The sequence below is a fragment of the Plectropomus leopardus genome, chromosome 11, assembly GCF_026936395.1.
Source record: "Plectropomus leopardus strain MGB_pleo_1.0 chromosome 11, ASM2693639v1, whole genome shotgun sequence".
In the NCBI taxonomy this organism is placed as follows: domain Eukaryota; kingdom Metazoa; phylum Chordata; class Actinopteri; order Perciformes; family Serranidae; genus Plectropomus; species Plectropomus leopardus.
The window spans coordinates 10915778-10985406 of NC_142186.1; the positions used below are offsets into that span (position 1 = coordinate 10915778).

Genomic DNA, 69629 nt, shown 5'->3' on the forward strand with positions numbered 1-69629 from the left:
ATGATCATATTGTTTTTACATGACATAAGAAATATTTGACAAATAACTCATATACAATATTAACTCATAATTGAGCAGATTTCCCTGGCAATGAAAAACAAATATGCAGCATGCCCAGATATAAAACCAACAACAGTCTGAAATGGTAAAGGCCTATGAAAACAGAAGAAAAACAGTTAGAGTCCAAGGTGTAACTGTCTGCAGCTGTAAAATTCCTTGGCTGTTTCTGTCTTATTTTGAATACAATAAATGATTACAAGAAGCTTCATCCTGATAAATCAGAACCAGTCTTTTCGAATGCCATCATTTCTGTGTGAATGCATGTTTTTTGGCTGTAGCTTATGTGTTAGAGCATGCGATGTTGCTGTTGAGGGCAAAATGTAATAAAAAAGGAACATGAGAAACATATTTTTAAAAATTGTAGCTCTCAGCTGTGTCATCAGTGTGCCCTAATAAGGAGCGCAGGATCTAAGTAAAGCACAGACATTGCTGAGAAAGACAGAAGGATGTTTGCAAAGTAAACACCTGCCACCGAGCTGACTTCTGCTAAAATACTAAATAAATGGGAAGGAAACCAGCCCGCTGAGATGTCACGTATCATATATCTCTGTGAAGATGTTAGTTTAAGTGTGGAGGTACAGTCGTCCTTCCTAACGCAGGAAAACAGATGGACTATTATTTCAACAAAATTAACATTTACACCATTTACTGAGGAAGAAAAAGCACAGATTCTTTCATAAAAAAACCACCACCCTGTTTTTGAAAAACAGCCAAAAAAAAAACCTTTTTTACTCCAGCCTAAGACCAGGGACTTTTTATATCAGACTGCTTTACTCAGCTTATTCCACTGTTTTATTTAATTCTTACTTAATATTGATTTATTGACTGTCTATTGACATCACACATTTTCTGTGGTTTTTAGTCTTGTAATATTTTACACTTCCATCTTTTACCTTCCGATTGTTAAAATAACTATTTTATTGCTTTGTGGACCTCTTTATGCCTTAATATAGGCCTATTTCTTTTTTCTCTTCCTCCCCCGTGAAGCACTTTGAGCTGTAGATATGTATGAAAGGTGCTGTAAAAATCAAATTTATTATTATTATTATTATTATTACTTTTTATTTATTTATTTATGTATTTATTTATTATCATTTTAGGTGTTAAGTAAGGAAGAATGAAAGCAGCAAAGGGTTGTGCAATACATGATACAAGATGGAGGCAACGAAGTTTCAACCACAAGTTCCCCATTTAGAGATGACTATTCTTTATTTTTGTCCTACTTCTTTTTTTCCCCCCACACACTCACATCCCTGCATTAACAATTTTAGGTTGTGCCAAATATGCATTTTAAAAAAAATCATTACGTATTTTTTTATTTATTCAACATTCTTCATAAATATAACTTTCCAGTGAAATTTAAGATTCATCTCACACTCAGCTGTCCTTATACAGTTACGCAATCACATGATTTCGGGAACTTATTGACCCCTCCCTCTACAAAACTAAGACGATGCAGTGAAAGGGAATCACATCCATGTATGAGATCGAAGTTTGGATATACAAACCCTGTCTGACGGCAGTTTTTGAAGTAGTATTTGATTTATTGATTCGTGTATGTGGACCTGGATTTCCCCTTTTTTCTCGCTCTGTAACCAGTAACTTGCATGCACTAGCTGTTTTTTTTCCTGGCATCCAAGCACATCACTCCTACCATACTTGATTTCTCTTCCCAGAACTGTTGAGCTCCAGATTTTTTTGTTTCCCCTCATCCACCGCCTCCTGATCCATGCTGCCCGCTGCTACGTCTACTTTGGTGATTTCAAATCTAATCCCCAAATCTGATACCAGTAACGACTTTTTGTGTTTTACATTGACGAGAAGATGATCACAGTGCTGGCGCTTCTGATCCTGAAGGCAGGTAAGAAGAGATCTATTTTAATTTTCGTTTCAAGAAAAATTGCAATGCTATATTTCTTGCCCCTCCATAACAACGATACCATTCTACATTATTTGATTATTTTTATTTATCCTGCACTGTTAGGCTAAGTTCAAAGTGCACTGTTACGTTGTTGAATTGGATGTTGTTAGAGGTATACCATGCAGGATTGCCATTAGTGTTTGTTGACAGTGACTAGTTAACAACAAAACCAGCCACAGGTTTACCCTTAATTTACTCACCATTTAATGAAGCCTCACCTCAGTGCTGCACATGCCCAACACAGAAAATAAGAGGAAAATAAGAAAATCCAGGCAGAGGGCAAAGTTTATGCTTCTTCACTTCTAATGAATCATAAGTGATGATTGAGAGGGACTACTTGTTTATCTTTACATTGTTTTTGTGGAAAATCATGCAATATATCTTTTAAACCTACATGCAAAAGTTTGATATCCTCACTATCTCCACTGTTAAAAGACCATAATACAGAAACTCTTGAACTGAAAGAAAAAAAAAACCCAAAACAAAACAAAACAAAAAAACAAAACAAAAAAAAAAAACCAAAAATCAAAAAAACATTGCATACAATTTAAAGCTTTAGGAGCAGCAGAGACTCAGAGACTTAGGGCTTTACCCCTGAGATATGACTTCCAGCCTGCATACTGGCCACTACATGCTGTTGCATGGAACTTGCTGGGGCTATTTAAAAAGAAAAAGAGACAGAAATGTTTTGATCTGTGTTTAATGTTGTTTGCACAGCTTTTTTTCCACTTTCCACAAGGGCTAAAAAGTGTAGTCACTGCATTTATAACAACTGCTGTGCCCGGATCTCTAATTCTCATACATTTTTTTAGTTATTTTTACAGAATTTGAAGTTGCTTTTTATTTTTGAAGAACCCATAATTTCACTGTACCCTCTCCTCACCTGAAAGCAAATTTACAGTCTTCACCTTTCGGCTGAACTCACTTCCTTTAGTTCTTTTAATTATATGGTAGATATATGTATATTGTTGTAGAGCACTATGTTTACATTTGCTCTGATATTTCTTCTTTTAACTCTGCATATACAGTAAAACAATTAAACTAATTAAACCCATTCATTTGTATCTTTATCTCTCTGCAGGAACTGTGAGCGCTATGGGGACAGTGACCTTTGAAAACCCAGATATTTGTGCTTTAAAGGGAACATCGGTGGAGTTCAGGTGCTCGTACAGCTACCCAGATGATGAAACAGTTCAAAAGGCTGCATGGTTCAAAGGGCAATCCCAATATGGCATTTGGAAACGTGTCAAGCTCTCAGAACTTCCTTCATATGAAAATCGGACTGAATATGTTGGGGACAAACAGCACGACTGCAGCCTGGCAATTCATGATCTGCAGGATGGCGACACTGGACATTACTACTTCAGATTTGATACAGAGAATTTTGGATGGCGGAGTAAAACATCAGTACACCTGACTGTCACAGGTTAAATTATTCTACATTGAGTGTTTCTATTCAATTTTAATGTTTTGGGGTTTGCCTAATATCATGCACTGTGTCTCTTTATTGGTGTCCAGAGCCGAATGCCACAGTGTACGCAGACACAGTGAGGGCAAGAGACAAAGTGACTCTTGAATGTAGAACATCCTGCCAACTTTCCAACATAGTTTGGTTTAAAGATGGACGTCCAGTAGCCCAACCAGAGTTTGAGGCTAAAGCAGAGGATTCTGGGAAGTATGTGTGTGCTTTCGAAGGACATGAGTCTGCGCTATCTGACCCCGTGTTTCTGGATGTTCAGTGTAAGTATCTTTTTTATAACGCTGTTGAATGAGAAACTGGTATTTAACTTTGCGATACATGTACTTAAAGGAGTAGTTCAGTATTTTGGTAAAATATCTAATACAGCTCATCAGTGGTGGACTGTCTGAGTGGCAGGGCCAGAAAAATAACATATATAACATATAAGTGCACCATCATGCAGAAAGTTTTCTGGCATGTAGGGCACCCTCTTTATGTGTTAATACTGGAAGCAACGCAAAGTCAATGCAAAAACGTTGGATGCAACATCATGGACGATGGAAGCGCTGTGATAGAGTGAGAATTTCGTGTGAGGCTGTGTTGCGATAGAGATTCTCCTGTTGTTACTGAGATCCAGAAATGAAGGATAAACTATGTTGCTGTCTGTGGAAACACGGAGCTACACTCAGCATCTGCAGGCCACCATATAGAGAGAGCATAAATAAGGACTTGAAGGGCTTAGATCAGCGAGCAAGGCTATAAAGTACATGGTAAGCTTTGAAAATATACACCTTGTCTTGTGTAAGCTATTTTTGTTGAGTTGCTTCTCAGCAAAATGCTCTGAGTAATTTAAGTTGTTTTTTTTATTTTTGAAAGTACACAACGGAGGGTGTGTAATGTGCAAGATGCAAGAGTGTGCATTTTGGTTCAGTCCGCGTCAGCACTTCAATGCAAACCACATTAGGTGTTAGCTGCCTCTCCTTGCGAATTTTCACAAGTTGAAAAATGCTTCAAAAACACTCCAGTAACTGTATACGCGTGAGTAACGCAACACGAAAAGTTTTATCACCTTTGGTGTGAACATGGCATTATAGCACTGTAGTTTCTTTATTTTAAAGACTAACCAAAACTCCACATCTTGATATTTTTACTTATTGTGTCATAAAAATGCACATAGATACTACTTTGGTGACCAACCCTCTCCCCTCAGGCAGCACAAAGGAGTGACTTAGCCCTGCTCATTTTGATACCTGTTTTCAAGTTCTCCATTTGTAATAAGCTACAGAGACCAAAAACAGGCTGTAAACATGTTTATTTCTGCCATAAAGTTGATGATTTTAACAGTCACACATAAGGTCCGGCCCATTGTCATTACAAACTAATGAAATAACACAGCTTTGTCAGTGTGTTTGGCATGCAAAACAAGCAACAGACTGTCATGGGGGAGTCTGGTGCTCCCTATCCAAATATGATTTTTGTTTTCTACACCTTACCTTACACCTAGCCATGTGTGCCGTTTTTGCCTAGTCCTAACCATAGCTGCCAGTATGTGCGTTTGCTGACATTCCCGCGTTGGTTGCCATATTCCCCTGTTGTCTTAAAATCACCAAGTGTGGCGTCATCCCGCCATGTGCACTTGTTGACATCATGGTAAAGGCATCCCAGATCGTGGACAGCAGAACCAGAAAGATACCTAAAACATAATAAATGGATACGGAAGTTCACTTCCAAAGCAGCAAAATGTGACGAGTTGGGATGACAATGAGTTGGAATGACTGTGGGAAATGACTCTGTTTTGGAGCCGGCTTCAAGTTCTATGGACTGCAGTTTTTAGCACTTTTACAGTGGCTTGTATAGTCTGTATAGTCTCTAAAAGAATGTACACAACATCACAGTGGTTGTGTTTTTACTACAGATCCCCCAATGAATGTGTCTGTTGAGGTCACCTATCTTGACGAGCCAACAGTAGGCAGGAGTGTGATTATGACCTGCCAAAACACTGCTAACCCTGCAGCAGACAACTACACCTGGTACAGGGCTTCTGCTTCCAGTCTCAGCTCCATGTCTCAAGTGGACTCAGGACAGATGGTGTTAAATCGCTCTGTGAATGCCGCCGACACTGAACTCTACATCTGCCAGGCCAGGAACAAACTGGGGGAAAGCAACTCGACTGAGGTGCTTCTGATACCACTGTCAGAGGAGGGGACAGTGGACAATACAGACAGAGCGCAGGGAAGTAAGACAAGCAGACAGATCACTGATACACCTACAAACTCTTCAAGGATTGCATTAATATATGATCAATCCCTCATCCAACAAGGAATTATAGTTCTAATGTTGCATACCAGCCTGATACGAAAGATTTTAGGATTTTCTTTTAATTCTTCTTCTTCTTCACTCGAGTGGGATTTAAGCCCCTGAAACGTGAGCAGATTGGTTTGATTTCTTCTAAAAGCATGGGGAGAAGGCAATAAGCAACTTAAAAAGACAAAAAAATGAGTTATGAATTAGTATAAAGGTACATGAAAAATCACCCGAAAATAAGAAAAAAAACACAACAAGAAAATGACTGAAAAAAAGTGCTTACAATAGAAAAAAAGTGTCCCCCCAACACTATTCTATAATAATCCCCTCCTCTTTTCTCAAACTAATTTTCAGGTCATTTTCAGGTTGTTGCCTTTTCCCAGAGAAAAAATCAAACCAATTTGTGCAGCTTTCAAAGGGTTAAATAGCTTCTGAAAATCATCTGAACACTGCACAAAAAAATGATGTTGATAAAGTTTCATAGGGTTAAACAATCTATTTAGAATATATTTGCTGAATGTTTCTAAAAATCTTTGAAAATCTGAGATGCTGTGAGTTTAATTTCTCACATAACTTTTTCTGCCTTTATTAACAGATAAAATCTTCTTCATTGCCATTGGAGTCAAAGTCTTTCTTATTGTGTTTCTTCCAATAGTTGTGATTTTGATATGGTAAGTAAAGGGATACACAACACTCTTGGACTGTGACATTTCATACTGTGACTGAAATGCTGAAGAGTTACATTTCCACACTTTCTTTTTTCATTGTTAAAGGTGGAAGCGATGTAAACGTTCTGCGGATGAAAAGGTAAGTGGGACCAGGTTCTGTTTAATTAATAAATGGGTGACAGTTCAACACAAAATATCTAAATGTTACCCTGTTGTGTTTCAGGAGAACAGCCAAGATTATGAAAATATGAGGTTATGAAGAAGGAAATGTCTATTGATGGCCTCCGCCTGGGCCTGATGACATTATACTCGATACATGACTTGGCAGGTGGTTTTTATGGAGGAGCTGATTGCAGAGAATGAGACCAGCTGTGCCTCATTGCCCACTCAGCAGAGTGTGCCAGCCCACATCATGCCACACACACTGCAGGAAGCGAGACAGAACAGGGAGGGGGAGGGAAAGAGAAAGCAGAGCATTAAGTTTGTAAATGCAACAGTTTAACAGTTTCCAGTTTCTTCTGTCTGAAGGACAAGCAGGTGGACCTGCTGCCATCACAGCAGAAATGGCATCACTTTCCACCACCTACTTGCTTTTGTTCTTGTTTGAATGCTCTGTGCCAATTAAGATAATAATAAGTAATAGTGTGCTGTTTATTATTAGACACTGAGACAATGGATACTCACCTGAAAGAAAGAGTTACATTTTGGCTCTGCCCAAGACACCAAATCACATACCTTACATACATAACACATGATCACTCCGTACATACTGTAAACACTTTATTATTATTATTATTATTATTTTATTTTGTTCTATTCTATTCTATGTCAAGTGCCTTCAAATATATACATATACATACATACATATATATGTGTGTGTGTGTGTGTATATATATATATGTATATATTTGTATCATTTTGGCCTTTTTAATGAATATTTAATTTAGTTGCTGTTCTCTTATTGCTGCTGTAACAAAACTATTCTATTCTATTCTATTCTATTCTAAAATATACACTTTTGCATGCAGTATGCACACTGTAAGACATTAAACTTCTTCACTTTTGAGTTTGACCTACTAATGAAAGATTTGCAGAATTTATTATCTTATTGTTATTATTCATAGCAAAAATGTAGGAATAATTCATTGTCCATTTTTGCATATCTTTATATAATTTATGAGATCTCTCAGTGTCAAAGTAAGATATTGCGATTTGTCATCACAACAACTTTATCTATCCCAGCATACAAAACACATGATCATATTGTTTTTACATGACATAAGAAATATTTGACAAATAACTCATATACAATATTAACTCATAATTGAGCAGATTTCCCTGGCAATGAAAAACAAATATGCAGCATGCCCAGATATAAAACCAACAACAGTCTGAAATGGTAAAGGCCTATGAAAACAGAAGAAAAACAGTTAGAGTCCAAGGTGTAACTGTCTGCAGCTGTAAAATTCCTTGGCTGTTTCTGTCTTATTTTGAATACAATAAATGATTACAAGAAGCTTCATCCTGATAAATCAGAACCAGTCTTTTTGAATGCCATCATTTCTGTGTGAATGCATGTTTTTTGGCTGTAGCTTATGTGTTAGAGCATGCGATGTTGCTGTTGAGGGCAAAATGTAATAAAAAAGGAACATGAGAAACATATTTTTAAAAATTGTAGCTCTCAGCTGTGTCATCAGTGTGCCCTAATAAGGAGCGCAGGATCTAAGTAAAGCACAGACATTGCTGAGAAAGACAGAAGGATGTTTGCAAAGTAAACACCTGCCACCGAGCTGACTTCTGCTAAAATACTAAATAAATGGGAAGGAAACCAGCCCGCTGAGATGTCACGTATCATATATCTCTGTGAAGATGTTAGTTTAAGTGTGGAGGTACAGTCGTCCTTCCTAACGCAGGAAAACAGATGGACTATTATTTCAACAAAATTAACATTTACACCATTTACTGAGGAAGAAAAAGCACAGATTCTTTCATAAAAAAACCACCACCCTGTTTTTGAAAAACAGCCAAAAAAAAACAACAAAACCCTTTTTACTCCAGCCTTAGACCAGGGACTCCTCATATCAGACTGCTTTACTCAGCTTATTCCACTGTTTTATTTAATTCTTACTTAATATTGATTTATTGACTGTCTATTGACATCACACATTTTCTGTGGTTTTTAGTCTTGTAATATTTTACACTTCCATCTTTTACCTTCCGATTGTTAAAAGAACTATTTTATTGCTTTGTGGACCTCTTTACGCCTTAATATAGGCCTATTTCTTTTTTCTCTTCCTCCCCCGTGAAGCACTTCTACTAGATAGAGATCTACTAGATTCTACTAGATATGTATGAAAGGTGCTGTAAAAATCAAATTTATTATTATTATTATTATTATTATTATTATTATTATTATTATTATTATTATTATTATTTATTTATTTATTTATTTATTATTTTAGGTGTTAAGTAAGGAAGACTGAAAGCAACAAAGGGTTGCAATACATGAAAGGATACAAGATAGAGGCAACGAAGTTTCTTTTAATTCTTCTTCTTCTTCACTCGAGTGGGATTTTCACACCCCCACACACACACACACACACTCACATCCCTGCATAAAATATATGCATTTAAAAAAAAATCATTACGTATTTTTTTATTTATTCAATATTCTTCATAAATATAACTTTCCAGTGAAATTTGAGATTTATCTCACACTCAGCTGTCCTTATACAGTTACGCAATCACATGATTTCGGGAACTTATTGACAGCTCCCTCTACAAAACTAAGACGATGCAGTGAAAGGGAATCACATCCATGTATGAGATCGAAGTTTGGATTTACAAACCCTGTCTGACGGCAGTTTTCGAAGTAGTATTTGATTTATTGATTCGTGTATGTGGACCTGGATTTCCCCTTTTTTCTCGCTCTGTAACCAGTAACTTGCATGCTCTAGCTGTTTTTTTTCCTGGCATCCAAGCACATCACTCCTACCATACTTGATTTCTCTTCCCAGAACTGTTGAGCTCCAGATGTTTTTGTTTCCCCTCATCCTCCGCCTCCTGATCCATGCTGCCCGCTGCCACGTCTACTTTGGTGATTTCAAATCTAATCCCCAAATCTGATACCAGTAACGACTTTTTGTGTTTTACATTGACGAGAAGATGATCACAGTGCTGGCGCTTCTGATCCTGAAGGCAGGTAAGAAGAGATCTATTTTAATTTTCGTTTCAAGAAAAATTGCAATGCTATATTTCTTGCCCCTCCATAACAACGATACCATTCTGCATTATTTGATTATTTTTATTTATCCTGCACTGTTAGGCTAAGTTCAAAGTGCACTGTTACGTTGTTGAATTGGATGTTGTTAGAGGTATACCATGCAGGATTGCCATTAGTGTTTGTTGACAGTGACTAGTTAACAACAAAACCAGCCACAGGTTTACCCTTAATTTACTCACCATTTAATGAAGCCTCACCTCAGTGCTGCACATGCCCAACACAGAAAATAAGAGGAAAATAAGAAAATCCAGGCAGAGGGCAAAGTTTATGCTTCTTCACTTCTAATGAATCATAAGTGATGATTGAGAGGGACTACTTGTTTATCTTTACATTGTTTTTGTGGAAAATCATACAGTATATCTTTTAAACCTACAAACCTACATGGGATACTTCTAGCAAGAGCATAATGCTATTTTCACAGGGGAATGGAGCTGATACCTTCTGTATATCCCAACACTATTTATTTATTCAATTTATGTTATTTTTAGTTTTATTTTGCAAAAGTTTGATATCCTCACTATCTCCATTGTTAAAAGACCATAATACAGAAACTCTTGAACTGAAATAAAAAAAAACCCAAAAACAAAACAAAAAAACAAAACAAAACAAAACAAAAAAAAAAAACATTGCATACAATTTAAAGCTTTAGGAGCAGCAGAGACTCAGAGACTTAGGGCTTTACCCCTGAGATATGACTTCCAGCCTGCATACTGGCCACTACATGCTGTTGCATGGAACTTGCTGGGGCTATTTAAAAAGATAAAGAGACAGAAATGTTTTGATCTGTGTTTAATGTTGTTTGCACAGCTTTTTTTTCCACTTTCCACAAGGGCTAAAAAGTGTAGTCACTGCATTTATAACAACTGCTGTGCCCGGATCTCTAATTCTCATACATTTTAAAATTATTTTTACAGAATTTGAAGTTGCTTTTTATTTTTGAAGAACCCATAATTTCACTGTACCCTCTCCTCACCTGAAAGCAAATTTACAGTCTTCACCTTTCGGCTGAACTCACTTCCTTTAGTTCTTTTAATTATATGGTCGATATATGTATATTGTTGTAGAGCACTATGTTTACATTTGCTCTGATATTTCTTCTTTTAACTCTGCATATACAGTAAAACAATTAAACTAATTAAACCCATTCATTTGTATCTTTATCTCTCTGCAGGAACTGTGAGCGCTATGGGGACAGTGACCTTTGAAAACCCAAATATTTGTGCTTTAAAGGGAACATCGGTGGAGTTCAGGTGCTCGTACAGCTACCCAGATGATGAAACAGTTCAAAAGGCTGCATGGTTCAAAGCGCAATCCCAATATGGCATTTGGAAACGTGTCAAGCTCTCAGAACTTCCTTCATATGAAAATCGGACTGAATATGTTGGGGACAAACAGCACGACTGCAGCCTGGCAATTCATGATCTGCAGGATGGCGACACTGGACATTACTACTTCAGATTTGATACAGAGAATTTTGGATGGCGGAGTAAAACATCAGTACACCTGACTGTCACAGGTTAAATTATTCTACATTGAGTGTTTCTATTCAATTTTAATGTTTTGGGGTTTGCCTAATATCATGCACTGTGTCTCTTTATTGGTGTCCAGAGCTGAATGCCACAGTGTACGCAGACACAGTGAGGGCAAGAGACAAAGTGACTCTTGAATGTAGAACATCCTGCCAACTTTCCAACATAGTTTGGTTTAAAGATGGATGTCCAGTAGCCCAACCAGAGTTCGAGGCTAAAGCAGAGGATTCTGGGAAGTATGTGTGTGCTTTCGAAGGACATGAGTCTGTGCTATCTGAACCCGTGTTTCTGGATGTTCAGTGTAAGTATCTTTTTTATAACGCTGTTGAATGAGAAACTGGTATTTAACTTTGCGATACATGTACTTAAAGGAGTAGTTCAGTATTTTGGTAAAATATCTAATACAGCTCATCAGTGGTGGACTGTCTGAGTGGCAGGGCCAGAAAAATAACGTATATAACATATAAAGTGCACCATCATGCAGAAAGTTTCCTAGCATTTAGGGCACCCTCTTTATGTGTTAATAGTGGAAGCAACGCAAAGTCAATGCAAAAACGTTGGATGCAACATCATGGACGATGGAAGCGCTGTGATAGAGTGAGAATTTCGTGTGAGGCTGTGTTGCGATAGAGATTCTCCTGTTGTTACTGAGATCCAGAAATGAAGGATAAACTATGTTGCTGTCTGTGGAAACACGGAGCTACACTCAGCATCTGCAGGCCACCATATAGAGAGAGCATAAATAAGGATTTGAAGGGCTTAGATCAGCGAGCAAGGCTATAAAGTACATGGTAAGCTTTGAAAATATACACCTTTGTCTTGTGTAAGCTATTTTTGTTGAGTTGCTTCTCAGCAAAATGCTCTGAGTAATTTAAGTTGTTTTTTTATTTTGTAAAATAAACAACGGAGGGTGAGTAATGTGCAAGATGCAAGAGTGTGCATTTTGGTTCAGTCCGCGTCAGCACTTCACTGCAAACCACATTAGGTGTTAGCTGCCTCTCCTAGCGAATTTTCGCAAGTTGAAACATGCTTCAAAAACACTCCAGTAACTGCATACGCGTAAGTAACGCAACACGAAAAGTTTTATCACCTTTGGTGTGAACATGGCATTATAGCACTGTAGTTTCTTTATTTTAAAGACTAACCAAAACTCCAAACAACTGATGAATGTAGTTTGTAGTTTTTCTAAGTCAGGTCCACATCTTGATATTTTTACTTATTGTGTCATAAAAATGCACATAGAGACTACTCTCTACTGGTTGAAACCCGAGCACTAAAACTGAATTTTGCTGGCTGATTTGGTGGCTGGTGACATAGATTATGTGGTGGCAGCTTTGGTGACCAACCCTCTCCCCTCAGGCAGCACAAAGGAGTGACTTAGCCCTGCTCATTTTGATACCTGTTTTCAAGTTCTCCATTTGTAATAAGCTACAGAGACCAAAAACAGGCTGTAAACATGTTTATTTCTGCCATAAAGTTGATGATTTTAACAGTCACACATAAGGTCCGGCCCATTGTCATTACAAACTAATGAAATAACACAGCTTTGTCAGTGTGTTTGGCATAAATGCAAAACAAGCAACAGACTGTCATGGGGGAGTCTGGTGCTCCCTATCCAAATATGATTTTTGTTTTCTACACCTTACCTTACACCTAGCCATGCGTGCCGTTTTTGCCTAGTCCTAACCATAGCTGCCAGTATGTGCGTTTGCTGACATTCCCGCGTTGGTTGCCATATTCCCCTGTTGTCTTAAAATCACCAAGTGTGGCGTCATCCCGCCATGTGCACTTGTTGACATCATGGTAAAGGCATCCCAGATCGTGGACAGCAGGACCAGAAGGATACCTAAAACATAATAAATAGATACGGAAGTTCACTTCCAAAGCAGCAAAATGTGACGAGTTGGGATGACAATGAGTTGGAATGACTGTGGGAAATGACTCTGTTTTGGAGCCGGCTTCAAGTTCTATGGACTGCAGTTTTTAGCACTTTTACAGTGGCTTCATTTTTCAGCCTCAGAGGTTGCCGCTTGGTTGTACCACAATGATATGATGCAATATGACACTGTGATTTCTTTTTTTAACATCCTCTGGTAGTTACGTTGTATTTAATTAAACATGAGGGACGCAGGCCTGTCAGATTTACCAGATCGCTTTCACTAAGAAAGCTCAAAAGCATATTTCCCCAAATATCTTTGCATTTTTTAATGAAATGTGCTTTGATGATTTATTTGTTGGTTATAAATAGTCAGAATCTTACATGAATATTTTTGTAAAAAATGTATAGTCTCTAAAAGAATGTATACAACATCACAGTGGTTGTGTTTTTACTACAGATCCCCCAATGAATGTGTCTATTGAGGTCACCTATCTTGACGAGCCAACAGTAGGCAGGAGTGTGATTATGACCTGCCAAAACACTGCTAACCCTGCAGCAGACAACTACACCTGGTATAGGGCTTCTGCTTCCAGTCTCAGCTCCATGTCTCAAGTGGACTCAGGACAGATGGTGTTAAATCGCTCTGTGAATGCCGCCGACACTGAACTCTACATCTGCCAGGCCAGGAACAAACTGGGGGAAAGCAACTCGACTGAGGTGCTTCTGATACCACTGTCAGAGGAGGGGACAGTGGACAATACAGACAGAGCGCAGGGAAGTAAGACAAGCAGACAGATCACTGATACACCTACAAACTCTTCAAGGATTGCATTAATATATGATCAATCCCTCATCCAACAAGGAATTATAGTTCTAATGTTGCATACCAGCCTGATACGAAAGATTTTAGGATTTTCTTTTAATTCTTCATTCGAGTGGGATTTAAGCCCCTGAAACGTGAGCAGATTGGTTTGATTTCTTCTAAAAGCATGGGGAGAAGGCAATAAGCAACTTAAAAAGACAAAAAAAATGAGTTATGAATTAGTATAAAGGTACATGAAAAATCACCCGAAAATAAGAAAAAAAACACCAAGAAAATGACTGAAAAAAAAGTGCTTATAATAGAAAAAAAAGTGTCCCCCCAACACTATTCTATAATAATCCCCTCCTCTTTTCTCAAACTAATTTTCAGGTCATTGCCTTTTCCCAGAGAAAGCTTTCAGAGGGTTAAATAGCTTCTGAAAATCATCTGAACACTGCACAAAAAATGATGTTGATAAAGTTTCATAGGGTTAAACAATCTGTTTAGAATATATTTGCTGAACGTTTCTAAAAATCTTTGAAAATCTGAGATGCTGTGAGTTTAATTTCTCACATAATTTTTTCTGCCTTTATTAACAGATACAATCTTCTTCATTGCCATTGGAGTCAAAGTCTTATTGTGTTTCTTCCAATAGTTGTGATTTTGATATGGTAAGTAAAGAGATACACAACACTCTTGGACTGTGACATTTCATACTGTGACTGAAATGCTGAAGAGTTACATTTCCACACTTTCTTTTTTCATTGTTAAAGGTGGAAGCGATGTAAACTTTCTGCGGATGAAAAGGTAAGTGTTCTGTTTAATTAATAAATGGGTGACAGTTCAACACAAAATATCTAAATGTTACCCTGTTGTGTTTCAGGAGAACAGCCATGATTATGAAAATATTGTCCCTGCATAAATGGGTCAAAAATGAGGTTATGAAGAAGGAAATGTCTATTGATGGCCTCCGCCTGGGCCTGATGACATTGTACTCGATACATGACTTGGCAGGTGAATGTCTGTGGTTTGTATGCTGCCTGGAGCTCAACCAAAAAACAGTTGGGCAGCAAGTTTGTCGGCATGAAAAAAATGCTGCAACACCTCTCTTTCATTCACGATTCCTGTGTAAACGCTCAGTCCCTCTCATGAAACTGGGGACAGAAGATTTGTAACATTTTCAAGAAACATTACTGTACATGTTTATTTCATCTATGATATATCCGCAGCTTTTCAAATATTACTATATTAAGCCATTTTTCATAGAAGTTCTGTTGCTGAACAAATTTCAGTGGAGTTCACTTCTGGTATGACACACTGGATTCAAAATCATTGTTGTCAAACCAAGATTTGCTGCCACCCTGTGTTTAAAATACTCATGTGCATTATGTTCTGGTAAACTTGCAGATGTTTTTGAAAATGTTATTATTATAATAACATTGAGGTTAGGTTTCAGGTTTAATCTTAAGATTTTATTATATTGTTTTTTTTTTTCACAGAAATATGCAACAGCATAGCGTTTTTAGGGTCAATACATTTTGAGGCTTGTGTCACACTTGACCAACATGTAGGTAAGTAAAGCATTATTTATCCAGCACTTTTTAAAACATGCAGATACAAAGCACTTCACAAACACAAGGGGGTGATAAATGTAACTGGGGGTGAGGTCATGCAGTGCCTTGTATGTTATCAGTGGGATCTTGTAGTTTAGTCTTAATTTGTGCATCACACAGATGACAGCCTTTTGGTCAATGTGGTCGTAATCAGTCATAGCTTCAGCAATCATATTTTTTGCCTCTAGTGGTGAAAACTACTCACACCTGTCAACACATTTTACTATATTTACCTACATGCATAAGAAGCATTTTGAATTTTCTATTGTTATAACTGTATAGTTTATGTTTTTTTGTAAGGTACATTGTCATGCCCTGTTGACAACATCCTTAAATTGTTTTCATTCTGTCGTTTTTAAAGAATGTGTTATTAAAATGTTTTAGTATACAGTGAACTGTCTTGCTTTAAAGGGAGTTGTCTTTATGAGCAGTTAAGTATTGGAAAACGGAAAGTTTAAAAAAAAGCTTTTTATTAGTTCTAAGACAAAATCTTGGTATCAATCTTCAGTCTACTAAATACATTACATATGAAAAAAATCTCAGATGACATACATTATAGTTTAAAATTGCTTTTAAATTAAAAACTCAGAATATGTATTGGAATTTATGGCAGTACAATATGTGCACCACTGATTATCGATGTTTTTCATTAAAGCTGCAGTATGCAGTTTTCTGGAAATTTTTGCCCAATGATGTAAAACCCTGTGTAGCCCAGCTTTAAAACATCACATGAACGTTAAACATGTACAGTAAATGCAACTGAACAAAACATCTCTTAAACTGCTCTGCACATACGGTATCTGACACTGTCTCTTTAAACATTTTGGAAATGAAGTACCATACTTCCTTGTTTACTTAACCATTATTTAAAAAATCAAAGATGTGTGCACCACTTTACTCAGCTCAGGGTAATATAATAAATCAGACAAAAGCAAAGTTCTAAAAATAGACTAATGAGATAAAGAGTTTATATTCAAGAACATTTTGTAAATGGATGTCCGGGTGTCAGAGTCACTGTCCTCCTGGTTTTCATCCTCAGGCTCTGGTCAGTGTCTGTTTGAGCCTTATCACACTGAAGAGTTTACAAGACCACACAGATATGACCCGGTCCTAACTGCTAACAGCTTTTAATTGGATCATTATGAGTCTATTTTCCGTCATCCATCCATCTTCATGCTCATCATCATCATCACCAACAGGCTCTCGGTAACAGCTGTTTCTGGACATCGCTCATACAGCACTGGGTGCACTCGGTGGAGTTTTGTTAAAATCCAACGCCGGATGTGGTCTTTAAATGTGATGAACAGTGGAGGATGTGTTCAAATTCACATCATTCACTGCAGCGGTTCAACCGACAAGAGCACAAACTAGAGGGAGTTTGGTAGTGAGGCGACAGAGGATTTGCAGTCTGTTATCTTTGCTTTGTTAAATCCTGACAGCAGCATTTAGCTTCCTCCAAAGAAAAATGAAACTTGAACATATGGAAAAAATAATGAGATCACAAGCCAGCAGAATAAAGGCAGTGTTTGCTTCAGCTCTTTTGGTTTTGTAATTAAACTGATAATAATAAATAATTAATTTAGTCTCTTTAAGCCCAAGAAGACCAAGTTCATTCTTGTTACGCTGAGTGCATTGAAATCCAGGACTGAAAGGCTTTAGCATTGTGTCCAGCTTGCTTAAATTTACAGGAATGTCTATCATATCTTTCAGTTGTCACACACTGTGAGTTGGTGCCACTGTCAACAGCATTGTTTTGCTTCTGTGCACTTGATGTAAGTCATCAACTCAAGGCATTGGTTGGTTTGAGGGTATGTTGTAGAGGTCTACTTGGCAACATGAGGCGTGAAGGTTAACAAGTGTCCGATGGTAGTGTGAAAAAAAAATCTACCAATCTTGAGTTACTGAAAAAAAAAATTATATTTTTGTTTTTTTTAAAGTTAGTTCTGGTCCTGGTCTTGCTGAGACACTTAAGGTGACGTAGCAGTTGTCTGGGTGAGGACATATGACTGGTGTGTGGATGTTTTCCGTCTCCTGAAAGAACAGACAAATATTTCATCAAAAGTCACTAAAACTCTGTTTTATTAAGTTACTAAGTTAAAGGAGCAGTGTGTGAGAATCAGTGGCATCTAGTGGTGAGAATTATAAATTGCAACCAGCTAAAAAATAGAACTCCTGATTAGGATTGCAGTGTTTTCCTCACGCGCTCATCGCAGATGGGCTGCTAACTATGGTGACCATTGTTAAATCACAAATGGCCCTATCTAGAGCCAGAATTTGGTGTGTTTATTCTGGCCTACTGCAAAAAACAGCATGGCGTACTCCATTTTAATTCCTTTTTTTAAGGTGATTATACGGTAAAGAAAAAATACTTACTGTATTATATCACTGCCAATATATCCCCCTAATTACTACACACTTGACCGTCAATTCTCAGCTTTTTTCTTGAACTATAATAAACCATTATTTCATGTAACACTATGTGTAACCCATACACTTAAGATCTTTGTTTATTATTCAAATTACTATGGACATCACCTTGGCCTTTTATTACACATTAAAGTCACATCTAGATTGGATAATTTGAATATTTCAACCATGTCAATGCAGTGTTATAAATGATGTATCAAGTGGTTTCAAATGCAGTATCACTTCTTGTTAGGCACACTGGATCTTATTAAGCACACTTTCTATAAAGATGAGGTCTTTTTTTGTCCATGATGCTTATTAAGAGTTCTGAAGAAGTGATAACGTGAACTGAAGTAAACTTGATTTTCATCTGTTTTAAATTGTTATTTTACTTGCATCATCCACCAAATGGTACCACTTACAATTCCTGTTTCTGAAATGCTTATAAAAATATGACAGGAAAAAAAAATGTAATAATACTGACCAGCTGTAAGAAAAGCAACAAACTCACCTTGCCATAACAAAGGCCACTATGGCCATAATAGCCAGTAGAACACAAATGGTCACTCCCACAACCAGCAATCTGCTTCCCAAAGAGTCTGACAGGGACAGAAAAGGAATTAGAGCCAGGACAAACGGTCTCAGGCAGCACTCTTTCATACAATGTGTACGTGGATGGTTAGACCCTGAGTCAAGAATATCCAGGTGCTGAGTATATAAAATGTAAGAATAATTCTTAATGTTAAGCTTCATGGCAGTAGTTTTTCCCCCTATTTTTTTGTTCTTTTTTAAACAAATAAATTATATGCAAAATGGGCAAATTCTTATATTTTTTTGTTTCAACAACTTCCAACTTTGTTCCATCACAAAAAATGTCAAGTCAAGGCTAACCTAGTAAACAAGCTAATATGGGTGCTAAGAGCTAGTTTTGGTACTGGTTAATAGTGCTGTATACTATTAAAGTGCAATGTTAGCACTATTTTTACATGATCAAGTTTGGCTGAAATTGTTTTGATTAACTTAAATTAAAAATCCAGTGAGAAGGAAATACTGGCATCTGTTGGTAGAAATGGTATATAATATTCACAAGTGTTTGCATTAGTTTATAGTCGAAAACAAGAACATAAGAATTGTGCTTTTGTTAGTTTAGACTGGGCAGCTGATATCTACATATGGAGCGGGTCCTCTTTCACAGAGTCTGCCAAGTTTCAGTTCTTCAACCTCACAACTAGATGCCATTTATTTCCTTCACACTGGATCTTTAACAAATACATTTGAATTTAAAAAATAATTAATCTTTATTACTCTGACTGGCATTAGATTTGTCGAAAAGCACATTATGACTTGTTTAGGACTTGAAAAAACTTCAAAGTTTAGGACTTGGGATTTGTCAGTCTTGACTTAAGACGTAAGTGGAAAGACTTGAGACTTATTTGTGACTTGTAAAACAATGACTCTGTCCCACCTCTTGTTGCCAATGGAAACTGCAAAACTCAGACAGTGTGAATGATGGACTCTTCTTTCACTTACTGTTGGGACTTGTGAGCGTTACGATGTAAGTGTCTGATCCATGTCTGTTGCGTGCTACACAGCAGTGCTGTCCGTGTTCCTTAGTGGTGATGCTGGCACTGCTGAGTGTCAGGCCTCCTCCTGCAGGCTTAGCCATGGATTGTCTTGCTGGATGAAAGCTTTTGTCTGCTGTAGGGAGACATGCTTTACCCTGGTACCAGGTGTATGTGCGCACAGGTGGGTTAGCATCACTGCTGCAGGTCAGAGTCACAGGAACTCCGTCCTGTAGTTCCTTAGCAGGAGACACTGAGACAACTGTGTTTCGAGGAGAGTCTGGAGAGGAGGGAGATATAAAACCAAAATTTAACTGTAGTTTTTAAACTGTACGGGGAAGTTTCTTCATACAGCTGAGAAATTCTGAAGAAATTCTCTGTTGAAATACTAATTCTGGAGCACTTGCTTAACTTATGTTAAAATTAGGTGCAGCCATTGCCTGAATGATTTATAATAAATTAATAACGTTAATGTGAACTTGACTTACACTCTACATTAACTTTCAGCATTGATGAGTTTTCCACTTGATCTTCAGTCTGTAACTGACAGTAGTAGCTGCCAGAGTCTTCGGATGTAACCTCACTGATGTTCCACACCTGTCCAGTATGTCTCGGGGTGGTGCTTGTGCTTTTGTACCATCTGTAACTGACCTGTGGACTGTCCGCAAGGCTGCAGCAGGCCAGACGTAAGGCCGTGCCCTCGGTGGCGTCACTGGGGGGACTTGCTAACACTGCGACTGTGCTGGAGGACTCTGGAGAAAGCAAGTGTTGGGAAACAGGGAAAGTGCATATCTGGTTGGAGTATTTACTTTAGATATTTAAATAGACAAAAATATTATATTTGTGTGTGTGTATGTCAGTGGGACAAGATCGTATATCAATTGCATAGTAAAAAATCCTAACATTTAATGTTAAATGATGTTCTGTCTCTAAATTAGCTGTGTTTACTGATTTGTGACCAAAAACTGTATAACAATCTGCCTAGAGTCTTGGCCAGGATTTAAGAAACACTGAAGTCAAATGAAGTCAAAGATTATTTTGATTTTTAAAAATTGTCCCTGTTAATCAAACTGTTCTTATATATATTTCTCTACTGCATACGGCAGTCTAAACAATTTTTTCCCCCTAAATACCCAATTCTGGTGGGGAAAAATGTTAAACTGTTGCATTTACACACTTAATGCTGTGCTTTCTCTTTCCCTCCCCCTCCCTGTTCTGTGTCACTTCCTGCAGTGTGTGGCATGATGTGGGCTGGCACACTCTGCTGAGTTGGCAATGAGGCACAGCTGGTCTCATTCTCTGCAATCAGCTCCTCCATAAAAAACCTGTTCGTCACTCCACCACTAATAGATAATCCTGTCTTTTTCTATTTGGCTTTGCAGTGTTTCTTTTGTCTGCTTTTTTTCTTTTCCTTGTGCTAACCTTTAAGGGTTTCCTGTGTTTTTGCTCCTTATTTGAACTGTGTTCTTTTTAGATTTTGTTCCCACTGAACTTAGCAGTGTTTTCTAGCTTTTTTCACTGTGTGTCTCACTGCTTTGCTGGCTGTCGTGTGCCAAGTACTCATTTTTTATTAAAAGTCTTTAAATATTTTCTAAATGTGCTCCTTGTGCCTGTTTCAGCCCTTTTGGGTCCAGAACGCAAGAACCCACACATCACAATGATTGCACTGATGATGTGACCTCTGTGGACTATGTGACCATAAGATATTCAATTCTGGTCTCTGTGTTGATTTTCACAAGCCTCTGTTCATTTAACATTCACACTAAAAGTCGCTTTTGAGTCGCTTCAGAGTTTTCCAGTGATGGTCAATTTGATCATGTAACGCATTTGTGGGTTTAACTAACAACTCTCAAGGCCAAACCACAACCTGTTGGTATTTTTGTTCTTACTATTCCTGTGCAGCTGTCATAAACTAAACATTGTGACGAATTTCAGTTGAAATTCCTTTAGCTGAGTACAAATACTTAGCTTACCTCTGATATGTCATTTCTGTTTTTCTGTATTCTACCATTTCTGACTGTTTGGTTAATCCTACAGATTACTAGTACTTCATGGGGTTAAATCAAAGAGCATGACACAGTGGCAACAGAGAGAAAAACAAGAAAACAAGATTATGATTTCACCCAGATGTTTCTCAATCATTGCCTAAGGATAGCTTTGTGGTGAAACAATGCCACCACCCGCCCTCCACACACCACATGCTTTTTAACACAATCTAATACCTTAAATTGCTGTAAATCCCCATTCTTTACAGCTTGACCTTCATGTTTGCGTATGAGAGATTTTCATCATCAACGTAGGTCTTGGTTAGAAAAATTGTTGGTTGGCTTTATGAAACATTATGTAAAGCTGAGTTTATACATTATTTATATGCAGTGAGTGGTCAGTTTCACTTCAACTTCTCATAAATAGCACTTGCACACAGGAAGAGCACTCAGAGCAACAGTGCTTAAACATCAACACTTTTTATCTAAGTATTGAAGTATTATAGGTTAACAATGTGCAAAATATTCTTAGTTTTATGTTTGTTGCTTAAACAATTACAACGAAACAGTTGCCACTCAATACTATTGTTGTAGCTGGGCAGACAGGCATTGAGTAACAGACAGATAGGCAGCCAAAACATAGAGGAAGAACAAATAAAAAGACTTGGTGGTTTGTGTGCTGTCAGTGCAAGCTAATTTAAAACAACCATTATAAGGCTACAGCACTACTGACAGTCGTCCGTACAGTATGTGTGTCCATCTGTCCGTCTGTCCCAGTCTTGTGAACATGATTTCTCAAGAGCACCTTGAGGGAATTTCTTAAAATTTTTCACAAATGTTCATTTGGATTAAACAATGAATTCATTAAATTTTTGTTGTCAAAGGTCAAAGGTCAAGACCACCATGATCTTGTCTGCCTCAGTCAAGTAAATGCAATATCTCAGCACCTTGAGGTGATTTTTTAAAATTTGGCACAAACATCCATTTGGACTCAAAAGTGAACTGATTAGAATCCAGTGATCAAAAGTCAAAGATCATGGTGACCTCACAAAACAGTTTTTTGGCCATAACTCAATAACTCATAAGCAAATTATGACAGAATTTCACATAAATAGCAAAGTGATGATATTATATATCAAAAGGGTCAAAGGTCAGCTTTACTTTAATGTCATAGTATTATGTAATAACACTTTTCTGGACATTACATCATAACTCAGGAATAGATAGATAGATAAATACTTTTATTTATCCATGTGGGAATTGAGTTGGCAGGAACGATCACAACAGGGGAGACATTTGGTCAGACACTGAATTGGTGACACTAATATTAAGTTTTCACCCTGAAACTGTGCTGATTTGATAGATGTTCTGTGCTGCTGCGGGGAAGATGTGTGTGAAGCATCCATATTTTCACAGACATGTATAAAATTGTCTGGTGCACCATGAGGCTGTAACTCTAGTTTTTTTGTATGATTTTGAGATAAAAGGCACGAATGATCAACATGAACTTCCTAATTTGCATTTCAAACAATAAATTGGTGTAAACACCATTGTAGTATACAAGTATAAAGATTTAATGTGATGTGATGCATTGCTTTACATTTACATAATTGTTTTATAATTTTATATAACTGTGGTGGAGGATGATGATAATTATGATTATGACAGTGATGATCATGTTAATTATAATTACTTTTAAGTATCTATAATATGAAATATTCCCACCTGTCACCAGCAGCTGTACACCACTCTGCTCTGGCATCTTCTGTGTAGGATGGCTGGTGATGAGGTAAAACACGTATGCTCCGCTGTCCGATGGTCTCAGATCAGAAATCCTCAGGGAACAGTTTTTTGTTCCTGGTTGACCCAGGTACTCCACCCTGTTCTGGTAGGATGGATCGAGGGCGATACCATTACTGTGGAAGACATATCTGAGATGGACAGACAGAAAGACAAACTTAGATACTTATTTTGTTTTGTCTCAATTCTGTGCTGTGAGTTTCTTTGCGTCTTAAAGAATACCTTGGTGTGATGCAACGACTGTTTTCGAGACACCACATCTCAGACAAAACTTTGTACTGTTGTATCTCTCCCCCATCCTAATGGAGAAAAAAATAAACACAGTTGCTTAAAATGAGAAAAGAGCAGGCTTTTGAAGGCATTAAGTGCTCTGGCTCTATTATTTGTTCAAGTCACTCCCAAAACTTGAATAGTAAGCTCAAAAACAGTCTAATGCAGTTATCCTTAATCAACCCCCTGTAGCTGCACTTTTCTGTTCACTCTGATTACAACTTTGAGCCCTGGCAGAGGAAGTCTTCTGCTTAAAGACGCACTGCAGGACATATTGAAACTGCTAACAATGCTCTCTTTATTGAATCACCTGAGCAGGGAGCCGTCCCTCTTCCTTGGTTTCATTAGAACTTTGGGGGTAGTCATAGGAACAAGGGAGAACAACAGTAGAACCAATCACAGCACAGATAGGACCGGGGATATGAACGGACCAATCACCTGCAAGTATACCTAAAGAGGAAGATAATATGTGTGAAAATGTAGTAAGTTAAGGAATCATTAACAAGTCATATTACAATGGCACACTTCTCTTTTAAAGAATGCATTAAAATCTTAACTTACAGATTAAAGGTAAAAGAAATTCACAGTTTGCTCTGTGTGCTGTGAAAGTACATGTAAAACTTTAATGACATTAAAAAATAGAGTTACTACAGGGAGCGGTGCCAAAATATTGTTTTATCTTTTTTTTTCTTTCAAAAATGTGTCTGAAAATACACAGCAGCGATACTGCAACAAATTATTTGCAAAGTTATAAACCGGGCTATTCCGAAAAACAAACAAGCAAAATGAATTTACAGTACACAGCATTGATGGCAGGCTAGCTGTTATCCATGAGTCTTTGTTATATTATTCCATGATGTATTTATTTATTAATTTGTAAAAAAACGTTATTTTAATAAAGCTTGTTGTTGTTTATAATGTTGTCATCTCAGGCTACCTTACCGGTTACTGTAGACCTGCTGTAATATGCAACCCAATTTTATATATGTAGAAGGGGGTTCCTGCTGTATTTTTTTTTCATCTGAGGGGTCCTTAGCATGAAAAAATATTGAAGACGTCTGTTTTATACAGTTATAGTAAAGATTCACAGACTTTTTTTCAGTATTAAATAACATCATGAACTATCATTAACATAAATATATTCATTTAACTATTTCTCCAACTCTTGTCAATACATTTTTAATGATAGAAGTTGTAAACTATTCTATTTCTACTCAATGCCAATTACTAAAAATGACTGATATTTATGACATCACAATTCAAAGGTAATTTGGAAACTACAAAAAGGTTTTCAAAGGTAAAAAAGGTACATAAAAAAGAATATGCTTATTAAAATTCATGCAGAGCCCCCAAAGTCCTCTAACCCCAGAAACACCCCTGCTCAACACATTAAGTTGATTCTGTTCAATCAGTTTTGACACCATAGACAGATGTTGGGCCGGCTGATCTTCGTAATGCTTATTGTGGGTGCCACCATGAATGTTGCTGGTACTTTCATTCAAGGTCTTACCTTTCAGAGAGAGTGTGAGCAGCAGCCAGCAGCTCTTTGCCACTTGTCCACACATCTTCTCTTCCTGCTGAGGCTGGTTGATTGTTTTATTATCTCCTGACCCTTCTCCCTCAGTCACCTCTTCGCTCCTTCTCACCCTACTCTGTGTCGCTGTGATCTAGTCAATCCTCTCTTCTCTTTAAACTATGATGCCTATTTCTCTTCCTCAAAGACAAAGCCCTATAGGTCACATTGTCCAACTTCCCTTTAATTTCCTCTGCAAATGAGGAACTGGGGTGATGCAATGTCAGCAAAGGAGCCTACTGTAAATAAATGTGTATGTATGTGTTTGAGTGTGTGTCTGTTGGGAGATACTGTGCTGCTTCAGCTGCACTAATAGAAATATGAAGCTCCACACTTTCTGAAAGTAAATACCAGAACAATAAATCTCTTTCTAACCTCTTTAAGTTGTGTTTGATGATAGTTATGAACACTTTATATAGCAGTGTGTTCACCTGCAGCAGGTCTGCATGGTCAGACAGTGAGAGCCTCAGAAACGTAAGCTGACGTCACTCGTGCCCCTCTCGTCTGCGCAGCTGAGCGCTCACAGGACCACCACACAAAGCGACTAAAGACGGGATAAAACTTTCTCTAACTCTGTCTCAGTTAGTCTAGTCTTCCAAATGTTTATCTCTTTTCTATCAGAAGCGGGCGTCGGTGGTTTTGGTTGATAGAAACTGTCGCTGAAAAACTTTGCTCCTTTTTTTCTTCTTCTTCTTTCTTTGGGGTCAGTAACCTGTGAAGAGAGCGAAAAGGGATTTACTGCAAACTGGGATTTATCTAGTGGCGTTTAAACAGTGTTGTCGCCTGTTTTTGAGGCAGAAGTTTTATTTTTTGGCCTTTTCTGTTGTGTAAAGCGGACGAAAAAATATATTTGTCACCAACGGAGGCCAGTGCTCCACCTGCTGCAAGAAAAGACAGGTGAGTGAAATTTTGGAGTTAGTTTCAGTCCTGTAGTTTCGTGCTGCGTTAGCCAGCTAGTTACTACATTTTGGTATATTAAATGTTTACAGTTAACCTTGCTTAGACAATAAAAAGTAGTAGATACTTGACATTGTCATCAACATTACAGTTTATGGTACTAAATCTCTTAATGCTCTTTGGTCTGTTGAATCTGTTTAACCACCTCTGTCACAGGACTTTTGCAGTCTAACTTACATTACCAAGGTGATACAAATATCACCTAACCCTTACCCAGCAACACTTAACTTAATATGCGTTTTAAATATAACTGTCTGTAAATTGTATGGTGATACAATACCAGATAACTTTTCTAGAACTTTCTATAGATACACCTTAACTCCTTCTAATAATTAAAAATGCCTCCTTGATAATACACCTTTTTCACATGAGACATTTTGACATGGCAAAGTAGGAAAAGCACAGGTGTGTTCAGTCACATTAATGATAGCTGCATCTTGGTATTGTCTCACTAGAATACGTTTGTAGTTTACTGGGTTACTTCATTAATGTTATCAGTTTCACCTGTGCTTTTCCTGCTATCGCAAATAAAATGTCTGCTGTGAAAAAAAGGTCCGTTTGCTTCCAGTGGTCCATAGGATTTTTTTTGTTGTCCGTTTGGATAACAGTGAATACTGTAACTGTCAACCTTTGATAGTGGTTAATAATGACACCAGCCTTCTTTATGTTGTAGCATAAGAAGCTTATTTACATGGAATTAAGATGCAAATGTTAGGGAAAGTAGCTCCGTTCCTGTAAAAGTAACTTCTTATATGCACTTTACATGTGTAGTTTTTTTAGTTTTCATCTTAGAAATAATTAATTAAATCATGGTAGCTTGATAGTAGATGTGGCTATCTGGAGGTGTGTGTGTGTGTAAATTAACAAAACACAAAGTGAAAAAAACTGCTCCAAAACAAACCTGTGATGTAATGTGCTTGTACTTTAGAGCATATCGATCGAAATTTAAAGTAATAGTATTATTTAAAGTGTAGTGAGTATATGTAATATAAATTAGTATATAGTGTGTGGCAAAATTAGCTTCAGCTCTTCACTTTATATATGTTTTTCAAACCCAATCTCATATCTCAATCTCTGTCTGGATAGCTCTTTGATGAATGTTTATTGAAAACAAATGTACTGTTTACCTAGAGTACAGTGCTTGTTTTTCACGTGAGACCCTCAATATTATATTACCAGGCAAAAGTGACTGCCAAGGGCTCAGACCACCTGCCCTGAGGAGTCAAGGAAACAAGGAAGGAAGAAAGGAGATTGATCATTCTCTGTTGCTGCCCTCTGCTTCCCACTGTAGCAAGATGTATGCTGAGAAAGTTGTGACGGAGGGGAAGATGGGTGAGTGCACATTTCACATACACTGCTCTGCTTGCTCTCATTCTCCACCCCTTCTCTTCTCAAGTACACACACACACACACACACACTAACACACACACACACACACACGCACAGATTAAAATGCTGTGCTGGTCATGCTGTAGCGCATGCTGCCTGTTTTCTGTATTTGGGACCAGACATCAGTCCACTTGACAGTTAACCATTAACTGGTTTGTTGAAAGCTTACTGACTGTCTCTGCGATGTTCTCTGGGTTTATTTTTGAAGTTTGTCTTTTAGCTCAGAAAAGGTATACTCTGATTGATTATATTATTTTTTCATCAAATAACATTCCTAACTCAAATATACATGTGATAGAGTTGCTGATAGCCGGGGCTGTTCTTTAAACCAAATTACACTTACGATAATCGCAGCATATTGTATTTACAACATTTACAATGCTCTCTCCTTGCAGTCATAGGTGTACGATTAAAAACATGAAAGTAGCAAAGGACTTTATTTTTTAAAAAATTGAACACATTTACATCATAAATTGATGTGAAATAGCACAATTTGATGCATTATATTTGATAGTGATAGTGATAGTGAAGTGTTTGAAGCTCAAAATGTTCTGAGGGAGTACCCCCAAACCCCCTGTTTGATATGTGTGTCCCGAGTGTTGAAATGAAACCTATGCTCTTGCTCACAGTCATAAACAAACTCACTGTACCCACATCACTGTCACAATTAGGCTTTCCTACCTGATCCCAGATAACATCAGTGAAGCCCACATTTAAAAGAAAACCAGATAATCCACATCTGTTCTGTTGCGTGGCATCAGCTGTAATGCTACGTTGGAAGTGTTAGTCAGATATGCAGCCTTATGGCTCCTAATGAGTTTACTGCTAATTTTTTTACGATGCTGTTATTGAAGTAAAGATAAGATTACTTACTATATTTCACTGTTGCTAGAAAACATTCCTGTCAGTGTAAACTAAGCAACTAAAATGTTGGCCACTTTAAAGACACCATAAATCTTTACCACATAACAGGACAACGGCTCACTTACCTTACACTGCAGGGACAAGTTGAGTGCCAGCACAATGAAGCCAGTCGTCTCCCATCAAGTCTTTAGTTGAAAACAGATATCATCTCCATGTCCTCTTCTGTTGTCATCAGCAGGTCTTCTTGGTGTCCTTGTTGTTCTGTAACTGAAGTTCTGTGTCTGAACATGCAGCTTATCATTTGGTTTTGCAGGTTTTTCCTGGCTAAAGGGAGTTCAGGCAGATGCAATGAATCAGGCAGAGTCTTTGGTGTGTGTAATTTCAAGAGAAACACAGTCTCGCCAAGGAGGGGCACACATGGCGTGGCTTAATTTGTGTGCGTCTGTGCTTAGTTTATGTGAGACATCATCTATTTTCAGAAACAAGCTGTGTTTACCTTAAACGTGACACACGTGTGAACACGTACAGAAACACAAATATGCACGTTCACACACAAGTACTGCCATCACACAGGGTGTATTTCTAATCAGGCTAATATTTACAGCATGTTATGACTGTGTTTAGTTTAACTTTTCTGCCATGACAACCACTACAAAGTATGAGTCAGAGCCTCTGTTGTGTCTTCATCTGTGTGTGCATGAGGTTTTCCTTAGCCCCTGTACTGTTATCTTTGCTTTACACCACTCTTACCACACCTAGGCTCACTTCAGTCTACTCAGGATGGAGATATTCCTCAGTATTCATTTGAAAACCTTTTAACACCTTTTTGTATTTAGATTGGCATATTAATTCATGTTGAATTGAGCTCAGGATTGTTTTGATTGACCAGGTACATAAAACTGGTCTTCCTCATTTTATGCTAGTTTTTGATTCTGTTTCAAATGTCGATGCTTCCAAGTGGACAATAGACAATGCAGCAGATGCTGACTATGCTGTAAGGTTTGGAGTTGCTCAACAATCTGATAAACAAACCTGATATTTAAAAGAAAAGGTACATGGACATTGACTGCTGTATTCAAGGACAAGAATTAACTTTCACAACTTTTTAACACAAACAATAGATCATAAAAGCAATACCGATGAAATTATAACAGTTACTGACCTTGCATGCCAGATCAATCTCCATGGGAAAAATAATAAAATCACAGTGTCAGGCTAACAACAGCAATTACTTCTAGGTAGATAACTGACAATTGATTTGAACTGCAGAGATATGTGAAATCTGCAAACCGGTTTACTCCTTTTGTCATTTTCGTCCACAACTGTAAGATATATAGTTAAACATGGTGGTCCGACCAAGTGGCAGCCTCAGTGGCTGAAACATTAAGCCAGCAGGGAAGGTTATTGTAAACAAACATAGTGATTCGATCTCATAAACCTTGAGTGTAGTTTGATTTATCAGATAAACCTATATGGCTAACAATCTAAGAAAAATAGGAGTGCTGAAGGGTTCTCCACAGAGAATAAGACTTTGACCACAGACCTCTACTACTACTAGCCATGACTGCTGAAAAACAACTTCTGTTTATAATTTCTTCAAAGCAAAACAGTTACTGTATGTCAATAGTACTTTGAGATTATTTTGTTTAATACATTTTGCATCTTGAACTCCAGATGAACTGTAATTTTTTAGAGAACTTTTCTGATGTAGATGAGTAGGAAAGGATGGTTTTCTGTTGTTTCTCTCAATTTTGTTCAGGGGAGGGTGTACACAGCCACATATCTCATCTGGTACAGAGCAGCTTTTTTTCACTCAACAGTGTGGTATGTCAGTGGGAGGACATTATGCGTGCAAAGTTAAGGGTATCCCTCCACAACAACAACAACAACAACAACCAGTGAGTAAGAAATGACACAGTGAACCTTTTTCGTCCCGCTGCTTCTGACTGCTCATGTGAGTCATGGATGAGGATAGAAATAACCTAAAATAAAATGTGTATGTACATTTTTGTAGGGATGGGTCACAAACAGTGAGTGATGACTAATTCTTACCTCTCGTGCCAGCCTTATTTACCTCAGCTCCAACAAACCATGGCAACAGACTATGCAGTCATGCTGTGGAGTAGCTCTAATTGTTCACTGCAGATTGTGAAATATTCCTTATGTACAACAGTAGTAATGCACTGTTAAAAATGCATCTTTTTGCTTAGCTTGGAGAAAGGATGAAATATATCTAACAGTGTTATGACGCAGTGATGTTAAGTAACTTTTCTTATTCGTTATACATATACATATTGTCAATTGCAGTTTATTTTTTGAATGAAAAGGCTTTCAGTGAATAGGAATGGTTGTGTGACTTGTCAGAAAAACCTGTTGGAAATTGTACACAAGTGTTTTACATATTTACAGCCGTAATAAGCAGAATTGTAGATTAGGGCTGCAACTAATGATTATTTTCATTTTTGATTAATCTGTCCTTTATTTTCTTGATTAATCATTTAGTTGCACTATGTTTAAAATGACAGAAAATGCTTAAAATGGCACTTAGGGTTTCTTAGCTTTAATTTAAGGATTTAAGGATGACATCTTCAAATGTCTTGTCTCATCCACAACTCAAATATATTCAGTTTACTTATTATTTGAATATTAAGACATTTCATGAAAATATTCAATATATTGTCGCATTTTCTCGATTGATTAATTAGTTGCTCTGTCTATAAAATGTCAGAAAAATGACATCTTTGAATGTTTTGTTCTGCTATAGCTTAACTATATTCAGTTGTCATACAGGTGTGCAAAAAATCCAGAAAATATTCACGTTAATGAAGTTGGAAACAGACTTTTTGTTTTTCCTTAAAAACGACTCAAACCGATTATTATCATATTTGTTGGCAATTAATTGATAAGTTGACTGCTTCTATGAGTTGTTGCAGCTCTGTTGTAGAAAGAATTAATGTTGCCAACATCTAATCAAAGATGTAACTCTCTATCACCATTTAAAATACAAAACAGCACCCACTGTCCAATCCAATTTCAAAACTATGTCTTGCTTTGGAAATCTCTGTTTGAATCTTTGAATATAACACAAAAGGTTCTGCAATGTTCATTTTTTTATAATACAAAATATGCAACATACTATGAACTGCACCCACAAGTGTCAGCATGTACTGTTGCAATTTATTCACTATCACATAATATCAGAGTGATTTCAGAGGAGTGCTGACTTATAACACAGACATGCAGACACATATACACACAGGAGACGGTGGTCTCAGGTAGAAGTGGACACAATAGCGTGCTTGTTCTTTCCTGCAATTTGATTGGAAAGTGTGCTGTGTTCGGGGGAAGAGATCAGGAAAGAAAGAAGAAAGGAGTTTAGAAACAAAAGTGGTGAGCAGCCCCAGTGTAGGTGTGTATGTGCTGGAGTAAAGTAAATGTTGGGGTATTTCCTGCAAAACATAATCTGAAAGACTGAACAGGATCCTGGAATGTCCCTCAGATAATATATCCAGCTGCATTCATTAGATACTCATTATGTTCACACTGTTCTCTCACTTTTAGGTTTTTCTGCTTCAGTTTTCCTTCCTTTACATGATTTAACAACTGTGGGGGGGGGTAAGGAAGGGAGGGGAAAAAGAGGACAGGTATGGAAGGGGAGGAGGTGCAGACAGGAGGCTCAAAGAGAAAGAGGAAGGAGAGAGATGGCTACGGAAGGAGACAGTCAAGTTCCAGGTCGAGTTAGCCAGGGAGAGTAGTAGTGTGGAGGGAGGGAGCAGATGTGAGGAGATAGCGTAGAGAGAGGTTAAGGTCACTGGATTAGTAAGTCTACGCAGCTATCATGTTTCTTGATAACAACGTAAAAATGCGGCAACTGTGGGACCAAACAGTGGTAGTGGTTCTCTATAACACTGGTTCCTTGTCAGTCCTCGAGTTGTTTACTTTCATGGCTCCGGACACAAGTCTCAGGACTCTACATAGAAACTAAAGAAACTGACTTTGAGTTGGTTACTTGTTGTGCCCAATAGGGATGTCAGTTCTGGTTAGTAAGGCTTTGGACAGCCCTAAATCCAGCAGGTGGTATAGTAATGGTTGATTTAAAAGAAAAAACAGGAAAATAAGGTGAAATACTAGAGGCACCAGGGCTTGACATTTATGCTTGCCGGGACAAGTAAACTTTGTGTTCATGCAAGTGTAATGCCTCATGCAGTTGTCACATCAGGCAAAGTGAAAAATAAATGTTATGCTGAAGCATTATCTGAAAGTAAACTGTGCACTGTATCGCTGATGTGGAGCTTTCCCAGCTGAGTTACGTATGTGAGTCTGTCTCACCACCAAACGTTAAACAGGACTGATGAGAAAAATCAGACAAACTGGACACTATAGGAGTTAAAGCTGGAGTTGATAATGTCATAACCAACATAACATTACTAATGTTAAATGTCTCTATAATAAATATGACAAACAGCCCAGAAGCTAATGCAAAATGTCATGCTGTTTTCAAGAAAGCTCTGGTTTGATTGCATCCATTCCACAAGCTTTATCAATCAGCCTAGAACGGTAGTGTCTTTTTGGAGACTTTGATAAATAAATCCATAATGATAAATTCAACACTGAATGTCTTCTGTGATAATCTATTTTCCCAGTTGAAAATAGTTATTGTTGTTGTTATCCATCCATGATGCCTTTGTTGAACCAATCAGAGGCTTTGTTCCTGACTTGTCGACCAATCAAAGGGTTCGCTTTTGACTGTGTCAGACTGTGGCTAAAGCGAGAGTAACGTAGAAGTGGCTGAGACATGCCAAGTCAGGTAGTCTCTTACTGAAAGTAGCATTGCACTGCTGGCAGCAGCGGGTCTCTCTCAAGTCATCAGTGTAGGGTGTGTGTGTGTGTGTGTGTGTATGGAAATTAATTAATAAACCGTTCAAAAATATCCCAAGGCGTTGACAGATAAACAATAAACTATTGAGAGCTGTGCAGGATTATTTTGGTTCTGCATCCAGATTTGCCTTTAATGCCCATAGCAGGAATTTTAAAAGCCTTCTTACTAAAACTGATGTTGGGATGATCCTGAAAAATTGTCCAGCCGCATAAAACACCTTTTCCTGTGAACATGTATATATGATTACTTTCCTTCAGTCGTTTGCACAGAAAATGAGAAAGATCCAGATGTGAGAGAGCAGAGAAAGTGTTGCTGGAGGGAGACAGCAGCAGGAAGGAAACGCTGCATGTAGAGTGTTTTCTTTGATTAGATAGGAAATACTCATATACTTACTGTATCTCCAGTTGTTTCCTGGCACATTGATGGAAAGTATTACCATTACACTCCTGGCTGTTTCATGCAGTGATGAACAAAAAATCCACTCACTTATATAACCACTCAATTTTCCTGTTTTTTTATAACAAAATTACAGACACAGGCTCTACAGTAAATAGTCACTGGTGATGTAGGCCTACCTGATATCAGATTATATTTTCCCTCTTCCCATTGAAGCCATATCTTTCCTTGAACTGTTACCAGGGTTAGGGTTAGGGTTAGGGTTAGGGTTATTTCCAAATGGAATAGAAATGATGTTTGAGACTACGTTAGGTTTCGGTTCCCAGGTGTAATCCGTCACTCCATCAGGTCTTTTTTACAGCAGGCATTTTGACATGTCATAGCTGGAAACACACAGGTGTCATTAATAACTATAAACTGCCATTGTTCGTGTTTGTTTATTATCATGGCTAAATGTAGTGAAGCCATCGTTAATAATATCAGTAATATCTGCTTTCTCTGCTATGACAAGTCAAATTTTGGATGTGGAAGTGCATCAAACAATGATGTGATACAGGAAAAAAATATTAGTTTTAAATTCTTTACACAGGCGGAATTCCATTTAGCTGTTTCAGGTTTAGGAACCTGGTATTATGCATGCTAGCTCACTGATTTGATTTGATTTGATTTGATTTGATTTGATTTGATTTGATTTGATTTGATTTGATTTGATTTGATTTGGTTTGAGCACATATTAAAAACAACAGTGTTTTGTATGCAGTGAAACCCACAAAACACTCAAGGGGTTTAACAAAACTATCAATCAGTGCATACAGTGTCTCAGCATTGAATCAAAAACAATTATAAAATTGTTAAAAATATATATATATGTGTGTGTGTGTGTGTGTGTGTGTGTGTGTGTAAAGACTATATTAAAAATATAAATGAGAAGGGACAGGCAGAAACAGGACAGAAATAATTATGTGAAGAAAATGAAAAAGAGAAGAAAACGTAAACATAAGAAAAAAAACATATCATGTAGAGCTATTGTTGAAGTAGGATATTTTTCACAGATCTTTTAAATGATGTTATGTTATGATTACAACATGTCAGTTTGGCTGTAAGTGTGTCACACTCACTAGTAGAATTACATTTTAGCCTTACATCTATTTTCCCTACTAAACAGAAAAATCCAACCGTACACACATCCAAATTCCACTCTTTCACCAAACAAAGACTAACGTCAGCTTAACTGCCTTATTAGACCAAAAATGGATTAAAGCAACAGATAACATGATGTAGTTATGATTCACAGCTTTGTGATCTGAGCCAGTGTTTCTGTGTCAAGGGGTGTAATCTTGTCTCCTTCTTTTGCCTGCACTGTTGCTCAAACATGATGATGATGATGATGATGATGATGATGATGATGATGGTGATGATGAATGTGGGTTTGTGCAAATGGTTGTTAGCTGGAAGTAAAATGAGGAGAGCTGTATGATAAGGGAAGTACTTGGCAGGCTGACAGTTCACATAAAAATAGGGTTTTTTTATGTTCAATAATATTTGCTCTTGTGCTAAACCTCTTCCCCTTTCCTCTACAACAACAAAAAGAAAATGTAAGAGAGAAAGAAAACAAGAGAAAACACACAGAAGACTGAAATACCAGTGGACCTTTCTAGGGCTACATTTAACCAAGAAAATCTTGGTCAACTAAAATTCTGCCTACTCTTCAACCGATCAATTAGTTGATGGGGGAAACAAATCTGCACATTATCACTAGATTAACTTCGATTGCCACAATGCACCGAGTGCTTTCTTCTTGTTAGCGTTATGTGTCCTCCAAAGCGATTCTTTCCTGTCACAGGGCTCAACATTAAAACTTGCCCAGGCCAAGTGAACTCTGTGTTCAAGAGATTGGAGTGCCTTAAGTGGAAAAAAAAGATCTCCAATTTAATCTAACATGCTAGATACGATAGAAGTTAACACTGGGGTTGCTGATGTCATATACAATGTAATGTCACTAAGGTTAAATTTCTCTGTAACGCTGACTGTGAGAGAGACTTGCTATTTTTAGCTCAGGAGCTAACGATAGCCATCCTGCCAATCCAACAAGGGCTCCACTGTAATCGTATCCCTTTCAGAAGCTTTGTAGTCCAGCTTTGAGCCGCAGCGTCTTTTTGGAAACTTTGTCCATAATGATAAATCCAGCTGTGAAGGTCTTCTGCAATGATTTATCTGTTTTTAAAAATGAGAGTTGAAAAATGTTTAATTTTAGGTAAAACACTGCACTCATTGTCACAGCTGTTCAATCACACTGGAGAAGGAGTGGGACAAACACAGCAAACACCAACCATCACAGAGGACAAATACTAGAGCTGAACAACAACAGCTACCGATTCTACTGCGAAAAGAAACAATCTGGTGAACAAAAATTGTATCAAAGCGACACCAGTGATTGTTTGACCAATGACAATTTGGTTGGACAAGAGCACATCTACCAACCAATCAACCACAAGTTTACAGCCCAAGACCTTCCTTGCAACAGTAAGAGCTAAGGTAGAGCTAATGAGATTACTTTTGGCTCTGTAACGTCATAAGTGTCCTGGTAAACCATTAAAGTGAGCCAATATGAATGATTTCCATTCCATCATATGCCTGCCATAAAAAACGTATATTAACCTTAAGGCTGTGGGTCACATTGATAAACTCTGCTCAGAGCAGCAACAGGGGCAGAGCGGGACGAACAACACCCGCGTGCACGTGCACACACATACTGTATGTGCACACGGTACAAACATGGCACTATATACCAGTTTAAAAGTTTGTTCTTGCTTTGTGGAGAAATGCTAGACTTTAGACTATTGATCTCATCAGTGTCATTTGTACTTTTCATTCTGTGCCAGGAAATGTGCAGCATGCCCTTTCGCATGGGACAGTGAGCTGATACTGGTCGCTTGACTGATGTTTGTTGTAGGATGGCTCAAGCTCCCAAAAAAAGCCTAAATTAAATACTAATGTCAACCTTTGCTGTGTATTATTTTGTCAGATGTTTGCATGCATATTTATATCTTTGCCAGCAGCAGTACAGTAAACTTAGGTTCGTTGTTATATTTAGGGACAAACAGATTATCTCCCCGGCCGAGTATTGGGGTGGATATTTGGCATTTTGACGATTATCTGTATCGCCATATTATTTTAATGATCGCTGATAAAATTAATTAATGAATTCACCCAGTGTCAGCATGGGAGGAACTTTTACTTTGTAAAACCTCAGGGAGCTATTTTTATTTATTCAAAATAAGCATATTTACATTCATGCATGTGTGTGCGTCTGCAGGGAACAGGGGAATCTCCCTGACCTGTGTGTTGACCCCCTGCCGTGTGATTGGGGTGTGTGTGATGCTGATGACCCTTGGAGCCATCGGAGCAGCCGTCTGGGCCGTAGGTCAGACCTCATGCTTTCACACATACACATAGAGGCACATACTGTATTTTCACCAAACATACGATGATCATAATATTTTTTGTTTGATTATATTTTGTAGTTCTCATTGTCAAAACTCTGATGATCAGTCTTTGTTTTTTATGACCCTTCTGTAGTTTCATACTGCACAATGGAGGAAGACACGGGACTGTATGATGGTGAGTAAGAGATGAGATGGTTTCAAATTCATGGATTTATAATATGTAGTTTTATACTAGACTTTAAATTAAACTATAAAAAATATCAGATATCATAGGCGCACATGCTCACTCTTATTGTCTACAAAGGAGCAGTACGTTCTGATTATTATATTTTGAGAAACTTAAATTAAATTTTTTTCACAGCTGGCAAAGACGATGCAGCATGTTTTTAGTCCTGTTTCTCTTTTAGCAGAAACAAAATACAAAGTTTAAAGTAATGTGTACATACAATTTGATTACTACTGGTATGATAATTACTATTATTAACACTCTAGCCAGGCTGGGCAGGTGATCAAAATGTATTTCCGTTCAAGATTTTGGCTGTCAGTGATTATGAAGACAAGATAATTGAGATGAAACCATTACTGTGCCACATTATTTTTGTTCTGTCTTGTTATAAATCCAGCACACTCCTTTCCTCAAAAGCAGTATAGGATTTTTGCCATTATCAAGCAGCCCTATCCTGTAGTCACTTGAATGAAACAAATATATCTTATGATTGTATATTTCCACAGTACATGCTGCAGATTCACTTGCAGTTGCAGGTTCATTTGTTTTTTAATTGTATTATCAACATAAAAGAACAGTGAGATAATTTACATTTTTAATAAAATTGGTTCTGCAGAAGCTGGAAACTAACATAATTTCACTGCCATTAAGAAAATCTTTAATTTAGATACTCATGCACAAAGAAGCTGGAGAAAGTTGCATTTGTGGTCTTTTCTATGTCACACATTGATATAATAGGAGCACAATATAAGCATGCAACTTTCTTTGGGCTAATAAAATAATACACAAATTATTATCAAGGTGAGCAAAAACAAATATATGTTAAAAGTAAAAAGGAGCGTGTGCTGTTATACCAAGCTTGTTTTAAAAGTAACCCTTTGTCTTTCCCTGCAGTCCAGGTAAATTCTGCAGACCAACGTCTCCGGGTCTTTGACCCAGCCCAGAAGAGGTGGCGTCAGGTGTGTTCCTCCTCAGCCAATGAGCTGCTAGCTAGCATCAGCTGTGAAGAAGTGGGTTTTATCAGGTGAGATATTTTTTACAAGTATGTCTCCGTGTTTTTATGCAGCATTGTGTGACACAGGACTGAGGTGTGTGTGTGTGTATTGGTTTTAGTGTGGTGAATTACTCTGTCACATCGGTGCCAGAGGCCAGTGGAGATGGCGGGGAGTTCTTCTGTGTCAGACCGCAAGAGCTCAGCTATGGCAAGAAAATCAAAGACTCATTGTTCCCATGGTAACAAACACCTGTCTGTTCGATCCTGCACCTGTCTCACAGCAGTCTAACCTTCCTCCTCACTGTCCTCTCTGTTGTTCCTGCTGCCTTTTATTTCACTCTTCTACTCTGTTGACAGAGAGCGCTGAACGGTAACTTAGTTTGGATGTTCTCTATTTCTCCGTCAGGCTGTTACTAACTCTGTCTGTCTTTGTTTCAGTGACTGTGAGAGCAGGGAGGTTCTCACACTGTTGTGTCAAGGTAAGATGTGAGCTAAGGTCTGCACTCGCTTTGTCTGGCACACTGGCACACTTTTTATTCCGATACCTTGCACCCATCACTCATCTTTCACCACATGCTGGGCCATACATCTTGTTATTTGTGCTTCTTAAGATGCTTTCACACTGCCGCACAGTAACTTGAAGCCTTGAATCATTTCAAAAGTGGGAAGGGAGCAGAGGGAAAGTGGGTAGCTGTATGATGGTTGCTACCCACTTTAATGTGCATGGATTTTGCTCAACCACGCAGATTTAATTGTGTTGAAGTTCTGGCGTTAGAGAGGGCGGGCATAACAGAAGCAGAAAGACAACAAGATGAAGGAGCTGATAATGTTGGTGTCTTAATACCTGGAGTTGTGCATCACTGCGATAGCAACCTACGTACGTCCTACGTACATAAGGACAACCAGGAAAAAACACTGGGCCTGCAATAACATTTCCACCAAACTTCAGGTGACTGGTAAATCGTAAATAAATCTAAGGTAATTTCAGCAATTTTCATTGTCTCGATACAGTATTTACACTTCACCAAGCTAGACTGCACTTCTGCCAGTGACGTTCACGAAAGTACCTGTCTGTCATCTTTAGCTGTGGATCACAACAACAGCTTCTTTTAAAAACACTTTTCTTTTTGGGGGAATGTTTTTGCAGGTAGGCAGTTGTCAGAGTGGTTGCCTGTTGTGTGAAAGCACTTTACAAATGTTTTCTAGATCAGCCTGCCAGCTGTCATTGTTTCTCTCCTTCTTCTTACTTATCTTACGTTCACTTTTTTCTACTCCTTCTCTCAGCCATTCTCATTCTTTCATACGCTACCTTCACTCAATTTTATATGTCTAATTCTTTTCCCCACAGTCAGTTAACTCTCTCCTCTCTCTCCTCGGCAGACTGCGGCAGGAGAAGTTTCGCAGCAGACCGTATAGTAGGTGGCGTGGATGCCAGGCAGGGCAGTTGGCCCTGGCAGGTCAGATTGGAGTACGACGGAGCTCATCAGTGTGGAGGAGCCATCATCTCAAACCGCTGGATTGTCTCAGCAGCTCACTGCTTCCATGAGTAAGTAACCAAGCCTGACTTCATTCATAAATCAGGTTTTATGTTAATCACATGGTGGACAAATTGAATTATTTTTCATGCTAGGCGGCATCGCATTGTCAATCGCTGGCGTGTGCTGCTGGGGTCCATCTATAGTAAACCAGTCAACGCCAACGTGGCGGAGGTGAACACCATTGTTTACCACAGCAGCTACCTGCCCTTTGTAGATGCTAACATAGATGACAACAGCAGGGACATCGCTGTTCTGGCCCTCACCCACCCCCTTACTTTCAACGGTAGGTCACACAATGTGACACACACATATTAATCAAATAAGAAACACACACTGACACACGCTGAGTATTTGATTGGTTGATGACAGTGATTAGAGATGAGGACAGAGACATGGAGAGAACTGGAGAGACACAAAGAGTCAGTCATTACAGTGATTTGCCTGCTTTAGGGTTCCTGTTTGCCAAATTCAAGTCAGCAGGACAAACATGTATTCAGCATAGTAATATATCAGCACTGAACAGGATGTGACCACCTGTTCCCCCTGTGCTGGATACTTGCTTTCTTATCCCAGCACTCCTTTAGTTAACGCTTAGGGGCTGTTTGGCACATTTTACATGCTTTGATAATGTTGGCTGTGTTCATGCATATGGCATACATTTTGGCAAGATTGTGAATTTTTGTTTAATTTTGGAATTTCCAGCTTAGCTCCCACAAAAAGTCTAAAATACACTGTGTAAAAAAAAATCTTACATTCAGTGCAAAAAATATGGCCTTGTATCCCATTCAAACTGCAATTTTTGATCCTACAGCCATCAAAGCATGAAACATACATTGTATTATTTTTGGGTGTTTGCTTTGTAATTTGTAACTTTTACTATTTTCCATCTCATGATGTCATTTTTTACCATATTTGGCATATGGAGAAATACATTCAATTTCCACTAGATACACAAAAGATGTTGCAGTAAATCACTAACCTATCTCAGGCTGTGATAATAAAAAAACAACTGGCATTTGAAGATTTAAAATTCAAAAATGAATGAATGTTTGCTATTAATGATTAGGACTGATGTTGGTAAAAAATGTTACTCAATGAATGTAGAAAATCATATTCGTGTACGATATTTTTCATAGCCTGATTCCAAATAGCGCATTTTATGTGCAGAGTGGTATGAGTCTGACTATTGACACTCCACAAAAAAATAATAATATATAGAAAAATCAGTGTTGCTGCTAATCATTGACATATCCTAGATTGTGATAAAAACATGGTGGCATCATGACAAAAACCTGGCATTTAAAGGGTTAAAATTCTGAAAATGAATTAATGTTAATATTCATTTAAAAAAATCAATGAAAGTAGAAAATAATAGTGATGTATAATCATTTTTAAAGCTTGATTTTGAAAAGCACATTTTGTGGGCAGAGTGTGTGAATAAAATAAAGATATACAGGAAATGTCTTTGCAAACTGAGCAGGCATGAGGAAGCATTGGTGCACATGTTCATTAAGACCAGGATGTCTACTTGACTGTGAGTCAATTACTTTTACAAATTGTTGTTTGTATTGTAATACTTGTAATACCCTGAACCTATTAAAAAAATCCGCCCTTGATGAATACCCACCACCACCATTACAATAAATAAACTAAAACTAATACAAACAAAACATTTTTGAATAATAAAAACTAAACTGACACTAGCAAACCCATTCTAAGAGGAAGTAAACTGAAGTGAAAACAAAAATTAAAAGTAGAAAGAAAACCTCTTGAAAAATACAAAACTGTAATGACTCTAAATGACAAATATCCAAATGCAAATATACTGTATTGATGTGTTCTATACTGACCAAGAAGAGGAAAGTGATGAAGAGACATGGACATACAGGAACAACACAGTGGCTCAAGTTTCTGAAATGCAAATTAAACTTGTTTTGAAGTCACGTCAAAATGTGCTTGTTCACACCAATGTTTTGATAATTGTTGAGTTACTGATGTTGATTATTAACACGTACTACTTTGCAGCAGAAGAAACTTGTAAAGGAAACTTTTAAAGTGGTGTTTCAGTACATCGTGTCTGACATCTAGTGTTCAAACTTCATTATTACCACCATGGCATGAGGTTCACTGGAGGGAAAATAACACAAGTGGAAAATAATAAAAGTTAAATGGATTTCTAGGGAGTGTTTCAATGTTTTTTGATGGACTAATAGAAATACATGTGGTATGTGGATTTAGTCTCCTGTATCTTTACTGTTTTTAATGTTGTGGGTGATAAGTTACTCACCTGTTTCATACATATTTTGTGAATTCACCCTTGACTTAGACAGCATGATCCAGTGTGAATTGATTTCTTTTATCCTTTGTACAGATGGCAGTAAAAGCAAAGATATTACATATGACTGGGAGCGAGAACAAGACAGGAGCTAACCTAAAAATTAGACTAAACCTGACAAAAATCTACAGTTTCAGTTCATTAGTACTTCATATAGTAAGAATGGTGGTTCTTGGCCATTAATTACTCCATGCATCAATTAACAATGACTGATGTAAGGCCATAATAGACTGGAACCCATTTATCTTCACTGTTACTTATCATGCTTACAGTATAGAAGTGTTTCTTCTTGACCAAGGACATTGTGTATGATTTTGGGTGTGTGTTTAATGGTGTTTGATGTGTTTAGTTCTGTCTTAATACATATGTTTGTGTGTTTGTGTGCAGAATATATCCAGCCTATTTGCCTGCCAGCATATGGTCAAAGACTGATAGACGGACAGATGGGAACAGTAACAGGCTGGGGAAACGTAGATTACTATGGTGAGTTCACATTTCATTATAGCTGTACTGTATTATACTATAATATACCAAATTTGATGTGGAGTGGCATTACTTGTATCAAAGAGCTTGATATGTTCTAACATAACAAACAGCACAGTGTGCACTTTGATCTGCATAAGTATATAGAGAGGTGAGACAATAAATGAGTCTTGATATATAAAAATCTTAAAAGGACCAACAGCAATTGATACATAAATGCTTCTTTTTAGATGAAACCACTCTATAGTATAGTTTCTTTGATGCCTCCAATCCAGCGACAGCCCTGGCTAGAGGCATTATGTTTGGGCTGTCCGTTTGTTTTCATTCTTGAGAACGCAATATCTCATGAGGTAATTTTTTCAAATTTGGCACAAACGTCCTCTCGGACTCAACAGAACAGATTAGAATTTGGTGGTCAAAGGTCAAACGTCACTGACCTCACAAAATGTGTTTTTTGGCCATAAATCAAGGATTCAAATGCCAGTTATGATAACATTTCACACAGACGTCTAATAGCATAAAATGATGAAAAGTGATGACATTTTATGCCCAAAAGGCAAAAGGTCAACTTCACTGTGACATCACAATGCTCTGCAAAAACACTTTTCTGGCCATCATTCATTACTCAGGAAAAGAGGGGGAGACATTTGTTCAGATACTGACTTGGTGACACTTATCTTAGGTGTTCTCATTGAAACTGTGCTTAGTGTGTAGATCTCTTGTGCTGCCAGGGGAACAATGTGTGTGAAGCATCCACGTTTTAGAATAGGTAGCTTCTTTGAATGTATGTATGCATATAAACTGTAACTGTAACTTGCCTGTTTTACGACGGTGTTAAACCCACGAGGCAGTCATTCTAGTTTTTATTGTTTTCTCAATTGCAGGTATTCAAGCAGAAGTTCTCCAGGAAGCGCATGTCCCCATCATCAGTGATGCCGTCTGTAACGCTCCTGATTACTATGACAATCAGATCACCACCAGTATGTTCTGTGCAGGTTATGAGAAAGGAGAAACTGATGCCTGCCAGGTCAGAGCAAGCCTGTGTTTCATATTTGCTGCTGTGTTTGGGTTTCTAACAAGAGAGCTGCATTTTCTGATATGTCCTCAAATGCTGTTTAATGTGATGCTTGTTTCGCTGTCTGTGTGGGCCAAAATGCATATTCCTGGTTGTTTGACATGTTTTTACAATCCTATTTACTTAAATCTCTGTTGATGACTGCCTAAAACAGACTGTTCTAATGTGTGAGTGAACTGCTGTAACCTGTGGTTTCAGGGAGACAGTGGTGGACCCTTCGTAGCAGACGACTGCCTGTCTAAGACCAGGCGCTATCGTCTGCTGGGGGTGGTGAGCTGGGGAATAGGTTGTGCCATGGCCAAGAAACCTGGTGTCTACACCAGAGTGTCCCGATTTCTGCCCTGGATATCCACGGCCATGAGGGTGACAGACTGCACACACTATTTATACATTATACATATTATACATTTTTATTGCAACATTGTATTTTATTGTGGCTTCACAATGTTTTAATAAAAAGTAAGAACAATCACAAAGGAATGCCCTCACCTATTGAACTGACTGCCTATACACACAGAAAAATAACTTAGTGGCATTCAGGTCATCTTTAAACCATTCACCAACAACACAACAACACTTTCCCACACCTCCAAATATAAATACAGATGGCCTCATTCTCACTGTCAAAAATATCGTAAAGCTTTAACATTTTAACATGTATTTGCCAAATTAAGTAAAAAATGTCTTAATAAAGTGTTGCCACCACCAAGTCCACAAACATCATGTTCAGGGTTACAACATTAATATCACATACAACATTCAAGATTGGTGTTGAAGTTTTAGTCATCCACATCTATATATTTTTGCAGATGTGATTAATATTTATGCTCTCATCCGTCTCCTTCAGAACTATCAGAACTCACCGGGGCTTCACAAAATGGCTAGGACATGAGATTCCTGCTCCCATGTTTCCACTTTTTCTACTCGTGGAAGACAATTTTAAAAGTCCTTGAAGATGTCATCGGGGACTGTTGGACATGCAGAAGAAAAGCTGTGAAGTTCCCCTTGTATCACTGCTGCTAGATTCTCCTGCTTACCTAAAAAGTTTTTCTTCCTGAACCTTCCCACATTGTTCAGTGTCCACCTATAACATCCTCCCCTGTATCTTTGCAGAGATACACAGACAGAGCTCCTAAAGGAACATTAAGCATTCAGCAAAGAATGATTGAAGTTGACTATCTTTATTATGAAGTAAAATGTTTATAAAAGTAAAAAAAATGGAAAAATATTAGAATAAACACACTGGATTTATGATACCAGTTTTGTAAAATATGATGCGATTACTTTTCTGAGATGACCTTTTTTCCCTTCTCTCTCTCTGTCTTTTTTTTTTTTTTTTGCTGCTTACGACTGCGATGTCACCAGAAGTCAAGTCCTAAATAACCACTATAACTTGTAAGCTAAACCAAAAAAAATGAATTAAAACTTGTAAAACTCCTCTTAAAAGGACATTTCACCCCATAGCAGTCTCATGTTGAAGCTATTTTTTTCTACAGAGCTACAAAAGGAGGCTTGCACTACTCATGGACGAGAGGCTCATGCTTGTGACAGCGCGAAATATAAACATTAATAGCGTGCTCCTCAGCTGAGCTGTAACATTAGCTAGCTCAGTGGTGCTATGTGAGCTAGCTTTCTCGTGTGCGGTGATTCAGTTTGTGGGTGTAGTTCAGTAGAAAGAAAATAGTTTCTACATGAAACTGCTCACAACAAGTCTGTGGATTATCTGTAGTGACTGGGTCATGATTTCTGGAAAGAGACATTGCTGTTGTGTATTTCAAATGTATTTTTTTTAGCACTTTGAGCCCCAAAAGCTGAGCCCCATCTGGCTCCACTATGATGAAGAGAAGGCAGACATCTCTGCGACTGATAACTGTATTTTTGATTCCGAGTTGAACTGTCCCTTTAAGAATCCTAGACGTAATTATGAGGATTCATACAATAAGGGAAGTAAGTCTCCTATGTAGGGGTTTAATCTTTTTCCACATGAGTCAATTTCCTCAGTGACGGACTTCCTGCAGCCTCAATGCACTGTTGATTTGTAAAAAAAAAAAAAAACAGTAAAGAACTTGTGCAAACCCAAATCTCTTATTCCTTTTACATTGTGCACACTCTTAGACATTTAGAGATCTGATATGTCAGCCAATCATGTGTAGTGCTACTGGATTACTAAAACATGTTGAGCTTTTTCAGCATTTTGTAAAATCACAGAACAAATGAAACATTCCACATCAGAAAGATATTTTTTTTATTTTTATAATTCAGCTCTGACTTGTGTGATATACAGTATGTCATGTCTTTCATATGCAGTAGCCTGACTTAAGTATGAAAAATAATTATTCATTCAAGGTCTGTCTTTAGTCACTTCCCTCTTGAACTGGTGAAGATGATGCTCATACTGAAATCAGTATTTTGTTAATGTATTGTAAATATTAGTCAATGTCTTGTTTATGTGTGTATGAGACATGTTAAAGATGTCTTTGTGATCCACAGATCTAAAAGCCAAGAGTGCAATAGCAACCGAAATCAGAAAATATTTCTTTTAATGAAGCAAATATTGATTATAGAATGATGTCTCATTATATTAACTGGCTGGAGTGTGTATACTCAGCCATAACCAATGTATAGTATTGCATACTAAAGCTCCCTGTCTGCTCCCACAGTAATATTTAACATAAAGCACAATAAAGTATTTCAATAATATGCTAAGTTTTGGGTCGATACTTGCTAACTTGGATGGTTCAGACGATGTAAGACATCCGGACACAAAGAGGTTTGCTTTGGATGTGAAAACAACTGAAAAGTGTCTTTTCTGGGACTGATTTCTAGCTCTAAAAATAATGCAAACTGCATATATGTCCCAAACTTCTCACCACTTTGAAATTAAGTTAACATACATTTATAGCAATCATGATTTGTGCAAGAGAAATATATTTTGTAATGTGAAAATGTTTGCATTGTGTATTGAAATAAAAACATCTTACAGAGTTACTGTGCAATAAAATCAGTCATTTTTATAAATCTGTACAGACTGCTGTAAGGAATCGTTTTACAGTAGTATCCTACAGGGACACAACAGAATAAAATAAATACAGCCATTCCTTTAGTATATCAAAAATATTCAAGGTAAAATGAAATACCTACACTGGTATTCAGTAAATATTACTGGACAAAATAGAAGAAAAAAAGTGTGCAAAAACATAAATTGATACCAACAAAAAATGTGAACAATTGTGAAAGAAGTGTTGTTTTAATATTATTAAATTTGCTTTAAGAGCTCCATTTAACTCTCCTGAGAGACTGAGCATTGAACTTTCATAACTTATTTTAAGACGTCACACAGCAAGCCTACAGAGGTTTCTTCATGATGATAAAACTGTTAAAAAGGAGTGAAAGGTTACAATCAAGCTCAGCTGGATTTAACGACTGAGGCGTAGATCACAGAGTTGTCGCTGTCTCTGCCTTTGGACCTGAAGAGGAAAATATGGCATTTGTAAATTTCAAACCAAACTGCAGCCTGTGGATACCCTGACACAGATGCCTTCCACCACATACCGATACATCAGTCAAGAATTCTTTTTATTCAAAAACTTTTTTTTTTCCATTGCACCGAAAAAAACTGTACAGCTTAAGTATAATTGTGTTATCAAAAGGACTGTATAGAGACCATGTCCTCTGTAACAATATTTCTGTTAATTTGTGGACTGTAATGACCTGAAAAGAAGTTTACATATGATTACATACATGTTACACATGTTGGGGCTTTGTAATATTTTAGAGTTACTAGAGTTAATACTTAGATTTAGCATTTCAAATAAAAAAAAAAAGTACAGAAAACAAAATATCCCAGAATGAATAATTATTCATTTCTGTCTAATTCTAAGAAAAATGTTAAGTAAACCTACCGGGAGTTACTTGTGGATCTGCTGGGTTTAATGGTCACGTTTGTGTAGGTGACCTCATCTTCATAAGACGTGCGGGCCTGAGGGGAGAGGAGAGGAGTCACTTTATTTAAAATCTGATTGTGTTGGGTAGAGATGTGTTTGTGCACCATATTTACATTGTGTCCATGGTGTGACTTCCTCTGTGAATGAGGACTAAAGTCCAGAGCGGCTATAACAGGTGGAGGAGATGATGGCAACAAGTTGATGTTGGCATAAACACTGTTTGGTGGATCTTCAGAGGCTAAAGAGCTCGAGCCTCTCCCGCTGAGCGCAGGCAGCTGGAATGGAAACAACAGGTAGGATTATATTTTCTGCTAAATGATCCATTAACAGTTTATTGCTTCACTGTAGCTGCCTGTTGGGACTTTTAAGCACGTGCTTTGGCTCCACTAAAGTTTCTGGTATTGCTTAAACAAAATAAAGTGAAAGGCAATTTAGAAACAGAACATTTCATAATCAGGAAACACCACAGGGATTTGTTCTTGAATTTTTTGTTGGTAGATGGCATTAAAATAGTTCATATCCTCATTTAAAGATCACTTTTATTTTTGTCTATGCTACTCATTGTAAGCTTGAGAAGGAACTTAGAATTTCCCCAAATCCTTGACACTTAATCGTGAGGTTTAATCATATTCCTGAGTGATTTAATGACTTATATTAGAAGTACTCACTTTTTTCTCTTCTAGGACCCTGCGTTTCATCCTATCAAGGTTTAAAAAAAAAAGTCAGTAAACAAAAACATTATTGTCAGTTCTCTCAGAACAGAACAATTATTGAAATGTTGCTCAACCCTCTATGTGACATTTTAGAGAAGTTGCTATGTAATGACGGGAAACCCAGCCAAATGACACTTCTATAAATTGTTGCTCAATGCACTTGTAATTTCACCGACCATCATTTTTTCACTTTATGAGAGACAAGCTGTAGGAAACTATTAGTTTACGTCAAATAAATAGTTTTTATTATCTTTATTTATCATAACTCACAATATATATCTTTTCTCAAATACAATCAGTGAAATATACATTGGAATTCTGTATCTATGCCAAGTTATTTGAAAGATTAAAATAAAAAAAAAACTCTTCTAGCTACAGATCATGATTCAATATGTTAACACACAAACTCAGACTTAAATAATCAACATATTTATATGCCTGAGCCAATGGCATGTATGAGTATGTGGTTAAAATTGGAAATAAAGCTGAAATGAAGATGAGAAACAGAGCACATGCTGCCCCACATGCAGCTATGGCAACATTAGGTAAAAACACATCAGAAAAGTTGCATAATATGTGGAAAACGAGAGGGTGAACATTAATAATGACATGAATCATTCAGTCACACTCCCTCTCTCCATCATCCATTGACTCACCACAACAAAAGAAGAGCTAACACAAGTGTCAGCAAAACAAAGATGCCAATTCCAGCTACGACTGCAAGGGACCGGATGCCTTAGGACAAACACACTGTTTGGTTAGATTACTGCTGGTAGAGTCAGAAATCAAGTACGTTAAATGTAAAATGAAGATGAAATATATAGAGGAGCAGATCAGTGTAAATAGATGAAGATGACACAAACCATGCTGCTTTTCTTTCATGGTGATCAGAACCTCAGTGGAGTTGTTTTCTCCCAGTTTGTTCCTGGCCTGGCAGAGGTAGAGTCCAGTGTGGGACGCCTCCACAGAGGGCAGAGACAGCACCTGTCCTGAGCCCACATGGAGCATGGAGCTGAGAGCAGAGGCAGGTGCTCTGTACCAGCTGTAACTGTCCGCTGGAGGGTTAGCAGAACTGCTGCAGGTCAGATTTACACTGCTGCCCTCAACAACATACAGCGGGTCCATTGAAATGGAAATGTTCTCTGGACGGTCTGAAAAAAGTAAAACACAGAACATGTTGACAGTTTCATTCCAAAATGTTTGGGAGATCAAAAGTATTCTCAAAGCAGAAGAAGACAGCATATTACAGCAGCAGCTGCCAACCCGGGGAACAGGAGTGACTGAAAGGCTGAAAAGATTAAAAAATATTTCACACCGAACACAATTTTGCTTACATTTTTCCTCACTTTTCTTGTATTTTTCTTTCTTCCTTGGGACTACAGGATACATTTAGCTCAACAGAAGTCTAAAAATCTTTAAAATGAATTAATCTAAAATGGAAAAAAACATCTTTGGATGAACAGCTCACAGCTATGGCCATAACTTGCATAACGCATGATTCATTTTAAATGGTCATAGTAACCAATAAAGTGAAGCGCAATCAGACATTAATAATGTATTTATGCACTTGTCAAGATATCACACACTGACTTTTCTCCAAAAGTTAAAGGAATACTTAACCCACATATGAAATTTGCATATCACCTTGTCATGCTGTGTAACACTAAATTTGTAAAGGAAACTGTTTCTCATGCATGCCTCCACAGAATTAACATGATCACGTCTTTGATTTCTTTCCCCTTCAAAGTTAGTCAGCATTTGAGCTTTCAGTCAGATCTATGAATAAGTATGTTCCACTATATGATATTACATCAGTATGACAATTTTATGAGCACTTCCACTCTTGCTGAACCTTTCACGGTTTGTTCAGTCAGAACTTTTTCACACATCCTGATAGTCTGATAACAGACAGACGGACAGGAATTATAATAAAACTAAGAGAAAGTTGAGATATGGGATGGCTGCTTTGAATTGGCACATGACTGACTGTTGCATTGAACTTCTGCTGTCGAGGGTGAATTTTTGACACTTCTGGAAAGTAAAAAATTGTAACAAACTCTAACATGAACATCTGAAACCAGACCTCTGAGTCTGACATCTGAGCAGACTTACAGCGGACATCCAGGTGAACCTCAGTAGAGTTGATTAGGTAGACGCCCCTCCAGCTGATGTTGTTCCAGGCCTGGCAGTAGTACAGTCCACTGTGGCTCGGCTGGACGTCAGAGAGGGTGCGTTTCTGTCCTGAATTGAGAAAGTGTCCGTCTTTATACATTCTGTATCCACTTTGTGCTACAGGTGGGTTGGCATCACTGCTGCAGGTGAGAGTCACTGAACTCCCTTTCATGACCGAAGGACTCATCGACAATGTGACTTTTTTGGGGGCATCTGATCGAGAGGAAATGATTAGAATCACAGAGTTATCAAAAATGCTGAATCGACACAGCCCAAAAGGTATTCAGGGTGTTTTAAATAGTGTAATAACTTAGATAAAGGGAACATGTTGAGTTTTGAAATGTTTACTCGTTAACTTACATTCAACACTGAGAGCCACAGAGGCAGATCTGACTGCCTCTTGTCCCAGGACAGCACAATAATACCTCCCAGCATCCTCTCTCCTAGCCTGGAAGACTGGATTTGGTACACGTTGTCCATCTCTGAACCAGACAATGTTCACAGGCGTAGGACAACCCGGCAGACAGGTCAGACTGACCTTATCTCCCTCTGTCACTGTGCTCGGCTGCACAACAGCGGTCAGCTCTGATTCAGACACAGAAACTCGTTTATTTCACCAGAACAAATTAAAAGCATGTGGAACTGACTTTTTCCCCATTATTTAATTCTTACTTTTTACAGACAAGTGAGCTGATGTTTTACTCCTCCATCTGTCCAGTGTTGTCACAAAATTAAAAAAATATGCTCCTTCATCAGTGTCCTGGACATCACTGATCTTCAGACTGCAGTCACTCCAGTAGTTGCCCACATATTTAAAGTGGTCTGGGGGCGAAGAGAGTCCTGAAAGGTAATACTGCCTCCACTTGCCAGATACAAACAAGGCTTTAGACCAGCTGACTGAAGTGACAATGTGACCTAAAGGATAGTCGTACTCGCACTTGATAATGACTGATGTTCCTTTTAAAGCACAATGATCTTTGTAGGTCACCCTCCAATTTCCACTCAAGACACCTTTGGGCAAAAATACAAAAGATACAGTCGATTAAATTTAGCCATAGCTTAGCTTTTTTGATAATAACTGAATGGTATGATATAAATTGACTTGATTTAAGTTCTAAGCAACAGTTGCATAATCATTTGATTGTAGTTAACACTTCTTCCACGCATTAAAAAAAAAAATGTTTTTCCTTACCTGGAATCACAACCAGAACAATCAGAATCAAACTTTCCATTGTTAAAATCAACCTGCAACAATAATAATAATACAGGACACAGATTACTCTACAGTCTGATATCAGCAGGAGCTGATGTCAAAAAGAAAGACATTTGTGTTTATCAAAGCTGATTGTACTCACCACCAAAGCAAGCTGACTTATTGCTTTTTACATTCCTGAGGATGATTTTGTGCAGTGAAAAGCAGAAGTGGGAGGGAGTCCCCTCCCTGCTTCCTCTCATCATACCGTCACCACATTCAAAGGGCTAAATAGATCTGTTGGTTGTGCAGTATGAGGCACTATCGAGACACAGCAGCAACACTGTATACAGTATACAGTACATATGCTCAGTGTCAAGCAGAGTGCAGTTGTCACGGTGCAAAATTACACCAGCAGTTCTCCCACTGTGTGTCTCCAAATGTCCCTAAATGTACAAGGACATGTTTAAGTTAACCAGTGGTGGAAGAGGTATTAAGATCCTTTGCTCGGGTAAAAGTACAAATATAACCCTGCGTAAATACTCAATACAAGTTACAATTTAAAGTCATGCATTAAAAATGGTACTTCAGTAAAAGTAATTATTTTCAGGAAATTGTACACAAAGTATTAAAAGTATAAAACATAAAAGAAAAGCATCCAACGCAGAAACCCTTAACTTAAACGTTAATTAAAATAGTTTGCAAATGAATTTTCTGTTTAGTGACTGATTGAGTTAACTAACTGTTGCAGACCAACTTGTGTAAAGTAATTAGTAATTTAATTTATAACAAAACTTCATATTTTACACTTATGTTTTTTATGCAAAACTCATAATTTGTGAAGTAACTATAGCTGTCAGATAAATGTAGTTAACCAAAAAGTACAATATTTCCTTCTGAAATGTATTGGAGTAAAAAAACTCAAATTCATACTTAAGTACAGTACTTTAGTAAATATACTTTAAAAGTTACAATCCACCACTGAAGATCACAGATTGATTGGCAGCAGACATATTGTACTATGAAACACTCAAACAAAGAATAGTCTGGGAACAATGAGCTCGGAAAGACTTGAAAAACGACTTGTTCTCATCCACCTTCTTGTTCCTGTGTTAGAAAATAAATATAATCTGTGATTTTGAGAACTGAGTCAATATTATGAGTGAAAAGTCATTATCGAACATGTTGATTTGAGTCATGTGTATGTGATAGCTGTCACAGTCTGCTGTGGTTCCTTTACACTTTTGGGAAGCCTGGACTAACTGTCTGCTAAAGATTCATTTAAGTCGCCTTCATTAGTTGGTCTGTCTTTAATTTGGTCGCTTGCTGTTGGGATGATTGTGTTTTCTTGTGTTTTTAGTTTAATTTTACTGTGTTTTTCGCCTCTTGTGTTCCTGTGCTGCCTTTCCCTCATTTACGATCTACACACTTGTCCTGCATCAGCATTGTTAGTCCTTCCCTGCTGCTCAGTTTCTCCCAGCCAATCAGCTCCCTGCCTCTTATTCTGCCTCATCACCTTATTCCCCTCACCTGAGCTTCTCTGCCCTTTTTCTCCAGCTGCACTTCATTTCCTCGTCAGTCTAGTTTGTATTTAAGCCATGGTTTTCAGTTTAGTCTTTGTTGGATCCTTGATTTGGTTGTGTGATAATCAGTTGCTGTTCCCTTGGAAAAAAAAGTCATTTTGTGTTTCTGTTGCGTGTTGTCGCCTACATTTGGGTCTGACCATCCTGTAGCTTTTTAGCTCCTCAGAGAAAACACATATATGTTTTGAAAGTGCAGAGGCATGAGCAGAAACCTTGCTGAAACACATATGGCCTTTTGAAGTCCAGCTATGAACAAGTTAAATTGAATCAATACATAATTTATGTAATAAGTGCGGCATGCAGACACAAATCATGCCTACAAGTGTGCTGACTCAGCGCAGATACCGTTGAATGAGAAAAGTTGAAAAGCTAAAGGAGAATGTCTATTTGAAAGAGACACAGAAAGCCTGAACCTTTTTGTGTTATATTGCATTTTATTTTTATATTTTGAATTGTCCCTTGACACCTGAATTTTGTGACCAGACCCACTGCTTGAAATGAAACCTACACCCTTGTTTTGTATCTTGTACCCACAAGCAAAATATACCGGGACTGCTAAATGATCTTAATGACATTTTAAAACAGAAATACAATTTGTCCTTGTCCACAGGGTGGTGTAACTGGACCATGCAGCTGCTGTCGGCGATGCAAATCACTGGTGGGTTACAAAAAGAGCCAAACGTGCCTGATTCACAAACACCTCTTTTAAACGGTTATAATCTTCCTGTCTAGCACTTATTTCTGTGTAGATCTCTAATAGGCCATAACTCTTTCAGCAATTGCCAGTAAACTCAGAGAACCCATCTGGCTAAACATCTGCATGTACAGACCACGTTTTGTTTCATTCTGATAAAAGGATGGCAAATGGCGTGGCTTTGAGTCTGCACTTATTGAAATACTGCATAATGGAGTGGCAGGTTTGTCTTGCTCCTTCTTCAGACAGAATGAAACAAGACTGAGTTAAGACCGTGTACAGTGGTTCCCAACCTTTTTCCTTCAGGGACTTATTATAGAGTAAATTGATGACATATTTTAGGGATATTTCATATTATAAAAATTTATTACAATCACAGTATAGAACAACTATATAATATAATAATATTTCAACATAAAGAGGACAAGACAAGAAATTAAAAAAGAAGCAGGAAAAAAAGACGATTTTAATTTAGATACTGAGTTAGTAGTATGCTATGGCTTTAACACAGAATAAAAAGAAAGCATGCTTATGTATTTGATAAGATGTCTTTATTGCCACCATAATTTTTTGTAAGCAGTTCTTTCACAATAACCAATGATTGCTCACTGAACTCCATGTGTTATTGGTCAGTTTAACTTCAGTAAAAGGAGCTCTTTGGTTAACTTGACATGGCTGATTCCACCGATTGTATGCTACTTTTTATAAAGCATTAGAAAAACACTCTTCACTTCTATGAAAGAAAACCGGGGTCTGAATTTCACAAATTTCATCCAAACTCATACATTGTCCCTCTTTATTTTTACTGCTGACAACACTCTCCTCACTTCAAGTTCTGTCGTTTGTTTGTGAGATGCAACAATTGCAACAGACATTCAAGCAATAAAAATGAGTTAGTTTTATTGTTTGTCCAGTGTTTAAAAACTACAACATATAATTTTTCCCATCATTGCTTACTTTAAATAAAAAATAGAAAGACTGATTTAATGGAAGCAAGCAGATATATGAATTGAATAAATGGTGCAGCATCAGTTAGATTAACGACACTGTTGAATACAGTGTGGAAATTCATATGTGTCAGATATCGAATATCTTGTATAGATCTCAAATAAACTTTTTTTTTTTACAGGTTTCTTCCACTAATATGTCTTCCAGCATCATTACTGGAGGCAGTTATTTTTGAATACAAACACAAATCTAATTGTTCATAAGAACTAAGCAACATAACCAACAGGGTGATTGTTACATTTTTGTTTTAAACATTTTGCTTCATCAGGCAGCATACAATAAGAAGATGCATAGAAAAGAGGGAGAGACATGCAACTCAGTTTGGGCTCCCAGTCTGCATATATTGCGGTCTGCTGAATTATGAAGAATTTGTAATAAAAAAGTTTTATGCAGAACAGACAATGTCAAAGTTCACAAGAAGTTGTTTCCTGCTCTACAGTGTAAATGGAAATGAAGTTATCGGTTCTCATGCGGACGGCTGATGTGTTGTTCAGCTGAGAGAGAAGATGGGAAAGGACAGAGAAGCAAAGAACTGATTAGAATCACATGAGCAGAAACGTGTTCATTTTGAATAGAAGTGAATATGTTTACATTTTATTTGTTCTTTATTCCTGCATGGTTTTAAGTGTCTTCATATTTTGTAAATTATTTAGATAAACTTTATATATATGTATATATGTATATGTATATATATGTGTGTGTGTGTGTGTGTGTGTGTGTGTGTATGTATATATGCATATGTTTGTATGTATGTATGTATGTATGTATGTATATATATGTATGTGTATATATATACATTTTATTTTATTTTATTTATTTTTTTATGCCGTCAAGTGGCATTTTTTCTTCCAGGGGCAAATAAATAAAATAAATAAATAATAAATTAAGTTATGCAGGGAACCATTCCAAGTAAAAAATGAAGTGAAATTAAATGAAAAAAGTAAAATAAAATAAAATAAAATAAAATAAAATAAAATAAAATAAAATAAAATAAAATAAAATAAAATAAAATAAAATAAAATAAAATAAAATAAAAAACCCAGCAAAAAACTAAGCTGGACAAAAGCACATCTCTAGGGTTTGTAAATGATTCTAGTAAGTGTAGTGTCATACCTGATTTGTCTCTTGGTCAGTGGTGAGTCTGTTGCAGTAATGTGTAAACAACTTTGGAGGAATCCCTGTGCGTTTTGTCACCACCCAGTGGCAGACTGTGGACCTGCACCTGGTCCACACTGAAGCAATAAACAAACAGCAACCGTGAGAGTTCATCTGGACATCTGCCTCAGATCAAACCATAAAAGCAGATCTTCATTTTGCTCCAGAACCATTCAAATGTTTTTAATATCCAAAACTGGGATGAGAAATTTATTGTGCTCTCATAAACATGAGGAAGGTGTTGGATATCACAGAGGAAAGAGAGTAAAGACAGAGGAAAAACAAGGAGCAGAAAGTATAAGGAGACTCGAGAGAAAGTGATGACAGGAAGATAAAGAAGAAAGGCAAGAGGGAGCAGTGTGGTTGTGAAATAAAATGCAAGACATGAAACAGTAGATTGCTGCTGCGGTCAACAGCTCTGCAGACAGACAGATGGTGGAAATGACAGAGAGAAAAAAGGAAGAAAGAGACAAAGAGAGAGGAATGTAGTTTGGAGGACAAGAGAAAGTGACGGAGGAAGATGGCGTGTACCTGGACCTTTTGGAGTAGTGGACAGTGATGTAGTTGGGTGCGGGGTTGTGAGTTTCAACTTCTGTGATTGGTGGAGCATCCTTCAGGGGAACGATGGCCGGATGGCTGCTGTCACTCAAGTCCTCTGGCTCCTCCTACACACACACACACACACACACACACACACACACACACACACACACACACACACACACACACACACACAAAAATACATAACTTAGATAATTAGTTCTGTACTGTCATTTCTTTTCCAGAGTATTACGAGACTCTCAGATTGTGTCCTGAGTTGTGTACCGGTATGTCGGACATCTTGCCCTTTCTCACTGGAAAGGTCTGTTGGGCTGACTCATAGAACATGGTGTCAGCTGTCAATGATGGACGCTGGGGTCACACACACACACACACACACACACACACACACACACACAAAAAGAATAATGGAAACAGACAAACGAAGGGTCATTTACAATCGATAGTGTAACAGAAAATTGCATTGTGGGATCTTTTCATTATTCTTCTTTTGTTTTCATTTCAAGCAAGTAAAAAAACAACAGTAATAACATATAAAAGGTGCTTTACCTTGTTAGCTCCTTCTCCTGACTCCATGTCTACTCTGTGCATGTTCTTACTGAGAAGACACAAGGACAATATAATAAAACCATAACCAAATGATGGCTTTAATGCAAATAAACCACAAAAGTGGCAGTTTGGAGATAACAGAAACCTTGAAAATAAGTCTGTAGTAGACACATAATCATTATGTATTCTTCCAAAAAACAGGACCACAATTATGTTTTTTTTAAGGGGGACTTATTATGCTTTCTTTTTTATTTTGTGTTTTATTTATAATATTACAATGAAGGAGGCTCCTCATATTAAACGTGGCCAGAGTATTAAATAATGAGCTAAACATATGTTATAGAAATTCTTGAGAGCAAAAACCTCAGGTTTCCGTTCTAAATAATCTGTATCCAACAGTTTTTTTCTACTTCTGCTACAATATGACCAGTGGCGTAGTGGAGGGTATGGAGGTATACAGAATATACCCACCTCCTTTTTCTGGTTGTTTACAGTATACCCACCTATTAGCCAAAAACACACTGGGATATATTAGAGAGTATACCCACTTCCTCCTTGGTAACCTTCCCATCTACCTAGTAGTACACCCATCTCATCAACTACCACTATACCACTGAGTGTGATGTCATTGCATGCTAGATTTCTTTAAATGAAGATGTTAAAATATGGAAGACCTGAAAACGCTGACCAGTCAGAGGAGACTGGGTTTTTTTGTGAGAGACGGCTTAAAGAGATAGGCGCTAAAATGGAGCGTTTCAGACAGTGTGAGGAAAGTGTTTTTTGAAGCATGTAAACATGTTCTACCTTACAAGTATGAACCTGAAAATGAGAATAATAGGTCCTTTTTAAAACATGTGTAAGTGAACAGAAATAGCTCATCAAGCAATGAGCAAATAGCAGTGTACTTCCTGTCACCTGATCATAATGGCCACTGTGAGAGTGATGAGTGCAGCAGATACCCCTACTGCTGACGCCAAGGCAATGACCTTCAGACGACCTGCCAAAGGGAGGACAACAGAGGTTATCAACATGACTAGAAAGGAGAAGAAATGAGGGCAGCATAAGAGGAATAAAAATAGAAGTTGAGCAGATATAAAAATAGAAACAGAGAAAGTGAGCAAAGAGCTGTGCATCATCCTGAAGGCGTCTAGACTTTGAGACTTGTGTTTCCAGTTCAGATTTCCAAACCTAACTCCACTTCTTCAGCTGTCTAGACTCAAATAGTAGTTTTCCACAACACCTCATCACTCCTTCCTCTCCCCTCATATTGAGAGGGCTTTACATGACTCACCATGACTCATAGACAAACAGTCAGAAACCATAAGACCAAACACAACGGAGCAAGAGCCCAGACCTCATGCTGCGAAAGTGACAGGGAGGTTTTATCGCTCAGAAACCTGTCCAATATCCCATGTGTTTGGGGGGGCACTGTGTGAGATAATCAGGAACATATATCTATAAATGTGGCAAGCTTATCATAGACGCTTCATCTCATCCATTACACTTCTAAAAGTGATATGCACAATAACTCAGAACATACACAACCACCACAGTATACACAGGGGAGTGCAGGAGAACAGCTGTCAGCAGAGATGAGCCACTAAAAGGCCTTCAGATTGAGTGTGAATGTTACTGTTAGACCTTCACAACTCATGAAAATCATCACATACATTTTTAAAAACATTGTATGATAAAATGACTTTTAATACTCCAGCAGAGTAATTATCAGATACTTTAAGACTTTTTCTCATGTATTATTCTAATAGATGACTTTAACTTCTACAAAAGTAATTTTCTTGAAGTATATCTGTAATATTGCTCAAGTTGGGCTTTCAGGTACTTCATCCAAAACTGAGTACAATATTTATCAGGTAAAAAACACCACAAGTATTGTACAAAGATGTGACCTGATGATGATGTTTAAGTAAAAGGGTCATGGAAATTACTGCAGTTCTTCCTGAGGGAGACATGTGGACTAAATAACACAACAATCAACGCCAAGACATTTCACTCAAAACCATAAATGTGAACCTCGTGGTGTACAAAATGACACGTCAATCCATTTGATAATTGTTGAAATATTTCACTCTACAACTGTACTAAAAAACACAACATGCTGTCTTTTCGTTCTGATAGAACACAAAGACACACAAGCTTAAGAAAAAGACGTGTCCCTGCATGAATAATTATGTACCTCTGACTCGTACGGTGAGGACAGGAGAGCTGTGGGCTCCGATTCGATTCCTGGCCTCACAATAGTACTGGCCGCTCTCTCGAGGGCCGACCTCTGAGAAGGTGAAGACAGGACCGGACTTGCTGCCCCACGCTGCATGGAGCACAGAAAGGGACAAGATCTTAGTTTTTCAGAGGATACAAACCACCGGAAAGTCACCTTACAGTCACAATACCTTACTGACTACAAACATTTACAGGTGACAGTTTGTAGTATTGATGATTTTGTAATGTTAACCTTGAGTGGAATCACATTTTTACGATGCTAACATTGTACAGAGCCCCCGTCCAGAGCTAAGCGGTGCCATGTGAAGTTGTCCACTGCCGGGTTTGCCTGACTGCTGCAGGTCAAGGTCAAAGGTCGGCCAGCATCCACCACACTGGAGGGACGAGCCAGAACTGAGGTGTTCTTAGGAGGGTCTAGAGAGAGAATTACAGAAAGATACTGTAGATGCAGACGGCTAAGAAACATTTTGTCTTGTAAATTGTGTTCTAGAGAGACAGGACAAAGAGAAGAGCAAGTTCAGACTGAGAAGAGGAGGCATATCTGAGAATTGTTCTTAACACTGTCACTGAGCAGCATGTCCACAGATAAAAATCAGTATTTATAACTGATATTTAAAGAATGAATGAAAGAATGAAATCACACACATACACACACACACACACACATACACGCACACACATGCGCATGCGCATGCACACACACACACGCGCGCACACACACACACACACACACACACCAAACTCACTACTTACAAAGTATAGTGAGTGTAGCAACAGGGGAGGTCTGGTATCCGAACCGGTTCCAAGCTGTACAGTAGTACTGACCAGCAAGGTGAGCACGCACCGAGGGGAACGACATGTTCTGGAAGGTTCCTTTAGCCAACACCTGGTCACCTAGGATACGATACCAAGCATACCTGCAGGAGGAAGGACGCTGAGGATGATGATGACGATGATGAAAAAGATTACAGGATTGGGCAATTTGTGATAATATAATATTTGTTCCTTGATGATTAGGTTCTATAACACTGGATTTAAGTTAGATTTATCAGTATTTAAATGGTTCTGTCCATTTTGTGGTTTTGTGTATAAAATGTTTAGAAATTTGATAAAAAAAAGAGAAATGACAAATGACAGAATCATGATATGATGACAAAGACAGCAAAAACACCCATAAGAACTCAGTTCCCTGTCAGCATCATGTATTAGTTGGTAAATACTGATAAACATGGGGGAGAAGTATTTGTCATACCTGCTGGCAGGAGGGTTGGCGTGGCTGACGCAGCTCATGTTTACATATGAGCCCTCTCTGATGTCGGCTGGAGGACTCACTATCACGCGCGTGTTCTTTGGAGAGTCTAAACAGACAGAGAGGAAAACAGGAGCACCGTTACTGTCATGTTTGTGTTTTGATTTGACATAAGGTCCATGCAACAACTGATCCCAAATGTGGAGTGAAACTGAGGCCGCAATGGTGCCTGTTCATTATTGATGAATCACTTCAGCTACAAAAAATCTGCAATTTGAGTTTGTATCACTTCCTGTTGAATCCATATGACAGAAGATACCCATTATGACTAGAGTCTAAAATAAAGTTGTTGCCTCATCAGTTTGACCCAGGATAACCTTTGACAGATTTACACAACAGAAACTGTCTGTGATAGCAACGCAAACATGCAACAAACTTACAGGTGACGTTGAGTAGAAGTGGTTTGGAGCGGTCTGTTCCCAGTGAGTTACGTGCTACGCAGAAGTACTGTCCTCTGTCAGTGTATTTGAGGTGGGACAAACGCAGCTGAGGCCTAAAACTGTCTGGGATGCTGCCACTCTCCATGTCTTAAGAGCAGGAAAACACAAAAGCAGATTAGTGCAAACATGAACTGACATGACGAGCATGATCTAAAGATCATAAAATGTTATGTTTTTCTTTAAAGGTCATGCAATTGTAGAGGAAACTTCCGAAACGTCTGCTGTTCACAAGTGTCCAGGGAAAACTTGATCCTGCTCTGTTTCAACAAATCATTACAGAACCTTCACTTGTCCAACTGCAGGACAAAATTCACATTACAGCATCAACCAGTTATTTCATATCCACGACACAGCTAGTATATGTGTACACGGACATCATCCGCTGTTTGGTGGTGAACATTGTGCACTGTGGTGTACCTTTGAACCATGCAAAGCTCTCTACAGGTGGAGCTGCATCACTACTGCAGGTGAGAGTAACCGATCCCCCCTCTGTCACCTCCCCGACTGGGAAGACTGTGATTGAGGTGGAACGTGGACCATCTAGAGGGGAAGAGAGTGATAACAGGATGGGAAGAAAAGGAGGATATATGAAAGAAATGGGGACAAAGAGGACAAAGGAGGGGGGCGAAGATGAAATAATGCAAAATGCAAATAGAGTTTACAAACTTGTTTCAATGATTTAACATTCATCAAGGCTGATACTGTGTGCAGGCTACAGTTTAATGGATTTTGCCACGACAAATTGTTCCTTGCGTTTATGTGTTAAGTCCATAGACTGTATAAAATAAGGCATATGACCAGGGTGACGTCACCCATTGGTTTTTGGACAGTTTTGATGAGTTTGGCATTTTGGCCATCGCCATCTTGGATATTTAAAGCCAGAAGTGACCATATTTAGATGAGAGTTTGGAGAAACCGTAATGCTAGCTGCTAGCTTGGTGGTTAGCACAGCAATTTTACAGCTATGGCTATCTGTGATAATGCTAATGCTAATTTTGACTGGCAAAAACAAGGCTTAAGCTATCAAAATAAAATGTACTTACTGGAAAAAACTGAATATCAGACAACCAAACTATTTTAGGTGACTAAAATACTACAATTAACTTAAAGAACTGAAAAAACCCTGAAATAGTGATAATGACATCTCCCCTATGTGAATGTGGGGTTATGCATGTGGTTACATTACCTAACCAATGTTACGCCCATTGTTAACAAATGGTTCCCACCTGTCACTCAAAGAGACCATGTCTTGTATGCTCAACTTTAAGCCTCAAAAACATCCAGACAGGGGGGTTATATTAAAATGAATCCCCTGTATAGTTGTCATGAAGGGGGATATTAGCTATAGATACCAAAACCATTTTATGTACCAGGCTACAAGTGTTTGTCTCTTCTGTAAAGATGGGCATTTTAACATGGTTTTTAACAGGTCTATGGTGATCGACTCATTATTGGAGTCACTTAGAGGAGATGTAGTAGTTTTTTGTACTTCTGTGCTTTTTTTTTCAGCCCCAGGCTACCACTTGGTTGTGTCCCAAAAGTAAAACACATCAGAGCAATACTTGTATGCAACTATGATCCTCCCTCTGAAACATGTTCAGATACATGTGACTTGTTACTTTGAAAAACTGTCTGTTTCTATCAGCTTGCTTGAGATTACTCACGTCCCAGAGCCAGTGAGAGAGACGGTGACTGTACATTCTGCGGTGGGATTGGTCGACAGGTGTACGCTCCAGCATGTTGCTGGTCAAAGCGGTTGATAATCATCCATTTCTCATAGGAGCCGAGGTTGAGTCCGTTCCTGTGTGCAGAAAACTGTATCATCTGCCGTGTATTAACTACAATATTATGCTCTGAACCACAGTGTAGATGACCAAACAATAATACACTCTCATGCACAATAACACACCTGTACAGAGCAAGGCTCCGCCCTGGAGCAGCACATCCTCGGGCCTGGCAGCCTACAAACACAGTCTCTCCGAGGCCAAACATGTTGGCGGGTCTTGCTGGATGTGCCTGTACCTGGAGGTCTGAAACACTCACAGACATTGACACATGCACGAAAACACTGGCTGGATGAGTCCAGTGCCGCCTCTGTTAGTATGAGCCTACCTGTTACATCCAGAGTGATGGTGTTTGGGGAGGTCCATCTCCCCAACGGTTGGTCTGTTTCAAACCTGAAGTGGTACTGGCCTGCATCACTCAGCTTAACTACCCGAATCTGGACTGAACAGCTGGAGTAGCTGCCCCCGATGTAGCTGGAACCCACCATTCATTTGTCATTACATTTACTCATGATTTGAAATTTTCAGCATGTTTTCAAAAATCACTGTATGTTTCTCCTACCGGGTGCGCCCGCGGTACGACAGGCTGATCTCGTTTGAATCTGTGTGGTGAGCAAACTCCCTGCGACCTTCTGCAGACACACGGAACCACATGACCCGCCTCACAGTGTGACCTGTGAGGTTAAAGACCAAAAATCATACATGTAGCCAAATATTTTTAGGCTTTAGAGTGAACTTTGGTCTCTTGGAACTTGGACACATGTGGCATCCAGAGGAATTTATGGCTTTATTAATCATTATAGACATGAAAATACAGTAAAAAGTATACGTTTTTCTTTCACAGATTACAGTATTTATTGGCTTTTTTGGTACAAAATGTTATATGCATATGCAAATTCATATAGAATAAGTATCCAAAGTACTTTACTCTGTTCAGTCTAGATATTATGCTATTTCCCATCTCCCCTCACAAACCAACCCACCAGCTAGTCATTTTTATTTTAAGTCTGATTGTATCCAGTCATTATGGACTAAAAGTTTGTGAGAGTTCCCAACTGTGGAACAGCAGATATAATTTTCTTTTAGCGTTGCAACGATGTGAGATTTTCATGGTACGGGAACCAAATCACAAAAGATCATGGTATAAAACTATTATTATTATTACTATTATTATCATTATTATTATTATTATTTTCATCAGTTACAATGCCTTTTAAAGGATTTTTTGGTTGATAAAAAACTTTGTGTAGAACCCATTCCCTTAAATGGATGTTTGTGTAAAAAAAACAGTACAAAAAATGTTTACTGAAAATAAACAAAATGAAGAGGAGATCCATCCAGCTGCATTCTTTTCAATAATACTATACAATAATACTTACATGGTATGATAACCATCAAATTTGCCTTGAAACCAGTGACCTGTTGCAACCCCATTTTCATTACATCAAGCTTATTATCATACTTGTGACAACTAATAATATCAAACACAGAAACCATGGATTGTACAAACTTAACTAGACTTGATCGAAAAAGAGATAAAATAAAATAAAACTGAGTTTAGATTTAAAAAATGTATTTAAGTTCCAAAAAGGAAAAAAAAGAACTGTGTGGGGGGAAAGGTAAAAACTTTGTTTTTGAATTACAAAAATGAATAATACAAAATGGAATAGAGAAGGTTTATACATGGATTTCATACCTGATGGATAATCATAACGGCAGGGCAGAGTGACAGTTGTTCCTGCCCACACACAGATCTCCCTTCTGGAAAATGACACACTCCACCTGCTCTGGATCCCTGTAGGACAATTTAACATCACAAACACCAAGAAACATTAATACAACAACTACATACACAAATGCACGGTTAAAAGAGGCAAACTAAAAACAGTATGCACACCTAAAAACATATGCAAAGCAAATAAGGCTGAAAGATGAAGAGCATCTCAGCTGTCTTTTAATTCTTTTAATCATTTCATGAAGGACCAGTTCAGGGTTCCAAACAAATAAGCGTCTGGCTGTAACATCCACAAAAAAATAAGCTACCAAACATTTAGGGAAAACATACTGGAGCTGGAAATTTCAACTGCCCACAAGTAAAAGTTTTCCTTCACTGCTGCTCCTCAGAGGGAGACGTGTCAAACCACAGCTCTGATCGACTCAGAGAGTGACACATAAATTGGAGCAGTGAACATGAGCCTTAATGTGCAGCCGTGGTGTCATCCTGTGCTGCTTACTGCCTGCCTGCCTGACTACCTTGCACAAAAGGCAATCAATACTTATAAATAACTTGAGCGTAAAGGCAAGGGCACCTGGCTGCAGGACCTTAGGTGCATAATGGATCCTATAAGTCAGTCATTCATTTTTCAACTGTTGTTGCTTGTATTAAAACATGTCTGTCATTAAGATATATCTGGAATAAAATACAAATATCTCACAATAAAGGAGTCTGGCAATTCATCTCTTGCACCCTTGATAATAGGAATATAGTTATTCAGACCTTTTTAAGTTTTATACCTCATGATGAAAAGAAAAGTTGCAATTTCTGAAGTATTTTAGTGTTTTCTCTTACCTGGTAAAGCTGTAAGGATGGTGCCCAGAACTAACACACCTGCCAACATCTCCGCTGACACGAGCTCTGTAATGTCACCGGAGAAAGGGAAAAGCAAAGGCAGAGGTGAACAAAACATTGTGGAAAAAAAACACCATACAGCTGATTAAATGTGAAGCACTCACCCCTTAAAGTACCTTCATTCACCTCACTCAGTCAGACCGACCGGGGTTTGACGGATGCGAGATGGAGGTGAGGTTTTAGAGCGCGGATGAGAGTTGCATGGTGATCAGAATCAGGTGGTAGGAGACGGGAGGAGGAGTGGAAGGGGCAGACAGAGGAGGATGAGGAAGTGACTTCAGCTATTGTCCTGTGTTACATCTTCTAAACTTTCAACTGTTTCTATTTTCATTTTTTTTCCTCACTTCTCCATCTGAAAGTTATTTAAGGTCAATGATGTGCTGACTCTGGTTTCCTACTTTGTATTATTGTGAAAATGTGACATCCTTGTGATCACTTTCACAATTATCTCTTTTAAATGAACGTCATCAATAGACTATTTCTGGATTTTGTAAAGTGTCTGCCGCTGCTTTAGCAACCTCTTGACGACAACCTAGGAGGTTACTATGTGCTCTTATCTAACTCTTGGCAATGTGTATTTCTTTAAAGAAATGCAAAAATGAAATAAAATAAAATAAAAAAAGATGTTAACAACACTGGGATAAATACTACAAGCAAATTATACATGCAGTATAATTTTAGTGTACATGAACTCTTGAGAAAAATGTGTGGGTCTTTAAATGCTAAGGGTTTCACTAGTTAGTTGCTCAGTTTTCGGTGCTGGGCACAAAAGGCTTTCAGAGCAGAGGAACTTTTTCATAAGTCTAAGAGTCATAAGTCATAAGTCATAAGTCTTTTTTATTGTGTCAACACCACAAGTTGTAGGAAAGCTTGTTGTTCTTAAAACCCTGTTTTGAGGGAATACAACTCAATTTCAACCCATCAGAACAAAAGTGATGGTGCTATATCGACAGCTAGCTGGCTTACGTCACTTCAGCGTTCCTATTTGTGGTACAACTGTAAACTCTTATTTTTGGGGCTTTTTGCTTTTATTTGAGAAGATAATTTAAGTGAACAAGGGGGACAGAGAGGGGATAACTTGCAGCATAAATGAAAATGAAAATGCCTGTAGTATTAGTTTATCAGAGCTTTGACTGGAAAAGACCCTAATAAGAACAGTGAGAGTGAATCAAAACAGTAAAGTTGTGGGCTGTAAAAAAACAACAAAGGAATTAGCTAAAAGACGTTAAAATGCTTCACGAGGCTGAGGGGAACTGCAGAGACAGATCAAACTCATTGACCCATTGTTTATATGAAAATATTGATGCATGAAACTTTAACAAAATATTCTTCCTGATTAATAGACATACAGAATATTCACTGATCAAATTTATTTCACTGTAAAAGTCAGTCTTCACTCTCTGACATTGTGACAATACTGGAGCAAACTTTGACCATCAGGATTGATTGATTGTTGAAAAGACAAACATGCATGGTTCATTTGTAAAATGAATTCGGGCCGGTTGGCGTACACTAATGTACATAAGTCAAGCAGACAGAGACTCGGCAGCCCAGATGTCCTCTCATCCACTGCTCTAATTGAGAATTGCTGGCACAGAAAACAACCCGCAACCAGACGTGGGGAGGTTCGAGACCTCTCAGTCAACTGTGTCCACTTAGCCTGATGAGTCTAAATGACTTTAACATCCCACCCTGCCACAACTTGGCCAATAGATGTCAGTTTAGCGTCACGACTCGGCCAATTGGCTACTTACCCCAGCTTTGACCCAGGAGTAATGATGATGTACAGTTTAACTTTTCAGTCAATCTCTATTCACAGTCATCCAAGTCAGGGAGGGACGGGGGAGTCAACTTTAAGGGTTCAGAGATGATATCTTGATGTACATCTGGAAATGACTGCTGACGTTTTACTTATTAGCCAGCTGATCAAAGATGATGGAGGGGGGCAGTATAAGGGATCGGTGCTGATTTTAGGAAACATGGAAGTACATCCGATTTATATCCTGCTAGAGCTTAGGATCCGCAGGCCGCATTTTAGTTGGTCTTCACACAAGAACAAGAAGAATGTTAGAGCTATTAGGTTCAGACTCAATATCTTCCTCATGCGAGTCATAAAGACGAAAATTTAATGTCATGGTTTTTGCATTTTTGGCTTTGTTCAATTGTCAGATGGTACACCGTAAAATCTGACATCAACCATAGTCTAAGACAAGCAATTTATCTAAAAAGAGATGCGTGAAAGGTATTAAGATTAAGTAAGACTCATAGTTATACTAACTTATCTTTTTTAAGGCTACCCGTTTCCTAGATTTTTTGCAGTAAGATAAAGCTGTAACACGTTCTCAGCCCAACTCAGCAAATATTGATGCTTCATCAGTGGACCCACACGTCAAAATATGACACACTCGAGACACGCTCAATTTTGGATGTTCATAGACTGTCAAGTTACGCTCTTAACATGCATTGTGTTTTTTCAAAATGCACTTTGGTTTCACAGGAAATGTACAGATTCTGCTTGTTAAATGCAGACAGTCTTTTTCAAAATGAACTTAAAAAAAACATCTTTCCAACCTAAGTCTGTAGTGCACATGCTCTAAGAAGAAGATTCAGGTAATTTCATACCATGGAAATAGAGGGTTTTTGGCTTCATGCACCACTGAGCAACTTTCATAGGAATGAACGGGGCCCTGCCTCGAATGATGTATCCAGGTCTCTTAATACAACAAACCTGATTGACTTTTGGCTTCAGTGGTAAACAAACAGCGGGCTCCCTGGTGAAAGTTCAGAGTTTGTTTGACCCATCCACTTCCCCTACCTCCCACCCTATGTAAACTTCCTCACACTTTATACTATGATAGTTGCCTGTAGCATCAAAAACAGCTGCTGCCTGGGGCATCCAGTGGGTCACCTTGTACAGCAGGCATCCCACTTCCTTGCTGCAGTGGCCGCAGGTTTGACCTACGGCTCTTTGCTGCATGCCGTCCCCTCTCTCTCCCCATTTTATGCTTAAGCTGTCCTATACAAAATAAAAGCAAAAGACAAAAATAACAAATAAAAAATCTTAAAAGACAATAATAAAACAGCCACTGCCTGGTGCATATCATATCGCCACAAAGGGTGCCCCTGTGTGTTGGTGTCTGCTGCTGAGGTCCACTGACAAAGCTGCAGTAATTACCAACTTGGAAGTAAAATCAGGATGGACCAACCTGTCAGATTTTACCATTAGGAAATTAGGGAAGAAAAAGAGGTATGACATGCAGCACAGTTCCTCAGCTGGGATTGAAACCTTGGATGCTGCGGTAATGTATGCCTCTTAACCATAAGGCAATCAGGACGCCCCCTAAAAAAATACAATTTTGTACAAGAGGTCTGCATTATGTTTAGTGGGGAATTCAAACTCGACTTTGAACAGCAACCCTAATAAGGAACAGAAATTCTCTGGTTGGGAACGTTACCTTCAAAACATAATCAAAATCCTCAGGATATAAAGTTAAATGAACAATATATTCCAGTTCACAGATTGCTAGGTTGGATTATGGGTTGGGACCCGAAATGGGTCACAGGCCCTCCTCTAAAGGGTCTCCACATGACGGGAAAAGTTTGTATGATTTAATGATCCTGGATCCCAGGAAGCAAAAAAAAAAAAAGTCATTTGGTCCCTGGCTGAAAAGTTTTAAGAACCTTCCCCCTCCAAATACTGTCTGTATTATGTTGAGTAAAAAGAGTGGTGGGCTTTGAGCTTAACCTGTAACCACAGAATGACTTCAAAAGGATCACGGCACACTAATAGGTCAAAGCCTGATGTAATCGTAATCGAAAGCAGCCCGGACTAAACGAATGAAGAGAAACAGATGGATGGAGCTAGATTAAGTGTGACTGACCACAAACAGAGAGAGAAAGAGGGTGAGAGAGGGAGGAATGAGAAAGTTTGAAGGGGAAGGTAGGCGAGGGGGGAAAAAGG

General features: G+C 38.1%; 6 protein-coding genes across 11 annotated transcripts; 3 read left to right on the forward strand and 3 right to left on the reverse strand.

Annotated features, from left to right (window-relative positions):
* The first annotated feature begins 1490 nt into the window (after positions 1 to 1490).
* LOC121945825 (B-cell receptor CD22-like) lies at positions 1491 to 7950 on the forward strand. 2 transcript variants are annotated; one of them, XM_088084008.1, is made up of 7 exons: positions 1492 to 1921; positions 3063 to 3407; positions 3500 to 3721; positions 5356 to 5676; positions 6340 to 6415; positions 6518 to 6551; positions 6636 to 7950. In XM_088084008.1, the coding sequence occupies exons 1-7, from the start codon at positions 1885 to 1887 to the stop codon at positions 6669 to 6671; spliced, it is 1071 nt and encodes a 356-aa protein (XP_087940134.1). In that variant the 5' UTR covers positions 1492 to 1884; the 3' UTR covers positions 6672 to 7950. The 2 variants fall into 2 exon arrangements, with proteins under 2 accessions (XP_087940133.1, XP_087940134.1); XM_088084007.1 differs by lacking the exons at positions 6518 to 6551; positions 6636 to 7950 and having other exon boundaries at positions 1491 to 1921; positions 5356 to 6365.
* A 1123-nt stretch (positions 7951 to 9073) lies between these two features.
* On the forward strand, positions 9074 to 15913 carry LOC121945826 (B-cell receptor CD22-like). 2 transcript variants are annotated; one of them, XM_088084010.1, is made up of 7 exons: positions 9080 to 9614; positions 10867 to 11211; positions 11304 to 11525; positions 13561 to 13881; positions 14505 to 14576; positions 14679 to 14712; positions 14789 to 15913. In XM_088084010.1, the coding sequence occupies exons 1-5, from the start codon at positions 9578 to 9580 to the stop codon at positions 14558 to 14560; spliced, it is 981 nt and encodes a 326-aa protein (XP_087940136.1). In that variant the 5' UTR covers positions 9080 to 9577; the 3' UTR covers positions 14561 to 14576; positions 14679 to 14712; positions 14789 to 15913. The 2 variants fall into 2 exon arrangements, with proteins under 2 accessions (XP_087940135.1, XP_087940136.1); XM_088084009.1 differs by having other exon boundaries at positions 9074 to 9614; positions 13561 to 14576.
* Positions 15914 to 15971: 58 nt separating this feature from the next.
* LOC121946051 (sialic acid-binding Ig-like lectin 14) lies at positions 15972 to 25618 on the reverse strand. Its single transcript, XM_042490461.2, has 8 exons — positions 25052 to 25618; positions 23852 to 23991; positions 23494 to 23570; positions 23197 to 23402; positions 19975 to 20238; positions 19455 to 19766; positions 18436 to 18523; positions 15972 to 17549 (listed from the first exon to the last, which is right to left on the reverse strand). Exons 1-8 carry the CDS (start codon positions 25104 to 25106, stop codon positions 17486 to 17488), a joined length of 1206 nt encoding a protein of 401 aa, XP_042346395.1. The 5' UTR covers positions 25107 to 25618; the 3' UTR covers positions 15972 to 17485.
* A 201-nt stretch (positions 25619 to 25819) lies between these two features.
* Positions 25820 to 46685, forward strand: hpn (hepsin). The gene is made up of 13 exons (XM_042490459.2): positions 25820 to 26011; positions 27251 to 27403; positions 36917 to 37024; positions 37180 to 37221; positions 38167 to 38296; positions 38386 to 38505; positions 38705 to 38745; positions 39647 to 39812; positions 39897 to 40087; positions 42527 to 42622; positions 43507 to 43649; positions 43896 to 44060; positions 44545 to 46685. The coding sequence occupies exons 2-13, from the start codon at positions 27367 to 27369 to the stop codon at positions 44587 to 44589; spliced, it is 1284 nt and encodes a 427-aa protein (XP_042346393.2). The 5' UTR covers positions 25820 to 26011; positions 27251 to 27366; the 3' UTR covers positions 44590 to 46685.
* Positions 45925 to 51956, reverse strand: LOC121945088 (B-cell receptor CD22-like). 3 transcript variants are annotated; one of them, XM_042489105.2, is made up of 11 exons: positions 51882 to 51940; positions 51719 to 51771; positions 51199 to 51537; positions 50887 to 51111; positions 50467 to 50739; positions 49218 to 49505; positions 49011 to 49089; positions 48310 to 48340; positions 47755 to 47916; positions 47600 to 47676; positions 45925 to 47164 (listed from the first exon to the last, which is right to left on the reverse strand). In XM_042489105.2, exons 2-11 carry the CDS (start codon positions 51756 to 51758, stop codon positions 47104 to 47106), a joined length of 1575 nt encoding a protein of 524 aa, XP_042345039.2. In that variant the 5' UTR covers positions 51759 to 51771; positions 51882 to 51940; the 3' UTR covers positions 45925 to 47103. The 3 variants fall into 3 exon arrangements, 1 of the variants encoding a protein (XP_042345039.2); XR_015777869.1 differs by lacking the exons at positions 45925 to 47164; positions 48310 to 48340 and having other exon boundaries at positions 51882 to 51956; XR_006105939.2 differs by lacking the exons at positions 45925 to 47164; positions 47600 to 47676; positions 48310 to 48340 and having other exon boundaries at positions 47778 to 47916; positions 49011 to 49505; positions 51882 to 51953.
* A 2719-nt stretch (positions 51957 to 54675) lies between these two features.
* LOC121946257 (B-cell receptor CD22) lies at positions 54676 to 66233 on the reverse strand. Of its 2 annotated transcripts, none has more exons than XM_042490756.2 (19): positions 65773 to 66233; positions 65609 to 65674; positions 64736 to 64834; positions 63602 to 63713; positions 63368 to 63513; positions 63165 to 63285; positions 62920 to 63056; positions 61673 to 61795; positions 61196 to 61342; positions 60759 to 60864; positions 60260 to 60423; positions 59771 to 59920; positions 59463 to 59594; positions 58184 to 58265; positions 57269 to 57317; positions 56984 to 57070; positions 56696 to 56823; positions 56117 to 56235; positions 54676 to 55497 (listed from the first exon to the last, which is right to left on the reverse strand). In XM_042490756.2, the coding sequence occupies exons 2-18, from the start codon at positions 65655 to 65657 to the stop codon at positions 56133 to 56135; spliced, it is 1935 nt and encodes a 644-aa protein (XP_042346690.1). In that variant the 5' UTR covers positions 65658 to 65674; positions 65773 to 66233; the 3' UTR covers positions 54676 to 55497; positions 56117 to 56132. The 2 variants fall into 2 exon arrangements, with proteins under 2 accessions (XP_042346690.1, XP_042346689.1); XM_042490755.2 differs by having other exon boundaries at positions 56690 to 56823.
* Between the last annotated feature and the right edge of the window lie 3396 nt (positions 66234 to 69629).

What these genes read in the sequence shown, in the direction of transcription:
- LOC121946257 (XM_042490755.2), bottom strand. Translation starts at nt 65,657, where the DNA reads ATGTTGGCAGGTGTGTTAGTTCTGGGCACCATCCTTACAGCTTTACCA. An exon ending in TCGTACCGCGGGCGCACCCG is followed by an intron (nt 63,514 to 63,601) that starts GTAGGAGAAACA and finishes GGTGGGTTCCAG; the next exon opens with CTACATCGGGGGCAGCTACT. An exon ending in CACTACTCCAAAAGGTCCAG is followed by an intron (nt 56,236 to 56,689) that starts GTACACGCCATC and finishes TTATTGCTTCAG; the next exon opens with TGTGGACCAGGTGCAGGTCC.
- hpn (XM_042490459.2), top strand. Translation starts at nt 27,367, where the DNA reads ATGTATGCTGAGAAAGTTGTGACGGAGGGGAAGATGG. An exon ending in GAAGAAGTGGGTTTTATCAG is followed by an intron (nt 38,297 to 38,385) that starts GTGAGATATTTT and finishes TATTGGTTTTAG; the next exon opens with TGTGGTGAATTACTCTGTCA. An exon ending in GGGAAACGTAGATTACTATG is followed by an intron (nt 42,623 to 43,506) that starts GTGAGTTCACAT and finishes TCTCAATTGCAG; the next exon opens with GTATTCAAGCAGAAGTTCTC.
- LOC121945088 (XM_042489105.2), bottom strand. Translation starts at nt 51,758, where the DNA reads ATGGAAAGTTTGATTCTGATTGTTCTGGTTGTGATTCCAG. An exon ending in TGTTCTGGTTGTGATTCCAG is followed by an intron (nt 51,538 to 51,718) that starts GTAAGGAAAAAC and finishes TTTTGCCCAAAG; the next exon opens with GTGTCTTGAGTGGAAATTGG. An exon ending in AGATCCACAAGTAACTCCCG is followed by an intron (nt 47,165 to 47,599) that starts GTAGGTTTACTT and finishes TTTCCTCTTCAG; the next exon opens with GTCCAAAGGCAGAGACAGCG.
- LOC121945826 (XM_088084009.1), top strand. Translation starts at nt 9,578, where the DNA reads ATGATCACAGTGCTGGCGCTTCTGATCCTGAAGGCAG. An exon ending in AGTACACCTGACTGTCACAG is followed by an intron (nt 11,212 to 11,303) that starts GTTAAATTATTC and finishes ATTGGTGTCCAG; the next exon opens with AGCTGAATGCCACAGTGTAC. An exon ending in CGTGTTTCTGGATGTTCAGT is followed by an intron (nt 11,526 to 13,560) that starts GTAAGTATCTTT and finishes TTTTTACTACAG; the next exon opens with ATCCCCCAATGAATGTGTCT.
- LOC121946051 (XM_042490461.2), bottom strand. Translation starts at nt 25,106, where the DNA reads ATGTGTGGACAAGTGGCAAAGAGCTGCTGGCTGCTGCTCACACTCTCT. An exon ending in TGTACAGCTGCTGGTGACAG is followed by an intron (nt 20,239 to 23,196) that starts GTGGGAATATTT and finishes TGCTTTCTCCAG; the next exon opens with AGTCCTCCAGCACAGTCGCA. An exon ending in AACGCTCACAAGTCCCAACA is followed by an intron (nt 18,524 to 19,454) that starts GTAAGTGAAAGA and finishes TGTCCCTGTCAG; the next exon opens with ACTCTTTGGGAAGCAGATTG.
- LOC121945825 (XM_088084007.1), top strand. Translation starts at nt 1,885, where the DNA reads ATGATCACAGTGCTGGCGCTTCTGATCCTGAAGGCAG. An exon ending in AGTACACCTGACTGTCACAG is followed by an intron (nt 3,408 to 3,499) that starts GTTAAATTATTC and finishes ATTGGTGTCCAG; the next exon opens with AGCCGAATGCCACAGTGTAC. An exon ending in CGTGTTTCTGGATGTTCAGT is followed by an intron (nt 3,722 to 5,355) that starts GTAAGTATCTTT and finishes TTTTTACTACAG; the next exon opens with ATCCCCCAATGAATGTGTCT.